This window comes from Saccostrea cucullata, unplaced genomic scaffold, assembly GCF_032062105.1.
Source record: "Saccostrea cucullata isolate Sc308-1 unplaced genomic scaffold, CSIRO_AGI_Scuc_v1 ctg1297, whole genome shotgun sequence".
Lineage (NCBI taxonomy): Eukaryota > Metazoa > Mollusca > Bivalvia > Ostreida > Ostreidae > Saccostrea > Saccostrea cuccullata.
Window position 1 is genome coordinate 1 of NW_026940551.1, and position 72089 is coordinate 72089.

The 72089-nt window shown below is 34.1% G+C and overlaps 5 protein-coding genes and 1 long non-coding RNA gene across 8 annotated transcripts; 2 read left to right on the forward strand and 4 right to left on the reverse strand.

Annotated features, from left to right (window-relative positions):
• Positions 1–4662: 4662 nt before the first annotated feature.
• LOC134255587 (putative ferric-chelate reductase 1 homolog) lies at positions 4663–29259 on the reverse strand. Its single transcript, XM_062738116.1, has 15 exons — positions 29041–29259; positions 28708–28835; positions 22539–22630; positions 22192–22312; positions 20202–20399; positions 19937–20032; positions 19325–19475; positions 18833–18949; positions 18612–18727; positions 18419–18505; positions 18205–18285; positions 17983–18082; positions 17675–17821; positions 5089–5162; positions 4663–4881 (listed from the first exon to the last, which is right to left on the reverse strand). The coding sequence occupies exons 1-15, from the start codon at positions 29249–29251 to the stop codon at positions 4792–4794; spliced, it is 1809 nt and encodes a 602-aa protein (XP_062594100.1). The 5' UTR covers positions 29252–29259; the 3' UTR covers positions 4663–4791.
• Positions 10373–11683, forward strand: LOC134255593 (uncharacterized). The gene has a single exon (XM_062738122.1). It carries the CDS (start codon positions 10373–10375, stop codon positions 11681–11683), a length of 1311 nt encoding a protein of 436 aa, XP_062594106.1.
• LOC134255588 (uncharacterized) lies at positions 24581–27416 on the reverse strand. Its single transcript, XR_009989583.1, has 3 exons — positions 27239–27416; positions 25634–25761; positions 24581–25070 (listed from the first exon to the last, which is right to left on the reverse strand). It is a non-coding gene; the product is annotated as an uncharacterized LOC134255588 (long non-coding RNA).
• Positions 29260–33826: 4567 nt separating the features above from the next.
• On the reverse strand, positions 33827–38256 carry LOC134255592 (uncharacterized). Its single transcript, XM_062738121.1, has 6 exons — positions 38186–38256; positions 37268–37957; positions 36567–36944; positions 35848–36432; positions 34804–34891; positions 33827–34294 (listed from the first exon to the last, which is right to left on the reverse strand). Exons 1-6 carry the CDS (start codon positions 38247–38249, stop codon positions 33901–33903), a joined length of 2199 nt encoding a protein of 732 aa, XP_062594105.1. The 5' UTR covers positions 38250–38256; the 3' UTR covers positions 33827–33900.
• Positions 38257–39588: 1332 nt separating this feature from the next.
• LOC134255591 (uncharacterized) lies at positions 39589–44407 on the reverse strand. The gene is made up of 6 exons (XM_062738120.1): positions 44250–44407; positions 43323–44003; positions 42825–43202; positions 40653–41351; positions 40371–40458; positions 39589–40087 (listed from the first exon to the last, which is right to left on the reverse strand). The coding sequence occupies exons 1-6, from the start codon at positions 44308–44310 to the stop codon at positions 39676–39678; spliced, it is 2319 nt and encodes a 772-aa protein (XP_062594104.1). The 5' UTR covers positions 44311–44407; the 3' UTR covers positions 39589–39675.
• Positions 44408–47450: 3043 nt separating this feature from the next.
• On the forward strand, positions 47451–60310 carry LOC134255589 (uncharacterized). Of its 3 annotated transcripts, none has more exons than XM_062738119.1 (4): positions 47451–47587; positions 55608–55754; positions 56361–56445; positions 58951–60310. In XM_062738119.1, exons 2-4 carry the CDS (start codon positions 55610–55612, stop codon positions 59585–59587), a joined length of 867 nt encoding a protein of 288 aa, XP_062594103.1. In that variant the 5' UTR covers positions 47451–47587; positions 55608–55609; the 3' UTR covers positions 59588–60310. The 3 variants fall into 3 exon arrangements, with proteins under 3 accessions (XP_062594103.1, XP_062594101.1, XP_062594102.1); XM_062738117.1 differs by having other exon boundaries at positions 55608–55760; positions 58951–60308; XM_062738118.1 differs by lacking the exon at positions 47451–47587 and having other exon boundaries at positions 55327–55760; positions 58951–60308.
• Positions 60311–72089: the final 11779 nt, after the last annotated feature.

Here is a 72089-nt window from a genome sequence, read left to right on the forward strand (position 1 = left end):
TCCAAATTTCATAAATGTTGCATTTTTGGATGTACACTTTTTGTTGGGTAATTGTGTTACTTTTCCTTACTTAAAGGCAACATTCGTTGAGGTGAGCTCTGTAATCTCTGATTACCTATGTTTATATCAGCTAAGGGAGATTACTCATTTTTATGCATTCTTTCTAGGACTGACATGCATGTGTATGCATATGTGGTAGTATGTAATACCAAGACCTTTTGACCATATTGAAGGTAATTCATGTGTTTTATGTTTGTGTAGTTCTATTATATACGTATGTGTTGACAGAACTTTATTTTGAGTATTTGTCTTGCATGTTTACATTTTGTGTTGAATTGAATTTCATTTGTATTCAGTCGAATGCATGAAATCATATTTCTGTGTAAATGTTCAGTAAGATTATTTGATTCTGAATTATTTAAAATCAGATAATGATTATGATAAATTATTATGATTTTCTTTTATTTTAAATTACTAAATTGTCAAAGGAATTATTTTTATGATGAATTGATCTGTGATAAAGAAGTGGTAATTATTTTTATATAAATTTAATACAAAGAGAATATGAACTATAAAATACATGTATGAATTTGTAATGATAACAAATACTATATTGCAGTTGTATACATATTTTTCATCTTGTCTAATAATTGTTATTGTTATTACAGGGTCTACTACTACTTATACTTGTACTACTAATAAAATCAACTAAACCAGAAAAATGATGTTGTCATTCCAAGAACCCTATTACAGTAATAAGAACATAAAGTCCGCCGAGAACCTGTTTTATACGCAATAACTCTCTTCATGCTCTGTGCTAAAAATAGCAACATGTAATACTATAAATACTAATAAAACAAACGGGGCGGGGCACTTTGAGAGGGGTGAGAGAGGTCCTAGGGAAATAAAATTACATTGCATAAACTCAAAATCTTCTTGAAATATCGCCCGGAAGTGATAGTATTACACACAGACAGAATGTATAAATTCACGACCTTGAACTTTGACGTTTTGACCTCGAAATCAATAGGGGTCTTCATTAGGCCACAGGGAGTTGTTATGTGAAATTTCATTGCAATAGCTCAAATGGTTCTAGAGATATCGTGTGGAAACGAAAGTGTTATAACAGACAGAATTTGCTTAATTATGACCTTGACCTTTGACCTTTTAACTTCAAAATCAATAGGGTTCTTCCTTACACCATAGGAAGTTGTATAAAATTTCACTGCAAAAGCTCAAAGGCTTCTCGAGATATCTTGCGGAAACGAAAGTGTTACAGACAGACAGAAAGACGGACGGACGGACGGACGAAACCCAAATTAATATCCCCCACTTTTCAAGCGGGGGACAATAAAAGCGTTTGAATGACATAATTATGTACCATATTAGTCACTAAGTACATAAAATCACATGAGAACAGAACTTCCCGTACACACAGCATCGGGCGCTGCTCATGATCAAGAAACTATATATACACATAAAATAAAATTAAACAGAGCAATATGCAAATGAGGTTAAATTATAAGCTAATTTGTATGGACCATTCAGCAATATTTATTTTATCTTGTAATATTTACAACACGTTTCCATTTGCCAAACCGTTATTATATGAAAAAAAGATTTGTACAAATATTATTCTATTTCCATTTTGTTAGGACTTTGGATTGATGCGTGCGATCTAGCAAAAGAGGGTCAATGGATGTTGTTTTCATCCGGGAAGAAAGCCACATACACACCGTAGCACAGTTCTGAACCAAACAATAATAAATCTGTTGAGCATTGCGTTGTCATTCGATTTATTGATGGTGCAGAAGAATGATATGATGGGAATTGTCGCAGCTCGTTTAATTTTCTTTGCGAAAAGACATTGTACTAAATGTCAATCACATTTTTTTTGATTTTTGGTATTTTTCCTTGATGTATTGAAATAAAATGATAATAAGGAATGATTTATGGTTAACTCTGATTTAGCTCATTCCAGATGCGGATGCAAATAGGTTAGCTCACATCAGCTAACAACACCTAATGCTCACAGGACCTAATACCACTGCTTGAAAAGCAGGGAGTGCATATAGTGAAGGGGTGCCCGTCCGTCCGTCTGTCTGTCTGTACGTCCGTCTGTCTTTGGGTATCCATCTCTTATCCGCAAATTCTCTTATACCACTGCATGCATGGAATTTAATGAGAGTTTTTCAGAATCTTTGTTACATAGTACCATTAAATTATACATGCATCTCCTATTTTATTTTTTTTGGACACATATTTTGGGTTTCCCATAGCAAAACATGAACACACTACCATTATTTCTCTGTAATAATATTGATGGGCACCCATCTCTTATCCAAGACTCCTTCTATACCACTGAGTAAAATTTAATGATACTCTCACAGATTCTTTATTACAAATGGCATCGTGCACCAATTTCCTTTCATAAGCTGACACTTATTTCAGGTCTCCCAGAGCAAAACATGGACTTTGTCATTGAATAGGAGGCGGTGGTAATCATTCAGTGAGCTCAATGCTCATTTTTTAACCAAAAAATATTCATTTTTACAACCCCTTGTCCTCAAATAAACCAAAAATGCTGATCAATTAATAATACAACCATTCTGATTAATAAATTAACAATTCTAGTCCCCTGATAAGTGATCTGGTTTCCTTATTATAAAATTTAAAATGCTGCTGATTCTATGAAATATTAATGTATAAAAATAATCTATTATTCATCCAAGTAGTCTCACATACTAAAAGTCAGCTCCTTATCTAAAGACTCTTAAAAAATTGGAAAACTAATTAGGATGGACTTACTAGGAGAGGTATACAGACACACAGACAAAGAGTGAGGGATATATTCCCCTCCAGTTTTACTGTTACGAGCTACATATAATTACAGGCAAATACTAGTATTGGTAGGTAAATGACAATACAACATGCTAAAATATATTTAAGGAATGACTCTAATTCTTGGCCATATTATCGAGTATAATCTGGTTTGGGTCAGTTTACGCTTTATAATCCGCGAAGCGGATTATAACAAAGGAGTGCCACAAGGAGTGCCACAAGGAACTGTCCTGGGACCACTCCTTTTCCTAACCTACATAAACGACCTTCCTGAGTGCACCAAATCAGACGCCAGACTGTTTGCGGATGACTGTCTCGTATATCGACAGATCCGAAACCAGAGAGACGCAGACAAATTACAGAAAGATCTCACAGCCTTAGAAGGATGGGAAAAGAAGTGGCAGATGTGCTTCCATCCGGAAAAGTGCACAGTCATTCGGATCTCCAACAAAAGACTACCACTGCAAACATCATACACCTTGCATGGACATCAGCTGGAAGTGGTGGAGAGTGGGAAGTATCTTGGTGTTACCATCTCCCAAGACCTACAGTGGAACAACCATATACACACCAAGATAGGGAAAGCTACAAGAACTCTGGGCTTCCTGAGACGAAACCTTGGCCAGTGCACACCAACAGTTAAAGCAACAGCATACTGTACCATGATCAGACCATCGATCGAATATGCGTCACCAGTATGGGATCCCTACCAGACCAACTTAACAAAGGATCTAGAGCAGGTACAGCGTAGAGCGGCCAGGTTCGTCTTTAATCAGTACACGGATACCTCCCCCGGGTGCGTAACATCTTTACTTGAACAACTAGAGTGGGACTCACTCCAGCATAGGAGAACAACACATCGATTAGTCCTATGCTATAAAATAAGGAATCGCCTGGTGGACATCAACCCAGACAAGTATTATACACCCGGGGACAGAAGAACTAGAGGTAGCCATAGATACAGACAGCCTCGTGCCACCAAGGAGGTCTACAAGAATTCATTTTTCCCACGGTCGGTGAGAGACTGGAACCGCCTACCAGAGGAAATTACAGCAGCCCCTACTATACAGGAGTTCAGGACTGGACTGAACAGCGTCCCCTGGACCCAGCTGCAACCCTGGTAGACAAAGACAGCCACATTGTATATAGTTTTAACCGTTTTTAAAGAGGAAGCCTTCTGTTTTTAACCGAGCTGGAGTTATTAACACTCTGTATAGAGTTCAACTCCCTACCGGAAGAAGAAGAAGAAGGGGGGGATACATAGATCTAGCAGCCATGATGTTTGTTTACATGAGGTAAGAACGAGTAATTGATTAAAGTTGAAGGTACATTTATTAAATCTGGAATTTTCCATGGATTCCGAGGACTGGAAATGAGGGGATTGCATGGATATGATGATTAAGCTGGTCGTCAAGGAGGTGTGTCCCCATACCAAACCAGATTATACAAAATGTTATGCGTTCCTTTTTGGAAATCAACCAATGAGAGGCGAGAATACAAATAAAATTAAATTATAAGTATTTATAGCCTAATGTATTTGGTCAATGAAATGCCAATTCATGTCATCATGAAACACATAGGTACGAGTGGTACTATATGAAAACAAAACATAAATTACATCAGTCAGTGCTCTTACAGACTTATACATGTACATTTATAAATATTCATACAAAAATACACAGTATATACAATGTACACGTAGCAGCTCTAGGACTACTTTCTTGCATAACACAAAATGCCCGTCAAACAATAACAATATCCATGTACACAGAAAAAAATTATAATGGTCACTATAGAGAAGAAAAGACACAATGTATGCATGGAGATATGAAAAAGAGCTTCCCGTGTTACAGTGTCATAAACATTCTTCCCTCGATCCCTGGTCGTGTCTGCTCCAAAAAGTAAAAGTCACAATGCTTTGTAGAATCAAATTCCACGCTGAAGTCATCCCTAGGATGTTATCAAAATCACCACCATTGAAACACAGAAGGCGACCATCAGCAAGATGTGGAAATATAGGAACACTTCTTTTTTAATAATCTAAGAGGGAAAAATGTTCTCATTTATTGAATTTCAAGGTAATAGAGGACGGTAATAAAATGTGTTAAAAAGAAATGTAAAATTTTATATTGTAATCATCAAATATACTTTCGCATCATTTAAAACATGATAGTCAACTACTCAGTATTTGTATATATAAGAGATAACAATGCATGAATTTAGGGTTTTAATTCTTTATGTACATACCGGACTTTCTTCAAACTGAATGCTTTTTTCGCTCTTGTCACCAGCATTTTTCATTTCCATGGCTACATGGTTATCTAGATAAATGAGCATATCATAGAAATATATTTCAAACACTGGGCCCAGTGGGTTGCCATTTTTATTGTGAACAAAAATTATTGGTGCGCAAACCATGGTATCTTACCAGGCTTGGGGTAATGCTAATTGTAATGGTAATGCATTGCAATGCATTACATGAACTCAAAGTAATGCTAGTAATGTGTAATGCCCAAAAAATTGCATTACATGTAATGGTAATGTAATGCATTACTTCATAAAATTCAGTGTAATGCTGGCATTACATAGCATTACACAGCATTATTTTGTAAGATAAGTACCTATTTTAAGAAATTGAAATTGACATGGATGATGGAAATTACTGTTTAGGTTTGATTTATTTATTTTTATTTCTATTTTTTTTTTTCAAATGATGCTATTGAATAAAAGTGTTAACCTATTTAGATAACATTTCTGTATCTATTTAAATACACCTTTAAATTTATTCTGTTGAAAGTACACATACCTTGCATTTAAGTTTTCAAACTTATTTCAGATAAGAATTGATTTCAAAGAATTATATGAAATAGTTTTAAAAGATCTTTTTTTAAAATTGCATATGAGATACACCGATTAATGTACACAGCTGTAAACTGATAATTGGTACCTTTTGAATGGCTAGAGTGTCATCAAAACAAACTAGGCCTAAAACAATGCATTGTTTGGAGAAGTGCTCCAAATTACTAGTCCTTTTCTCCTGACTGTGTTTATAAAACATTAATTAAGCTGGTCTAAATTCCACTGTACCAAAGGAAATAGAGAAAATAGAAGCCATGCAGGCATTCTATGTTTCACTGTGCTTAGCAGATGATAATGCATATTCTGTCTACTTTTTGAAAAAGTTTGTCAATGCATTTATTTTGTTCGTAAGGTACTAATAAAAATAGCCTATATGCTTTATTATTAGATATTTAAGGCAGGGGTTAAAGTGCCCCAAAAGTTAAAGAAGATGGGTGTATAAGGCGGGCAGAATGCCTATAGCGCGACAGATAAGAAGGGAAAAAAATTAATCACAATTATATCCAAATTTTATGTCATATCTCATCTAATATTGAAGTATACTTAATGTAAAATCTCTATAATTTACAAAGTTCTCACAAAAACTGAAAATATTTGCCCGTGAAAAAGCATACACAGACTTAAAAGAACAAAAACGATCATTTTTTCATACTTGAACAAAATTTTTCAATGTGAGTGGGTCTTCGCTCCATTTTTTTGAAAGATAATCCTAACAGTTTGCGATAAAATATATATTTTTGGGTTTACAAAAAAATGGAGGGAAGACCCACTATACCTTAAAAATACACTTTTATGACAAAACATTCGCATATTTCCGAGAAATACTTTAAGTCCATTAATTAATAAGTCAAGGATCATATCACAAACATGATTTAAATGCCACCACAACACATGAGCCATGTAGCATAGTGGTTAGCGCGTTAGTCTCAAAGCAGTCTGATACTGCGGTATTTTATTGCTGGGGTTCGAATCCCACGAATACCAAAGAATATTTTTATAAATGAAATTTTTTAAAGAGATTTATTTTCTCTCCGAAAATGTTTTTCCCCTCATAATTTCATAAATTTCAATAATGAGATGTAAATTTAGATACTCAATTTACATATCAAATGTAATTTCTTAATATCTGATGCTATAGGCATTCTGCCGGCCTTATACGCCCATCTTCTTACTTCATGACTTCAATAGTTCCACAAAAAGTGGATATTGTACATGTGTTATAAAACTGGCAATTCAGAACTTTGAACTTTCTTTGATTGTAAGTTAATGACATTGTAATATATACAAAAACTTGAAATCAAATTTGATCGAATTATCATTTATCATGTTTAGTTTTGTAGGGGGTTGATACACTTATGAAGAAAATATTGCAAAGTTTTGTATAAAATTCTATTTTTAAAAACCTCAAAAAGTAATGGTAATGCATTACTTTTCTAAAGTAATGGTATTGTAATGCATTACTTTAAGGAAATAGAGTAATGGTAATTTAATGCCCAAATTGTTGAAGTAATGGTAATGGTAATGCATTACTTTCAATGTAATTCGCCCCATGCCTGTCTTTTACCATCTCTTAAAAAATAGATATGTCAAATTGAATTGAGTCAGTGATGATTGCACGTAATTTCATGATTATTGTCATAGTTATTTTAAACAAAATTAATTCTTCAGGAACAAAGAGAAGTTGAAAAAAACTTGAATCAAAATTTCACAAAATGTTACCATTTTTTAATAAAAAGAAGTGGTTATCATATGAATTTGTCTTTATATGTGTAGGACTCCAAAGTGCGATGGGACTCCAAAGTCCGATGGTCACGCCAAAGTCCGATGGTCTGCGCCAAACCCCGATGGTTTGACACGCTAAAGTCCGATGGTGCGGAAAACATTTAACGTTCATGACGTCATAGTACTACTGCACCAAACCTCAATGCCGCACCATGCCAACGTCTTAACGTAGAACCTACGTCGTATGACATCATAACTAGTGAATGTGTTTAGCCTGTGCTAGATGCATTATGACGTCATAATTAATTCAATGTCATTTCCCGTACTTTTCAGCTTCAGTATAGAAATGGTAGAAAAAACTGCATTTTGAAATTCACAGAATTCAATTTAAAATCATGCCAAAATAATCTTAATATTCGATTTATATAAATATTTTTAATATAATGCTTAATGACAATATATCTCTTGAATTAGAGAAACCTGTAGGCACCTTTCATTTGATAGATCTTGACCTTAATTAAGTTGACAAATTCAAGACTATATTGTGCGATGAAATTGCCATGTATACAACAAACTGTAATAATATAAAATGGTATGTAATTATTTTGAAGGAATGCAAAAATCTTTTTAAAAAATCGTCAGCTGCCAACTACCGGTAAAGAGTGTAATATCTTGATGTAATGTGTCTAAGTCAAAGATGTACGTGTTGTAGATTGTGTGTACATTTTGTTATATCTATCATGAAATGATGTGCATTCCATTTCATAATTATTTGTTACTTATTCATATTCATGGGGTTTTATTACAACTTCTCTATTAAATATTAGCTTTTAAATTAAATGTACAATTTTTTATAAACATTTTGAAGCTGAAATAAGCCCCGAACAGTCATTTAATAACAAAATGCGTGTAAGTGCAAAAAGGTCAAGAATATTAGTATCGGTAAATAACCTATCTCTCATTCGTTAGAGGAGAAAGGTATACATTTTAATCACTTTTTATAATCATTTGGGTATGTTCTTTATTATATTAAAGATTGAAAACACTGTGACAAAGTCTTCTGATATATATTTACAAATGTAGGTCGGAAAATTGACTGAAAATAAATAGTGTTCATTTGCCTATAGTGTTGAAAATGTGGACTTTTCTTTTATGTCAATTGAATAAAAAAGAATTTTATTCTCGGGAAATATTGTTTAATACTGTTCAGTTAATAAACAATAAAAACAACGATGTTTAAAGAAGCAATTCTGGGATTTTGTTGTCTTCTTTGCATGACAAGTACCCCTAAAATGACTGAAATTGTGAAGTCGAAGTATGTGTAACCAGGGTTATGTATTATTTAATGCCTTTAATTACTATACTAGCGCTGCGTATATGTGAGAATGTGGTGTGAAAAACTTTGTGTGAATGAGGTTGTTGTTATTTTTTGACACTAGACGGACAGTCACATGACTTTATCCTATTCACCAAATTCCCGCTTTCACGCACTAACATCGGGCACTCTGAGCCTAGCCGTTGAATTGGTTAGATGTGTACTCTACTCTATAGTCAATAACAGATAGTAATATTTGTAATTCCTGTGTGTGTCCCGGTAAGAATCTATTCTAAAGTAAAGTCTATTATGTTTTAATTATCTGTCTAAATGTCTGTCTATGTGTCGTCTATATGTTGTGTGTAATTGTAATATTTCAGGTTTTTGACGTCTTATTTCAACATTAATAAATATAATATTGAACCTGAACCAGATTGTTAGTTCTGATGTTCTACCACTGGCTACAAATGGCGCCCACGCAATTCTAATAAACCGGGACATCACACCAAAGCTTTATTTCCTTGGAATCTCAATCCCCGGGGGACGGACTTATTGAGACGAGGACCGTGGCTGAGACGAGCCGGAGCGGTTACTTCTATTTTCACGCCAGTACCTATACCATGGAAACCCATATGAAGAGGTGATTCTGTGTGTGTTTGTGCCTGTGCGTTTATATTCCGTTATTACCAAGGAACGACAGAGTGAAAAAGTGTGTCAACTTTACGACGAATTCAGTGTTTCACGAATGGCGGGAATACGCACGGATCCAAAGGCGCGGCGAACCACGTGACCCGCACGAACCGCATTGATCCGCGAGGAAACTCGGAACTAAGCAACGAGGCCTCAGGTACTGTGTAATTCAGTGATTACTTATCTGTTCTTATATGATGTGATTATCCTGTGTTGTATTTGTGTCTGTATTTGTGCTGTGAAAGATTGAATTTGTTTTGTCATTTTGTCATCTTCTTGCATAGGGAATTCCCGAGTTTATTTTTAGATCTAAATTTAGAACAAGCTTCCGGAAATTCTTTAAACAGCTGATCGATCAATTTTGTTTTTCGATTTCTTTATTTTCATTTCTGTTTAACATTTGAACTTTATTTTTTTTTCTTGGTGTTTATAAAAGCAATATTTTTTTTAATTCAGGCCTGCTATTTATTTACTTGTAAGGTTATTTGTTTATTTTGTTTTGATTTTTTTTTTTCTGAAAAATTGTAAAGTTTATCATTTCTGTTTTGGAATTGAAATTTATTTGTGTACTTTTGGAAATTGATTATACCGGGAATTAGTTAAAAAAAATCTTGTATTAGAAATTAGGTCATCATTTCTTTGCACGTCCCTTGCATGCTACTAACCTTTGCACTGACATGTCAACTTTGACCTTTAGTGACAGATGATGTGCATGAGTGTTACTTTGTCTGAGTGTGTGTATGTGCTTGCCAATGATATTTTTCATGAGATTTGCATATTGCATATCTGCGCTGCGTTTTTATGAATTGATATAACAGGTGATTACAGGTTACTTGTACTTTATCAAGTTTATTACTAGTAAGTGATACATTTGAGTGACCATTAGTTGAACTTTAGTGTTATTGAAAGTTTGTTTGACTTGTGTAGAAAGTTGAAGAGTCTAAAATGGCAGATAAGGTTGAAGAGTCTAAAAAGGCAGATAAGGTGTCTGAAAAACTCAAGAAGTTACTTGATAAGGCTAAAGAAGAGGGTGGTTCATTGCATGAGGAAAGTAAGTTGGACTTTGCAGGTGTTTCAGAGGCGGATGTTCCAAAAACAAGTACTCCTGTTGTAAGTAAAGATCAAAAGCCATTAATGTTCCCCAATGCTAAAACTTCTGAACCATATCAATTCCCACCCCCTCCCAGTTTACCAGCTGACATTGGTAAAGGTGACCCCTATGGTGAGGTTAAATTTAAGAGTTTCAGTGGTTTACCCCCTCAAAGCAATCCCTTTAAATTAAGTCAACAAGGGAACACATCCCATTTTTATGAGGTAACACATTCTCAAATCCCTAGAATTCCCCAGTTTTCTGGTGATGAACCCCCACAAAAGGGTGATGTTACTTATAGAGAGTGGCGATATGAGGTTCAGTGTCTTATGAATGATCCTGAAATAAAAGAGACAGTTATTATTCAGAGTATCAGAAGATCTCTGAGGGGTACAGCCAAAACCATGCTTATTCCTCTTGGTGAAAAAGCTAGTGTACAAGAAATACTTGACAAACTAAATATTTTATTTGGTGAAGTGTCAAATAATGCTATGATCATGCAAGAGTTCTTTAATGCATATCAATTTCAGGGTGAGTGTGCAACATCTTTTGGGTGTAGATTAGAAAGCATGTTACAGAATGCAATTGACAATGATTATTTGAATAAATCATCAAAGAATGATTTACTCCGTCATAAATTCTGGACTTCGTTGAGTTCTGATCGGTTAAAATCACAAACGCGTCATAAGTACGATACGCTTAAGAACTATGATCAGCTTTTACTTGAGATTAGAAGGGTTGAGAAAGAAATTATGATCAACAAAAAGAGTTCAGAAAAGGTGAGTCAAGGTGTTAATAAAAATCCCAGGTTACATCAACATGGTATATCAGTAGAAAGTGAAGCTGAGGAAAGAATTAACAAGAAAATTCAGAATTTACAGACAGAGTTAGAGGGTAAGATTGAGGATAAGTTTAGTCAGATTTTGATGAAACTTGATGCACCTAAAGTTGACTCTAGACAAGATTATAGTAGAGGGAGAGGTAGCTTCAGAGGAAGACAGAGTACTAACCGAGGAAGAGGTGAGTATTTTAGGGGAAATTCTCACAGTAGTGACTCCTACAGAGGAAGTCGAGGAAACCTGCAAAGAGGTCAGTATAGAGGATATGGTAAGTCCAAGGGACAGTATCATAGTTCAGGGGCAGAGAAGCATGACCCAAACTTTTAGTGGTCTCTACTAGTGGCCGAGGAGAGACCAGTGTACTCAGAGGTAATGGCCAACAAATTAAATGTGACATGATTGGTGAGTCAAATGAAGTAGAAATTGTGTTACAGGGTGTGACTATGAATGCTTTATTAGACAGTGGGTCTATGATTACAACATTGTCTGATAAAGAGTACAACAATCTTATAGACAAACCAGAGTTGAAAGAGTTGTCTACCCTTGGACTGCAAATATCTGTAGCGGATGGTTCAGTTCTGCAGTACAAAGGTTACATTGAGTGTACAATCAAGTTACTCGATATTGAACTATTTGTTCCAATCGTGATAGTACCAGATACAGAGTTCAACAGACACTGTCCTGTTATTGTTGGAACAAATATTTTGAGAATCTGTAGAGATTATTACTCGCATATGTCCTGTCAGTTACCTGATGCGTGGCGATTGGCTATTGACAGTACACAGTGCAAGTCATATTGTGTCAAGACAACTAGTAAGAAAAACATAACTATAGAACCATATCAGTCGCTTGTTGTCAATGGAATAGCAAGAGGTGTAGACAGAAATATTTCTACTTTAGTGACTGAGAATTCTCATAGTAATGACAGTTATGCAGTGTGTCCGAGAGTTGTCACTTTGTCACAGAATATTGTCAAACCCAAAGTCAAAGTCAAGGTGTGCAATATTTCTGCTAAACCTATTACACTGAGACCCAATTCAATACTTTGTTCTCTACAGGAAGCAAAAGTTATTGAAAGTGTATCTACCCTAAAGGGGAATAACTCTCAGTCAGATAAGGTGAATCCTATAGAGTTGGGTGTGAAAGTAGATAGGACTTCATTATCAGAACCACAGTTTAAAACTGTGAACCAATTACTGACAAGGTATAGTCATGTTTTCTCCAGAGGTCCATTGGATCTAGGGAAGACAGACTTGGTCAAGCATAGTATCAAACTTGAAGATAAGACTCCATTTAAGTTACCTTACAGGAGAATACCTCCTGGTATGTATGATGAAGTGAGACAGCATATCAAAGAAATGCTAGAGGCAGGTGTGATAAGAGAATCCCACAGTAACTATAGTTCTAATGTTGTCTTAGTTAGAAAAACAGACGGTTCTCTTCGCTTTTGTATCGATATGCGTGTTTTGAATTCAAAGACTCGTAAAGACTGTTACATGCTACCACGCTTTGACGATGTCATTGATACACTGAGTGGTGCCAAGTACTTCAGTAAATTAGACTTGCGGTCAGGATACTGGCAGGTGGAGATAGAGGAACAGGACAAACACAAAACAGCTTTCTCAGTAGGTAACTTTGGATTTTACGAATGTAATAGAATGTGTTTTGGCTTGACAAATGCTCCAGCAACGTTTCAAAGACTTATGGAGAAATGCATGGGTGAAATTCATCTCAAAGAGTGTTTGATTTTTCTTGACGATATTTTGATTTTTTCCAAAACTTTCGAGGAACATTGTAAACGTTTAGAAAGAGTGTTTCAGAGATTAGAAGAACATGGCTTAAAACTTAAACCTTCAAAATGTGAATTTTTCAAACAGTCTGTTACATATCTAGGTCATATTATTTCAGAGTCAGGAATTTCCACGGACCCAGAAAAAGTTGCTGCTGTTGCGGAATGGCCAACACCTACCAATGTTAAGGAGCTGAGACAGTTTTTAGGGTTCATTGGCTACTACCGGCGATTTGTGAAGAACTTTGCCAGTATCATTGCTCCATTGAACAACTTATTGAAAGGCCATGAGACCAAAACTAGTAAGAAGCAGAAGGCACTCAGTAAACCAAACTCCAAGAAGAAACCAGTACCATGGATTTGGACAGAAACGGAGGAAAAGGCTTTCCGGGACATCAAGGAAAAATTGACAACACCACCTGTCTTAGGGTATGCAGAATACAACAAGCCTTTTATACTACATACGGATGCCAGTTCCAAAGGCCTGGGAGCAATCCTGTATCAAGTGCAAGGAGGTCAAAAGAGGGTGATTGCGTACGCAAGTAGAGGACTGAGACCCAGTGAGAAGAACTACGCTGCACACAAGCTCGAGTTCTTGGCGCTTAAGTGGGCGGTATGTGATAAGCTACATGACTACCTGTATGGGAATCAGTTTGAGGTAATCACAGACAACAATCCGCTAACTTACATATTCACCAAGGCCAAGCTTGATGCAACAAGCCAGAGATGGGTAGCCAGTCTTACTAATTATAACTTCCAGATTTCATACAGAAGTGGAAACTTAAATGCAGATGCTGATGGTCTATCCAGGAAACCAGTTGTTTTTAAGGACACGGTTAAGGCTCTTTGTAATGCTGCTTCAGTACAGATACCATGTTGCCAGAGTGTTTCCAAGGAAGATGCCCCTCAAGCCGCGGATGAGGAGATTTTCCCCAGCGACACACTCAGCAGTCATGACTGGATAGAAGAACAGTCCAGAGATGAAGCCATCAACAGAGTTCTACAGATCCTGAAAAGCGATTTCCGACCTAGGGGAGGAAATATACGGAAAGAATCTCCAGATGTTCAGAGGTACATGAGAATTTTGAAGAAGCTGCAAGTGGTAGATGGAGTTCTTTGTAAAACCGCTTTCCAGGATGGTAAGAGATCTTATCAGTTAGTAGTCCCAGAGAGTTTTCGATCAGTTGCATTACAGGGAATACATGATGATGTCGGACACCCAGGAAAAGATAAAACCCTTTGGTTAGCCAGACAGAGATTTTATTGGCCAGGCATGGAGAACGACATCACTAGGAAGATAGAGACCTGTAATAGATGCATATGTAGTAAAACACCTGTGAGACCTGCAGCAGAACTTATACCGATTGTGACAACAAGACCCATGGAGTTAGTTTGCATAGATTTTCTGAGTTTAGAACAATCCAAAGGAGGCTTCGAGAGTATTTTAGTCATAACGGATCACTTTACCAGATTCGCTCAAGCCATTCCATGTAAAAATCAAACTGCTCATACTACAGCTAAAGCTTTATTTGATAACTTCTTTCTACATTACAGCTTTCCTGAGAAATTACACAGTGACCAAGGACGTAACTTTGAGTCGAAAGTAATCCAAGAACTCTGCAAACTCCTAGGAATAAAGAAAACAAGGACTACGCCGTACCACCCGATGGGAAATGGCTCAGCTGAGCGATTCAACCAAACACTCATCAAGATGCTCTCAACACTCAACGAGAAGCAGAAGTCAGACTGGAAATCCCATGTTGCTCCACTTGTTCAAGCCTACAATGCGACCAGAAATGATGCAACGGGATACACTCCACACTACCTGATGTTCGGTTGGCATCCTAAGCTTCCCATAGATGTATTCTTTGGTATGGACTTGGAACACGAGAAAGGAGATCACCATGGTTATGTTGAGAAACTTAAGGACAGGATGGTGTCAGCATATAGACATGCCTCTCAAGAAGCTAGGAGAATATCTGACAAGAACAAGAATAAGTATGACCAGAGAGTGAGGTTCTGTAAGCTGGAGATTGGAGACAGAGTCCTTGTGCGGAAAGTAGGATTAAAGGGAAAGAATAAACTAGCAGACAGATGGGATTCAGAAGTTTATGTTATCACAGAAATTCCCAATCCCGAGATCCCTGTTTTCAGAGTGAAGAGTACATCAGGACGAGCCACAAAGACACTGCACAGAAATATGCTGCTACCATTTAACCAGATACCAGCATGTGACATTGATGAACCTGTTGTTTATAGGACACCTGTGACAAGGAGGAACAAGAAGCCTAAGAATTCTGATGAACTTCCGGAGTCCGATTCTGAGAGTTCGGATGATGAAGTAACAATTGAAGTGAAATCAAGGATACCCAGAAATAGAGATGAGTTCAGCAAAGAATCATCAGATCAACACAGTGTATCAAGATCTAAAGTTTCTAGTGTATCAGATGGTACTAATCAAAATATTTCTTCATTTCAGAATTCAAGTCCTTCCTTTCAGAGTGTGAGTTCTCCCAGACAGTCAGGTTACACCAGTGAGTCAGACAGCAGTAGTACCAGAGCTTCTGTGAGCGGTCCACACAGTCAGTTTATTTCAGACCAATCACAGTCGCCTTTACCGATTTTGCCGAGACGGTCGACCAGAATGAAAAAATTCCCAGATCGGTATGGGGAATGGATAATGTAAACGGTTTTTTATGATATTGCTTTATGCCGAGAACCGATTTTTATGCTGAAAACTGCTTTTATGCCGAAATGTTTTTATGATGCAGTTTACCCGGGATTTTAATAAATTAAAATAAAAATTAAAAAAAAAAAAATATTATAATAATGACCATATTCATTATTCCCCTAATCCTTAAACTCATTGTATATAATAATTTGTGTCTAGTGTTTATGGGATTAGCTCTTAAAAGTTGTAAAACTTTAATGAGGTGTATTGAGGTATGTGTAAATAGTTTCATGACTTGTGTGTCATATGGAGTATGGAGGAATTCATTGGTCAGGTATTCCTACATTGATTGGTACATTTGTATATTATGTGTCTTGTTGATGTTTGAAGTTTGATGGTCATTGATGAGGTTTTAATTTAATTACTTGATTTCATTGTGGTGAGTTGTATCAGGTAAATTGGTTTTTATTTATATTTCATGGTTACTATAATTGTACATACTTCTTTGGAAATGTCAGGAGCCATTTCAACGAAGAGGGGGAGTATGTAACCAGGGTTATGTATTATTTAATGCCTTTAATTACTATACTAGCGCTGCGTATATGTGAGAATGTGGTGTGAAAAACTTTGTGTGAATGAGGTTGTTGTTATTTTTTGACACTAGACGGACAGTCACATGACTTTATCCTATTCACCAAATTCCCGCTTTCACGCACTAACATCGGGCACTCTGAGCCTAGCCGTTGAATTGGTTAGATGTGTACTCTACTCTATAGTCAATAACAGATAGTAATATTTGTAATTCCTGTGTGTGTCCCGGTAAGAATCTATTCTAAAGTAAAGTCTATTATGTTTTAATTATCTGTCTAAATGTCTGTCTATGTGTCGTCTATATGTTGTGTGTAATTGTAATATTTCAGGTTTTTGACGTCTTATTTCAACATTAATAAATATAATATTGAACCTGAACCAGATTGTTAGTTCTGATGTTCTACCACTGGCTACATATGTATTTATCATTCCATGTTTAACTGGCTGCACCACATTTAATAACAAGGAAACATGTCATGTGCTTTTTACTGATTGATAAGCAAGTGCTAATTTATCATTATGAAAAGTTTGAAAATCTTGTGACAAAGACTTCTCCGACATAGGTTCTACCTTAAAAACAAATATAAATAAAAAATTATTAAATGCGAAAACTAACCCTTATCTCTCAGGTAGGTGCGAGACTAACCCTAAACGCCCGAAAAGTGTGCATCAACTATAAACTAGGTATCTTTGGTGGGTGCGAGACTAATCCTTATCACTCGACTAGTGTGCGAGGACTAACCCTAAATCTATTGGGTTGTACAATGCAAGGACTAACCCTAATCAACCGATTGGTGTGCGAGGGCTAATCCTAATGTATCTGGAAGGTGCAAGCAATAAGCAAAAACCAATAAAATTGTATTCGATAACGAATTATGAAATAATGGCTTTTGAATGCGGGACAACGGCGTCAAGGATTGACGTCGGATTATTGTGACGTCATAAACGTTGTTTGTTCCTCCACACCATCGGACCTTGGCGTGTCAGACCATCGCACTTTAGCGTCGCGCGTGTCATAGGAAACGAGCCATCGGACTTTGGCGTGACCATCGGACTTTGGCGTCCGTAACGATAGCAAACCATCGGGGTTTGGCGCAGACCATCGGGGTTTGGCGAGACCATCGGACTTTGGCGTCACCATCGGACCTTGGAGTCTTACATATGTACGCAAATGTGTGCCTTATAAAACGAAAGCACGTTAATCGCTTGCACTTTCTGCCTGTAGATTTTCACAAAAACGAGCTTTGCACATTAAACGTGTACTTACTAGAATTGAGACCTTTTTGACAGGCTCTGTGGAGTTCAAAGGCTATCTGTATGGCAACAAAAACCGCCATATAAGCATACATGACGTACGAAGCCTCCATCGGAAGATTGGATCTGTCTATGTTCATTCCAAATAAAACTGTGATGGCTGAAATGAAATATCACAATAATAGGTATAATGATAATGTTTTAGCATTTGTACAATTAGGTATAGCTAGTACCTAAAGCGTTTCGGCCTACAACGAAGAAAAAGGATTATCAATCAAAATCAATTCCATGCATGATGCTTTTCTATCAAAATTCAAGTACCTGCTAGAATATGCGCACCAGTTCCGACAAGAAAGTGAGCAACATTGAATAAGGGTCGTTTTTTATCAGTCGGCGCACATCGAAAGAGCGACATGATTGGCTGAAATGAACACCATACTTTAAATATAACATAAATAATGTGCAATACCTATTAGTATATGTTTTCTATCAGGAAACAATTGATCAAAGATCCTAGAAGTGTTGAGTATCTGAGTAACTTACATTGATGACTGTAAGACTGGTTACTATGATGCCCAGTATTGGATGATACTGAAGGTAGTCTCTGTCATCCGCTACTACAACCTGAATACCAATAACAACTTATCAGGCAATGATTTGTAACGACAAACCAACAAAAGCGAGGCCTATTATAATGTATCGGTAATAAGTAAACATGAACGTAAAATCAAGTAAATCTGAATGTTGTGATACGTACCTCTCTATATTCTCCAACATCCACAAATATTACCACGAAAGCTGCCACCGTGAAGAGGAACACCGAAACCATACACGTACGGTGAATCTAGATCAAGACAATATTTTGAGGTACTAGTAAGCATAAAGAAATAGGAAGAAGGAAATCGACATGCCATTGTTGTTTTGTTGACTTGAGATGCATGCTATCTCACCTGGAACCAGACTTTTTGCCCTATAAGAGTTTTTCCTTCCCATCCGTCCTTAAAGAACCTCGCTGTTACAATTCCAATACTGGAGAACATCACCCAGGCAATCATCATGAAAGATCCTGAGGGAGTGTAAATAGAAAGGATTCGGTTATGGTAAGATATACAGACGAATAATAAAAATAAAGAGCAAAGCAGAGAATTATTCAGCAAGAAATCTTGAGTACCATGTATTTTGACCATAATATTATCCGGTTGTTCTTCTGCGACAAGAGAAGCCGAGAGGAAGTCTACCTGGGAACTACTAGCGGTCCTTGTACTGTGGTAACTTGCAGCGCCACCACCTATGATGCAATTATGATAAATTCCATGTTTCAGAAGGATGTGTGATTATCAAATCAACGTCAAACAGATCCATCCAAAAATATAATACACAATATTTTTGTAGTCATTACACAATCTTTAAAACAAGTATTTTCCAAGAAAGAAAAAAGGAAATGTTTGTAGAAGCTATGATGTAAAAGCATATTGCAATTTCTAATTTTTTTTCATATGGAGCTCGTCTTTTCTAGGGGGTTTATTTTTCCATGAGCATAATAACCAAGCCCTCTTAAATTAATTTTTTTTATTGTCTTATGAGGTATCGCAAGGTTGGATCTATGTATTGTTCAATATTTCTTACCTATTCCTCATTTCTTCAGACTGTACAATGTTCTCACCTGCCAGAGGTCCTATGGCTCTCAACAAGTGCCAACTGCGCGTTAGACTAAACACATAGGGGTTAGTACTGTTAATGGTCCGCTCCACGACACACCTCACCCTCCCATCTGTCTGCGAGGATTCCAAGACATCGACACCCGTCCCTGTCAACTGTTATTTACAAAAGTAAGATTTAATTTGTCGATTTTATATTTTCATCAAATTTGCAAAATTGTAATCTATCTTATAGAATCCTTGCAATGCCAGGGGTCCTGAGTCTACACGTTGCCAGGGCATTGCGAGGATGGTCTTAAAATGCCTCGAAAATTTGGATTTCTTGGGAACATTTTAATTCTAACAAAACAACCATTTACATGAGTCTAGATTACAAAAGATGAAGCTTTTACTAGGTAGGAATTTCTCTATCTTTCTCACACTTTCAGTCTTTGCAATTAAAAATTTTACTAGCATTACTTTCTTATAGTTTCATGGTCTAATTAGTCAGTCAAATGCTTAACTCTTCTAAAGTTGTCCTTATCAAAATATATGAAAATACCAAACCTACAAAATCGTGTGAGAATTATTACATTTAAAATATAGCAATAAAATTTATGAGAATGTTCAATACAAACACTTGGTAAGGCGGTGTAACTTGTCCCAACGGTACGCCCTAATTCAAACGTCACTATTCCACCGTTAGATTTACACACCATCACGCTATCACCACCCTAAACAAATGTATTTGAATTATAACACCTTAAACTGAAACTACGGGCTAAATAATTGATAAATTAAGACAAATAGTATGGAATGAAATATTACATATTTCGTTATTTTATTAATAAAATAATAAATTTTATTTTTATTAATATACATTGTAGATTTTGGACTACTAACCATTTTTTCGTCACTCGAAAATCCAATAGCTTGATAACTATTTCCAGAAGACATGATCATTAATTCGAATCTCACTAAATCGCCTCGCTTTTGCCACGTGATAAGGTAAGAGCACGCCCCGCCATTGCAGCTTAACTGGCAACCTTTAGTACTTCCACACTCTGGATCTGGGGAAATGCCAGACTGAGGAGCAGTGGACTGAAATCAAAGAATAAGTAGGGGTATTGTAACGACAGCGGACAGGAATCACAAAATAAGTAGAAACAGAAGGGACAGAAATCATGGAATAGGTAGGGGTATTGTAACAACAGCAGACAGAAATCATGGAATTAAAGGGCTTATTATATGATTGAATAATTTCCCTCTATCTAATTTGCTGAGATTTAACAATATTACAAAAATACTACATTATATTGACCTGCACGTGACCTTCCAGTTCAATATAAGGAATTATTGAAGGTCAATTAAAAGTATCACGTGTCCATCCAGGTCAATATAAGGAATTATTACAGGTCAAAATTATTCAATTATTCCTGTTCCACTTTCCCTGTTACAATGTGCTCTTGTTGAAATTTTTCATTAAAACTTTCAATTAAAGCAAAAACAGCATTGAAGAAATTTACTATCATTTAATCATATAATAAAACAGTTATTGCTGTTTTTTTTATTTTTAGGTCAAAACGATGATTTAGCCACCTTCGAAGTAAAATATTCACTTCGCCCTTCGGGCTCAGTGAATACTAGTGTTAAACTCCTCAGGTGTATAAATCACCGTATTGAGCCGAAAAAAGCAATAATTGTGTAAGACTTACTGCGGACAGAAATCATGGAATTAGTAGGGTATTGTAATGACAGTGGACTGAAGTCAAAGGATAAAAGGGGTATTGTAACGATAGCGGACTGAAAACATGAATTGTAATAACTCATGCGCGGATCTAGAGGGGGGGGGAGGGTCGGGGGGGGGGGGGCCGGCCCCCCCCCCCCCCCCCCCCCCCCTGGAATTTACAAGGTTAAAAAATGTATATACTAAAACAAGAAAAAAGTTACTATGGACCCCCCCTGGAAAAAGCTGACCCCCCCTGGTAAACGCGAATATGTATGAAATGGGTATGAAAAGTGAAAGATTTGAGGCAATAGAAGTCACCCCCCCCCCCCCCCCCCCCGAAATAGGTAAATAGTTTTTTTACGTTTGGTCGAGGAGTTTTGGTTTTTTTTTTATTTTTTTGCTTGTCAAGAAATTTCTGGGATTGGATTTTTTTTCTGACTGGGGTGGACCCCCCCCTGGAAAAAATTTCTGGATCCGCGCCTGATAACTATACAAAGAAATCATGGCATAAATTTGTGCATTGTAATATTTTGCATATTCAAAAGTTGCTAAGTTGAACTGAACTTTAACTATAACAGAGAATTTATAAAAAGAATTTAGATCTATGGATTTTGTACCAAAATTATGAAAATCTATAAATCTTCGCAAATTTTACTCTGGGATAAGAGTAACATGTTAATTTTTTTGTTTTAGAATCCATGCTCTAAACCTTGTGTCTTTGGTCGTATCAATATTTTATAGTCGTAGTGTTCTCTAATTCAATAAACAGATTTTGTTTAAAAATAAAAATCTTTGATTACAATTGAAATTCAATTGTATATTATCAATTATAAAATATCAATATTATATATTTTGTCAAAAATATTGTTTACATTTTCTCATCAATGTCCCGCTGATAAAACAAAATGTACATCAAAATTTCTGCTTTCCTCTGTGAAAAAATAATTTGATAAAACTTGCAAGTAAGAATCGTTTTCAAGAACAATTGTCTAATGAGAAAAAATATAGCCCGCAAGAAAACACTGAAAACATTGATCGTTCTATTGAAATAATAAATAAATGAAAAAGAATATTGAACACTTTTAATAGTTAGAATAAAGGTTTACCAGAATAAATTGCACAATATTTATAAGAGAAAAAAACTAGTAATTCTAATGTAAATACCACTGTTCCAGTTGTCTGTGTTGAGGCTGAAGGTGTGAGTGTGGTTCCCGGGTTTGGTACAAACGGAGACTGAGAAGTTGTTATTTTATAATTTGTAGATTTAGTGTGCACAACAGTAGCTCTGAAATAAAGCATACTCCATTTGTAAACATGACTTTAGAAAAATCGTTGCGAGGGGATAAAAAATAATTTTGCATCATTTATTATCATACTTTTATCAACTCAGATTAAATTATTTACCACTATAGATAATTGCTAAAAAAATGTGCATACTCCATATACTATTGGCTAAAAAAGAACTAACATTATTTTATTATTGATTATAACGTAATACCGGTAATCATTACTTGAAATAAACATCTCCTGTCATGGCGTCACTTTGTCTCCACACAAAAGTCATAGAGGTGTGATTAGTATCAGCATTGGCGTGTGTGGCATCCTAAAGGAGATTGATACATGTACACGTAGTTATTTAATTCAGGAAAAAATATGATGAACAAAAAAAAATAGTTTACACTGAGAGAAATACCTAGTTGATTTAACTAGTATGCCTAGTAAAGCATTCTTCATGATTAGTAATCACTCTGTTTACTAGCTAAGATAGTGAAAAGTGGAGTAGTGGTCGTAAAGATACTTAATATCAATTCTCTGTAATTATCAAACAATATCAATAATGCTTGGCCACGCTACATTTTCAATTTCTATGAAACTTTTTGTGTGTACTCACATTGTCACATCATTAATGGTTTTATATTTTTTTATTTCAAAAAATGTCTCGTTGCCATGGTAACGGCACTTATTGTTTCCCCTGTAAATTCTTCCTAAAATTTGACCAAAAAACGTGATTTTGTAGGTTTTACTGAATAAAAATGAGCTTAAAAGAAACAAGAGAATGGGAAAATCTACTTTTGTTTCAAAACTACCATTATTCCTCTCTAATATAACAACATAATTTTTTAAAAACTGTAAATCTACATAATGGCTTAACAACGCTTAGCTTTGGGGATTTTGGCATTTTGCCAAATTGAGAAAATTACCATTTAGACCCTTTTTCAAAGCGATTTTTTAATACTTTGCACACTGATTTGAAATTCAGGAAACAGTGCATTGTATAGATGGTACATAAGTTAGTTTAAACACATTAAATTTTTATGGGACACTTAAACATTTTTTTTAAAAAAGCTGATGAAAAATTACCCAAAATCTGCAAAATTTCCGTATTTCAAGGAACATATGCACATTTCATTAAGTTCATATAGAAAAGAAATGTTCCTTTCTACCTGTTTTGATGTCATTTACAGTAAAATTAGTCCATATCTAGGAAAAGTGTCATGTAAAAATATTCACATCCCATTTCCAAGAGCATTAATACATGTAAATATGTTTCTAGATAGGAGAACTGTGAACACCTGCACAAAATGCCCCCCCCCCCCTTCCGTAAAATTGACAATTTTGAAGTACATGTAGACTAACCAGGGCATGTTTCAAGTTTCCTGAAACTATCCCCGTAGATTGAAACTAATATGAAATAAAATTTTCCCTATCCATTTTCTATTACTATGGAAACAGGAATGCAAGATTTGTTACCATGGAGACAGAAATAACAGATTTTTAACCAAAATGGCTGTGTTTAACGTAACAATATTCCTATTTACTCTTTTATAAAACCTGTGTAATGAGTTAAATGTGAATGTGAACTAAATTTTTTGGCATCTTAAATTTGCATCTTTATGATGTTGCAAAAATATACAAACTGTAATGCATTTTGTAATGCTATGTCAAATAATTGCAAAACCTTGTGGCTTTTACTTCTTCAATATTTGGTCAAACTTGAAAAATTCTGAAATGAAACTAAAACAAGCAGGACATTCATAATATTTTACTCATTTCAACTTGTTACTTTGTATAATTATTTATTAAATTCATGGGCAACTGCAAACCACAGATACTTTGAATGAAGTCAAAAATTTACCCCCCCCCTTCTGATTTTTTCTTTTAAAACTTATGAAACACGGCTTTAAACTTGAGAAAAAATACATTGGTTTAGAAAAAATCACATCCTCTTGGGTAAGTTATCTTGGATTTAAAATAAATATCCAACAATGGAAAACTTTAAACATAGTGTTTGGCATATAATTAATAATTAGGTTTGCAATGGATCTTTTGTATTCTGTAAAGTCAGTTGAAAGTCTGTTCAATCCATTTCTGTGAATAAAATATATATTAAACTAAAGTCAGTTTAAAGAATGCCCCCCCCCCCCATGAGACACTGTCCCCCACAAGTATCATTTTAAGGAAGTTCTTCCTTTCATTTTACTAGGTTCCTGCCAACATCTCATCACACCAACTATATCAATCTCCTTTTCTTTTTTTCACATGTAAATATAAATTCTGAAAACAACAGAATTTTTCGCTTTTTTTATTTTTTATATATGCAACATTTAGAGTACATGTATTCTCAACTACGGTACATATCATTAGATTTACGTGACAAATTCTACTGTTTCTGCTGCTCTGAAAATCTTGTCTCTGATTTTTCAATTTTAGAGTTTTTGTTGGTCACGCAGGCATGTACCAGTAATGACCTACATTGACATATGCAAGTAACACTGATAATTAGTTAATGAGAATTATGCTGAGTTGACTTTTTTTGGCAAGGTACAGGATAAAGCTTGATAAGTTCTAAAACATATTGTTATACAGCATAAGATTTGAGGATGCCATCACATAATATGATAAACATGTTCCTATTATATTTGAACTTTGACATCTCAAACACTGATATCTTGAAGACAGTGGGTACAAGTATGATGAAGTAGGTTGGAATTCAGCTTTCACTTGCCTGGTTTCAAACCTAAAATATGGCATCCCTTCTCAACCTGCAACGGTAAATAATTCCTGCACTTTCCAATATCCACTGATTTCAAGCTAATTAAATGTGTATGTAATCCTTTAGAAAGTTGTTTTCTTTATTCTAGTATAATAATTCTTCTGTTACTGGACAGGTATTAAATTTTGTTTAAAAAAAAGAAATAAGCAAGGTTTAAATTTAGATATAAAACTTAAATATTTTTTAACAATTTAAGAACAGATGATACAAACAAACTTTTGTCAAAGAATTTGAAAATAACAACTGGGGTCCTGTTTAAATAAGTAAAATTAATAACTTACTTCAAGTACTTTTTAATTTTTAATTCATATTTGCATAAAAATTTAATTTGAAGTGAAAAATATTTGTATAGATTAATAAGGATAGTTTCAAGAGGGCAGACTTTTGAACATCACTGAAGGTTTACAATTTCTTAATATTCTAGAAATTTATTAATAGCATCATTAATTTGCAATTAAATTTATATGCCAAAAAATTTATACCAATCCCGGCATCCATTTTTTGTTTGTATCATCTGTCCTTAATTTACTTTCATATTTTAAGAATGGTTACCTTGAAAAGAACAAAATCTAGGCTGTCCACTTTCTTGCAGAATGCACTTGAACTTCAGTCATGGCCTATTTGGTCCTGTTTTGGTTTACTGGTCTTACTTTTTCTTCATTCATCTTATATGGTAAATCCTTTGATGAAAAAATGATGAAAATAATTATTTTCTTAGGAACATGATCAAAAGGAAAATTCATTTCATTCATACACAGACATGTTCATGTGTGTGATCATCTTACAAGTAGTGAATATTTGCCTGAGTATCAAATAATTTGTTTAGAATATTATAAAAGATGGTCAGTGTGTATAAAACAAATATCATTATAAATCAGAGGTGAATATTCTACATGTACATGTATATAGTTTTATTATACCCTCCGCTTGAAAAGTGGTAGGGTATACTGTAATCGGTATGTCCGTCTAGCTGTACATCCATCTGTCTGTACGTCTGTGTGTCTGTTGAGCTTTAGGGTACCCATCTCTTATTATCCGCAACTCCTCTTATACCACTGCAATGAGTGAAATTTAATGAACCTTTCACAGAATCTTTATTACATATTGCCATTGTGCACCTCCTATTTTACTTTTTGATTCGACACATATTTTGGGTTTCCCGGCCACAGTAAAACATGGATTTGTCATCAGTTATAACCATATGGGAGGCAGGGGGTATCATTTAGTGAGCTCATTGCTCACAGTACCTCTAGTTAAATTTTGTTTTAACACAATACATATGTACAAGTGTACATATATATTTTTTACTGTTTGCTATTTGAAAAGATTATTATTATTCACACAAAATTGAACTATAGATTATACAGTACCGGTACTTCACAGACGAATGAAAGAGTCTATATACACAAAAATATCTCAGTATTTCCAGTGCATTCTTAACCTACATCTATTTTGTCAATACATATAGTACAGTTTTGGATATATATAATAAATTTAAAGTTTAAAAGATAGAAGCTATTAAATAAAACAATGACATCAAAACAAACATGCTGTTTTCCTATTTTCTGCTTATGAACCATGACCATATTTTGCTGATATATAGAATACTGTTTTTAAAAAAAACTTAGCTACTTTATGCTTGTGCTCACACATTATAAACGTTTGATGCACTTTTTTTTATAGAAACAAACTTAAAATATTTTAACAACACAATTCTGTAAAATATGTGCCTAATGCCAATAAAGAATTGAAATAATAGGATAAACAATGAATGAAAACTGACAGAAGTGGAAATTTATATTATAAAGATAAATATTGTTCACTTAAAAGTCTCTCTCACTGTCTCAGCACATCATAAAAAGTAAACCTACTGAATGGCACAGATTTTATACAATCTCTATATAGACATTTATATTTCAGGGGGGGGGGGGTTCAGCTGTATCAGCAAGTGATGTTTATATGCTTCAAATTCATTTTTATTAATAGAAATAATTAATTCATTGGTCAGAAAGTCAAACTGTCAAAAGGTATAGTTCGCTTGATTTGATAAGGACCAGTGACCACTACCGGTAAAACAACTGTGTATTGTAAGGCAAATAAAATATTCATTTGTTAATCTTGATATTTTTGTAATGCTCAGTATATACATAAATTTACCTTCTGTCTTCATTGTTTAAGATGTCTAGCCTTCTTTTCTTCTTTCAGACTGTAAAACTTGGATGAGATCTTTCGCCAGAAAATGTTCATTGCTGTTTACTAAATACACATTGTACCTCCAAACGTTAGAGAGTAGTTCAAGGGAAGTAATTAGGAAGCAAAAAATGCTTCAAAATGTAGAAAAAAGTCATCTTTACCTTTGAATTCCTTTTACATCTTTGAGTCTCCCACCAATATTTTACATATTTTGATATAACCAAATATCAGCCTTTCATAATTAATTATTACTAAATTTGTAATCAGTGTGCCTTATTTGTTTTAAGCCTCCAAAAACTCCACTAAACCAGTCACATATCTGATATGTTATAATATGTAAAATGGCCATTTACTATTGAGAGATTAAATTAAAACTACAGATATAATTACTTTAATCTGTAGGATTAAATTTAAATAATGAAAACATATTAAGTTATCCCTTTTCATTTCTGGACACAGTTTTTCTTGACAAGTACACGTTTTTCAAAATTAACGAAATTGAGAATTTTGCACCCCGTTTCTATGGCAACCAAGGGTCTATTTCATAAACCCACTTAGATTTTACAATTAATGACATAGCTGTTTAAAATTATTATAAAAAAATCAGAATGTTTTTCTATGCGTGGCCAACCAATTTTGATAATTACAGAGAATTGATATTAAATACCTAGTGAAAGTTACTTTTAAGGATAAATAACACAAACAAACTTTTTTTGGAAATCAGCAATATTTCTCATAGATTTACATTTCAATTGGTAACCGAAATAATGTTTACCAAGTATAGTTGGAAAATTTTAAAAGATTTTGTCATAAGGTTAAAAAATTGTGCAAAATTTTCTATATAATTATATAGGAAGCAAAACAAAGTCTCATATCTAAGTACGAAGGAAATCCTACGATTTCTTAATATTTCAGGGATTTGTTATTTAGGTCATTTCAAATCAGAATCAATAAAAAAATATATATCAATCCATGCATCGAATTTTTGTTTGTGTTAAGTACCCTTAAATTCTTAGATTTACTAATATTATCTATTAAATCTACCGAATGCCTAGTAAAACTACTTTTAAGGTAGTGATTGTATGGACAGTAAATTTACTAGTCTTCTTCGTGACTTTCACTAGTTCTTTTTTTTCAGTGTAGATGCTGCTTTTAGGAGGGAATTTCACTCAAAAATTGTCCTTTGAAACTCAATTTCATGTACACTGAAGGACAAATAAGTGTGAAAATCTTTTTTCCCCAATAGTGGTGAATTTAACAAATATCCACAGAGAATTGACCATTTCACGTATTCCTTCGACTGTTTTCGAAGATAAAATATCTGTACAATGCGAAGAAGTACATGTATTTCCCTGAAATTAATGTAAGCTTTAAAAGATAAATTATCTACCAAGAATGAAAATTGAGTTTGAAAGTATTTAAACATCACTTACAGAATCTGAACAGTTTTTGGTACCAGTTGGCATTGTGACGTATCTTCCTGTTACTGTATCAGAGGCGTTCAGTGGCATAACACGTAAGAAAAATCCTCTAAAATAACTATTTTCGGCCCAGATCACCGCTGTGTGATAATAAATAAAATTAAAAGGGCATATTTGATTTAACCATGAAGAATTTGAAAAAAATATATAAAAAAAATCTTTTGGAGTTATTCTATTAAATTCATGAATTTTTAAGTTTATCTATTTATTTTTTTCTCGAAAACTTTAATGATGATAATTTATAAAACATCTAAACAATTAAATAAGCTAATAAAGATGTCGTACCTGTCCAGTCTTTCCCGGAATTTGTTGCATTCACATAATACGGGAGGGTCTGATCGTCCACAGTAGTTCCATGAGACGGCATGAAATCGTACTCCGATTGTGGTATGCCGTTTGCTTTACAGCCGGGTGCCCCAGATGGATATGCCTGGCATTGCCAGGCACTGTAGACAAAGATGACGAACAAAGGGAGGAAAGTATTTCTAAGCGACATACTTGGGACCTTCCTGAAAACAAGATTGGGAGTAAGAAAATTAATGAGACTCCGTACAATTGTGTATCTAGCGGTCTCTTATTAAGAAAAATTCAAAAAATGGAACAATTTTTTTTTTGTTCTAAATTACCATCTGCCTGATTTTTCAGAATGATAAATAGTGAAGAGAAAACAAGCATCGAATCATAAAATAGAACATGAAACAGGACATGAATTAAGTTCATAAAGTACATGATCATTTAACTTTGTGATAAAAACATGCATTTTACCTGTCTAACAATGATGAAGCAAATCTAATGCACCGCGACAAGTTACAAAGAGAATTTTTTTTTGAAGAAAATTAAAATTGAGAAGTCTTTACTACTAAAATCTTAATACAGATCTAGAAAACGTCACACAACATTATTACCACAAACGTATTACAAGCATAAGCTACACGTTGGTTTAGTGAAATTAAATGATGTCAAAATACGATATCTATTGGTACAAGTACATGTATATAGTTCTAGACAGTATATATTTTCTATTTGTACAATTTTACCCTTACGAACAAAGCATGAATTTACAATACATGTATTTGTACTAAAAATGTCTAAAATATATATATGAAAAAATAAACAATGATTTTCTCTTGTTTTGTTTCATATAGATAAGTTACATCAAACAATATTGGAGCAAATAGACACAAAAGCTATCATTAGTATGATTAATATCTTTAATTTTTAAAAAATCTTTTCATTGACATTTTCATTTCTGATAAATCACATAAAGAATGGCATTACATGACCAGATATAAACTATTGAGAAGATAAAGGTGTTTAATTGATACTTAGATGCAAAATCCAAATGATTCTACATGTAGTTAATTGCACAATAATACCCTTACTCTCAATGAAGATGAACGATAACTAATTCAATGATAAAAAGACGAACAACATACCACAATATTTGCTCTCATCGGAAACACAGACCTCCACAGCCTCTGTAATTGCTCTGTGTTTGCAGCCCGGGTATTTGTCCCGTTATGTAGACGGGTTGGGTGCAATATGGTTAAGTTTGCTCTCTTCAGCTTGCCACTAAGGATGAGTTACAATGCCTTGTTAACGATGTCCGATTACAAATTGATTTACAGACGGGCACTATTTCAGAATACCCGTGTTTAGAACGGTTAGTTTTCATCATTCTCTCGTGTCAGTACGTTTGCTGATAATCAGCTTAACAGATACGTCGCTACAATGGAACGCGCCCTGATGAATTTATAGACGTGTACCATTGATAACAGTGATTGTAACCGTATACCACATGTAACGCTTTTATTTACGTCCATTACATGTTGTAAATTTTATATTTCTGTGGTTCCAATTTGTATATAAAACTTCATAATATGTATATACAAAGCTTAAGCAGCCGGCTAATATTAAAGAGTCAATGTAGCTGTAAAGTATATTTTAAAATGTAGCGGTAATGTATACTTTTTTGTAGCGGTAATGACTATTTAGTATGTAGCGGTAATGAAAATTTTGAAAATGTAGCGGTAATGATATACCGTTTTCAAAAACTGAAAATTGTCTGATTCGTAAGAAGCAGTTTCATTTGGGGGAATGGTTGGGGGAATAATGCAATGCCCCATCAAAAATCTTTGGTTATTTTACTGTGTAGACCATTTCTTTATATAAGCATAGAAGTATATTTAGATAATGTTTGTCAATGCTCTTTTTTATATTTGTGAATTAGGAATAGCAACTAGTATAATTTCTTCCCCCCTACTATTTCATTCAGGAAAAACAGATATGTTGAAAATAAATAACAACTACAGGTACTGTGAACAATGAGCTCACTAAATGATACCCCCGCCTCCCATATGAATATAATAGGAGTGTCCATCTTTTGTTGTGGGAAACCCAAAATATGTGTCGGATCGAAAAATAAAATAGGAAGTGCACAATGGCAATATGTAATAAAGATTCTGTGAAAGTTTCATCAAATTTCATTCAGTGGTATGGGAGGAGTTGCGGATATGAGATGGGTACCCCAAAGCGTAACAAACAGACGAGCGGACGGACGGACATAACGATTACTATATACCCTCCCGCTTTTCAAGCGGAAGTATAATTAAAAAAAAATCATGAAGTTTCACTTTCTCTTTTAGTCGTACTATGGTACAACATTTTTGAAGCGTTCTGTAATAGTACCTCGACACATTTATGGGGTCGTAAAGGATGACATGGAAAGAGTGTGACCTTGAGTGATTTGAGGCGCCATAAAGACACTTATGATTTATCAAGTATTATTCCTAAATTCAAATGTGCATGCATGTACAATAAACACATAAGTTACTGAATACAATTTCAAAAGACCTTTTTGATCACTAAGTTGATTGATAATATTTCATTGAGAATGTCTAGCTACATACACTGTATTTTAAAGTAACAAATAAACAACATTGTTCGTAACTTTATTCCAATTATCAAAGACATTTACTATTGAACCACTCTTATTAATAATCATTTTAAGAAAATTAGACTCCATTAATTGTAGTCTTTTTTGAGTGGAGAGGGGTAATTTTCTAATGTTAAACATCATGCTCCGGCTTATAGGTAACATATGGATATAACAAACAGTATTCAAAGTGAATATCATCTTCATTTCAAATTATTAAATTGTTAAAGATATTCACTATTTGAATCACTCACACTCTTTCCATGTCATCCTTTACGACCCCATAGATATAAATAACTGTGTCGAAGTACTATTACGGAACGCTGAAAATGTCGTACCATAGTTCGACCAAAAGGGAAAAATGCAACCTATGATTATTTATTATTCAACATTTCTATTTTTCCTGACTCAAATGATAATTTGATTATGCATGTTAATAGAAATGTCTTTTCGGGAATTAAAATTAGCTAAATGAAGTAATGAGTGTTTCTCTTTGTCCGAGTTCTGCGTTTTGCTTAGTCATTTAGTTATTGACAAGCTGTAAGTATTTGATGATACATGTAAATATTGGCAATCGCCGCGATTGTATCATCACCTGCTATCACTTATCAGAACAAGTCAACATATGATAAGAAAATAAAAGTCATAACATTGAAAAATATGTGGTCAGCTATTTATCTGTTTATGTGCTTGCTTAAAAGAAGCCTTATTTCGTAAGACTGCGATAGAACCTGGCAATCAAATAGAAATACAAATCCTAAACCCCTCCAAGGAATATTGATATAAATAAAGTTTAAATTATTATAAATAATTTTATTGTGTATCTATCAATTAATCAATTTATTAAAACGTGATGTCAAAAGAGAATACATCTTTAACACAATTGTCAGTCTACACCAATCCATGCCGGAATATCGATCCCGTTATATATTCATAGTTGTTAATTTTCAGTTTATGAATTTATGGTTTATATATAAAGAGAGTTAAAAATTAATCGTTTATATATTCAAAAGATAAATTCTAAAAGATACCATCCTAGCTGCAACCAATGTCATTTTTTTCTTAATTAGGCAACAGAAGAGAGAAAAGTATTTCTATAAAAGCAGAAAAGATTATGAAGCAATATGTTTTTCTTGGGCTGACCAAGAACTTTAGGACAACATTTCATCGTTTTATTTATTTATTTTTTTTTTGTATATTGACAAATTTATCTATGGGTGACATGGTAAGAATATGAAAATTGTGATTAGAGACGTCATAAATAAATGTTTTGTATTTAAAACGTCTTTCCCCTAAAACACCACCAAGCGTATATGTAAGTACAATACACTTTATATGCAAAATTAACACAAATATGTACGTGTATCAAGTTTTATTCTGTGTTTAAATTGACTTTTAGGTTACTCGATCATATCTTTCAAATTTTTTTTTTCATTTCGAAATAACATTTTACAAACTAGAGGTACTGTGAGCATTGAGCTCACTAAATGATGCCTCTCGCCTCCCATATGTATATTATGGCAGAGTCCATGTTTTGCTATGGGAAACCCAAAATATGTGTCGGATCAAAAAGTAAAATAGGAGGTGCACAATGGCAATATATAATAAAGATTCTGTGAAAGTTTCATCAAATTTCATTCAGTGGTATGAGAGGAGTTGCGGATAAGAGATGGGTTCCTTTTGAAAAGCGTAACAGACGGACGGACGAACAGACAGACAGACGGACATCCCTATTACTATATACCATCCCGCTTTTCAAGCGCGGGTATAATAAAAAAAAATAATGTATTGATGAAAGTAGAATTACTCAATATGTTTCCCTGCTATAGTCAGTTCTACTTTTGTGATGTGTTTCACATTCTGTTTCAGGTAAGATAATCTTCTTGTCTTCTGTCGTTCTGATAAACAATGAAAGTTGAGCATATAGGCCTAATCTCGAGGATTGTCAATATTTACACGCATCATCAAATACTTGTGAATGATAATATTAACATGCGTTATACGAACCTGCACTACAATAAGTCAAAAAGCATGTCACAAGTCATACCGCTGCATGGAGAAATAATTTTCAGTCCCATGTTAGCATACTGAGCAAAAGGCGTTGCAAACTATTTTAAAAAAGTTTAAACTAAGCCATGAAATGAAAAAAGAAATTTATTGACATTTTAATATTTCCTGCAAGACAGATTGTTAATTCATTGGTGTATCATCTACACATTGTTATCGTATGCATTTTCCTTAGATTGATCAGCTGATTCCTCCTTATCCCGACCTTCAGAGTTCACACGGTCAGCGGGGTCAATCTTCACCTCTAAAGACAGAGGATCATCCTCATCTGCCAGTCTTCCCTCTTCTATCTCTTCTAACGACTGATAATTATCATCATCTTCAAGACACTTTTCTACGATTCCATTCTCTCCACAAGATGTTATCTCGGTTTCAACAAAGGCTTTATTCACAAGACCTGTATTGGTGCACTGTGATGCCTGTGATTCCCCTTCAGAAGCCGTTATGTTGTAAACGTCTGATGCCTCTCCACAGCTTTGTGTACCAATAGCTAAATCTGACCTTTGAGATGCTCGTCTTTCTAAAATCCTCTGTCTTCTATTGAAAAAAAAAACCGAGGAAAATCTTGCATAATATTTTTATAATGAACACATCTGGTTTAGAAGGCGGATAAAATATTCATAAAATTAAAAAAAAATTAATTAATGAAACCCCGAAACAAATTAAAATCTATTCATGACACAATTAAGGTCTATACAAACTTAAACTCATCAACTCTAAAATGAGTAATTTTACAGCACATATGTTTTGTCAACACTAGTGTAAATAAAATTATTATTTCTTTGTTTTATCAAATTCTGTAAAATATAGAACTGGTGAAGATAGATGTACATCAAACAATGATCAGTCTTATAAACCATATAAATCAAATAAAGAGGGCAAAAATCAGTCCTAAAAGATTCTCTGTTCAGGGAACAACGAGTTTATTACACATTAATGTCAAAAGAATTAACTCACTTAATGAAGCGTATCTTTTCAGGAACGTAACAATGTCCACTATTAATTAGATAAGTATTTTTGTAAATAATTGTCTTTCTAAATTTTACCTTCGTGTGCAGTATATGGAGATGAAGAGGGTACATAAAGCAGCCATGATGGCGCCAATACCTCCAATGACGTAGACGACCAGGTTATCTACAGAAACAAAATTTCAAATTCGACTTCCTAAGTTTTAGCTATTAAAAATTTAACTCATTTTGTACTATTCTGCCAGAAAGCGTCAATTCTTATAATCATCTTGTAAGGAGATGGGTGAACTTAGCGTGCAGAAAGCCCAATAGCTTCAGATATATAAAAATATATTCAAATTGTGAATTCAGTATTTAGAGTAAAGTTCTCATCATTGATTTTTATGAAATCATGAGAAACAAAAAGTTTTGAGGAAAATTTTTCGTTAAAATGCATTCTTTATATAAAAAAAATAAATAATGAGGTATCCATTGGGTTCGAACCCTGGCAATAAAAATCCTCAGTTGTATTCTCTTTTGAGACCAGCACGCTAACCAATACGCTACACAAGTCCTGATGAAGTGTGGCATTTAAATCATGTTTGTGATATGACCATTGACTTAAGGGCTTCGAGTATTTCTCGATAATAAACCATATAAATCAAATAAAGAGGGCAAAAATCAGTCCTAAATGCGAAAGTTATGTCATAAAATTATATTTTTAAGGTATAGTGGGTCCTTGCTCCATAATTTTGAAAACCAAAATATGTATGTTTTTATGTAAACTTTGAGGATTACCTTTCAAAAAAATGGAGAGAAGACCCACTCATAACGAAAAATAGTGTTATAGTGTGAAAAAATGTCTCGTTTTGTCCTCTTTCGTGTGTGTATAATATTTCATAGGCAAATAACTTCAATCTTCATAAGATTTGTGCAAGTTGTAGAGATTTTACATAAAGTATACTTTAATGTTAGATGAAATATTAAGGAAAATTTTGATATAAATGAGATTTAGTTTTTCACCTTCATGTTTGTCGCGCTATGGGCTTATCTCTCGTCATGTTCACCCATCTCCAAATTTGCAAATGCATATTTTATTTTTTTTTAAATAAATGACAAAATTATGGGCTATGACGTATGTACCTGCTTCGTCATTTTTTGTAACAGCCTCTTTGCTTCTTAACCTTGACCTCGTTGGTTGACCTCTCCTATTGTTATTCATAACTATTCCGTAAGGGTTTAAATTATTGGGAGGAGCAGCTGTCGTTCCCCTACTACCTCCCATAAAATGAACCTGGTGTCCTTTCCTCCTCCCGTGATGGGAGGGTTGATTCTGGTTTCTGGACCAAGCTGGGGGAGGACTGCTTGTCGTGGGGGAAGACTGCAAGTTTTGCGGGCCAGCAGGAAATTGAGGAAACGACGGAGCGACCCAGTTCGTAGGTCCCATCCAGTTTTTGGGTCCGGGATGCATTCCTGGTAGTGACATACCCCAGTTATTTGGCTGCATTGTCTGTTGCATTCCCTCAAAGACAGGAGGAGCTGGAATTCTTGGTGACTGCTGAAACTGGGGATTCATCGCCCCCATTGGACCATATGGGCCAAATGGACCTGGCATTCTTCTTAAATTCCTATTTATACTATTGGGCGAAGGGGTTGGGTCCCCAGGCATTCGGACTGGGCCACACTCCATTGCGATCTCATTCTGAACCCCAAAACCAGCAGGCGGTACTGTCAAACATAATAATTTTAAAGTTACCAGCGGAAATTTAAAAGTATACGTTAATTCAATCAAACATCTACCAGTTACTAGTATATCATTTCATTGATTAAGAGTCTTTTTTCTTAAATTTAGATGTTCTTACCAAGTAACTTGGCAACAAACCCGCTTCTTTTTCCTGAATCCACGTCCTTAAATGTGATTCTTAGATCTCCTTTGTACATGTAGTTGTTGAGTGATCTTCTCCCACAAACCTCAACTTTCTTCTCCGATTCCGTCTGGTTGGGGCTTAGTTTATTCTCGAAGAGGACATAACTCTCCGGGCACGAGTGGTTGTTTCCTTCGTGTATATCTGTATGAACATACTGCGCCATTATGCGGTTGTCGTAACGACCTTTTAAAATACACTCACACAATTTGGTTGGAGGGGATTCAGACTGGAAAAAGCTAGGTGACATGATGAATACTTCCGGTTGGTTAACAACAGTTTTGATATCATTGCAAATGTCAAAAGAAGACCATGCTGTAGAGAAAACCAAATTATATCATAAAAATATATACGAATGGTTTAATATATTGTTTAATATATTTTTATGCAGGAATATTCAATTTATATATGATAATTTGAATTTATAGTTTTAATGGTTATACATGTATTTTTGAATGTTTGACACATCTGATCAATTAGTAAACATCTCAACTAGTAAATGTCTAAATTTGAAGCTCTTCGTCGGTATATGATGGCGTCTCTATATAAGTGAAAATTTCTCGAACAGGACGTAAAACATCATACAATCAATCAGTCTATCAACAATGTTTATACAATTTAAAATCATACATACTTACCATTGATACATTCGTACTCTATGTGAACAAAATTACTGGTTGTTTTACAAGTGGGTAGTAATTTCCCTGTGGTCCTAACAACACATTTAATCTGCCCGTCACAGAACGGTGTGATTTCAGAGTCCTTGTAGTCCACGACATCACAATCCTGGTCAGGAGAAGAACAGGTGTAAAGCCCTCCATTACCATACACCAGTTTTGTAATCAAAATAGTCGTTCCTGGACGGTCAATACAAGAAAGACTTCCTGTCAAGAAAACGCCTGGGTGTCCAGGTGCCAGTTTTGTAAATGGCATTTGTTCTTGGGTGCCGGCGACATTAGTACCTTGTCCAGTAATATGTGAAGCCCCTCCAAGACTAGCTGCAGTGTTTGGTAGACCGGAAGCTGTTCCTCCCGCGTCCGTGTTTTGTGCTGAGAGCCCTCCTGCTGCAGACGACACTGCAAGCGGAGAGATGCCGGGAGACATACTTTGGAGTGGAACACCCGGAGCGGGAACGCCTGGGGCTATTCCGTGCTGGACCGTCCCGTATCCAGCTGCCAATCCCATACCCAGTTCCTCGGAGGAGGCGGATATCTCGGCGCTGCTTACGCCGCCAAAATCCAGGTCTCCACCGATACCGCCATAACCAGCGTTCACTCCCCCGCCTAATCCAGCACTGTAGCTCACGCAGGCGTATTTCGTTACAGCCTCTGAAATAGTGCATATAAATGAATTGGCATTTGAAACTTATAATTTTGATACACGTACATTGGAAAGATTTACATATTGAGAAAAGTTGGAAAAGATTGTTTTGTCAATGTAAAAAAGACAAAGTTATTGATAAAAGAAATAAGTAATTTCCAATGTATAACACTGAAAAATCCATTAAAATTTCCTTCATAATATGATAATACTCATCAGGCTTCTAGTATTCTCACCTGTTACTTGGCTATGTAAAATAAAACTTCCGAAGAAAATGACCCATCGGACAGCGAACTTCATGTCTCGAAATACTTGTTATAATATAAGGACCTCGCTTAAATTCTGAGTGAATCTACGATGTCCCAAAGTCATGAAACGCTTCATCACAGCTTTGATTAATTCTGATTGAATGTGGTCCGATACAGACCAAGCCTTCAATGTGTTAAAAAGTGTTTATTTCAGCAGACTTCCAATTTCTTTGCATAGAATACTAATTCATATATATGAAATCTAAGCGATATTTTTATAATTTCTATGTACTAGTAATCTACATTACTAACATAGTGGAAAATATTTTCCTGATTTTTAAGAGGTCATAAATGCCAAACGACAGTGAGGGTTGATCTTTCTCCATTACCTATAATGGGAACCGATTGTTTTTTTATCTATCAATAAACATGATCAACTTTAAGACTAGTTTGGTCCGGTTTTAAAATCCATGACAGATTCTAAAACAACTGCATGTTTCATCATAGTTCTTCCATCATGGAGTCAGACGGCAATAAGACATTTAAAAAGACAACATTTATATGATATATATATATATATATATATATATATATATATATATATATATATATATATATATATATATATATATATATATATATATATATATAAATATTTTTTATACTGCGGAAAAATGTATATAACATGAGGAGTGTGTTATGTTGGTATTTTTCTACAACGTTTGCAAGTGTTTATCCCAGCATAAACAGAGAACGTATTTTATCATTTAATAACTAACTGTATCAGTTTCACAATGTGAAATTATTGAACATGTCTAAATTAATATTCCACAGATTCTGTAAATCATAAGAAGCTTTTATCACTTGGGATAGAGGTTGGTTCCAATCCCACTAAGGGACGTATAATCGGGTCTTTCAAAAGAAACCTCAGAAACCAAGATCCCTGTTGCAATGATACATTGTTCACTTGCTCGAAGGCCTTGCCGGTTTTGAGTTCAAGTGCTGGTGACTCATTATGTGACAAAATTATCGAAAGCAACGTTGAACATAAAAACTTGGGATACACTTGTTTTCCTTGTAAAATCTTTATGTTGTGTTTAGGGTATCAAGATCGAGGCTGCATTCTTTGATGGAGACGGTTTGTCAACATTAGTTTACAAATGGCATTTTTATAAAGCATAGATCAATTTTATGCATACTTTTTATACATTCCTGTTAAAATTTTTTAGTTTATCAATCTTGGAAGATTGGAAAATCTATCCAGTGGAAAAGAACTTTATACAATAATCAAGAATGCAATTTGCACGACTTTAAGAACATTCCAAACTGCCTTGCAAATTCAACATTGTTTATATACCCTGTTTTCTATTATCTAATTAAAAAAACAAATCAACTGTAGAACGTGTTTATATATGTATATATATTTATTTACATTTAAAAACAAATGTAAAATCATCAGATTTCGGATTTTCTTAGATCTAAATATTGTTATCATAGACAGACCCCTCAATATGATGAGACCGTCTAATAACCTCCCTACTCTGACAATACTTAGAGTCGATCCTCAACTCCATGGGAGGAGGAGCCTCGCCCTCACGTTCCCTTTTCCTCGCCTCTGCTACCTCATCTAACGACAGATAATTAGCATCGTCATCTTGCAGATGGATATTCTCAAACGACCCAGATCTCACACTGAGTTTGTCACATGACGCTACGTCATTTCCGTCAAAAGCTTGATTCACGTGACCTGTATTGGCACGCGCTGATGGATGCACGTGGTCCTCAGCAGAAGGTACCGTGTAAACTGGCGAGTCCTCAATACTAGATGGTGAGTCAGCAAGATCGGTCTCTGATCTCCGTGACGCTTTCCTTTCTATTACCCTCCTCCTTCTATGAAATGAAAATTTTCAATTACCGGTATACTTATTATTTAGAACTCTTCTTCAAATAAAGAAAACTTCTATAAAAATTGAAGTACTGTATATGAGCCATTACTTCCAACGTGAAAATTACTGAAAAACATTTTTGTGACAAAAAATAAACTGGTACCTTGAAGGGTGCTTTTTAGCGTAGAAATACAATTCTATCATTACTAGTTGTTGAATCAATAAATGCCACGTAGCAGGAATTCAAGCTTTTATGGTGGTAATTTTAGAACATGTATTTTGTTTACCTTCTTGTGCAGTACATGGAGATGAAAAGAGCACAAAAAGCCGTCATGGCTGCACCTACTCCACCGATGACATAGCCAACCATTTGTCCTGCAGTTAACAAACAAAAACCATTAAGTTTGATGAACTGTATACAAAAACTGCTTAATTATAATTTTGTTCTTTGTGAATGATTTTTCCAAAAGCATATTTTTAAAGATTCTTTTCCTATGAAATATTTCTTCAACAAAAAGAGAATAAAAATAAAAGAAAATTTAAGAACCAATACATTGAGTAGTTTTTACCTGTTTTATCAACACTCTTGTCTTTTGTTTCTATCACTGTGTCTTTACTTTCAATTCTTGCCCTCTTTGGCTGTACTGGACCTCTTCTAGGTGGACCTGGACCTCGTCTTGGTGGACTTGGCCCTCTGTTTGGTTGACCCTGACCCCTTCTTGCCTGGTTTGGCTGGGCTCTTTTTGGCTGAACTGGACCTCTGTTAACCTGACCTGGATTTTTTCTCGGTGGCTGAGGTTGCTGCTTTCTCGTTGCTGTCATCAGTGCCGGTTTGTTGTTGCTGGGGATTGGTGGCTTTTCATTTCTAGACCAGGCCGCAGGAGGACTAGTAGTGGTAGAACCTGACGGTGTGTTTTGTGGACCAGCAGAAAATTTTGGAAACTGGAACTGTGGAGGCCCCCAGTTTGTGGCCGGTCGTCCCCAGTTCATAGGACCAGTGTTAATGACTGGGAACGGAGCTCTCCAACCCGATGTCGGCATAGCCTGAGACCCCTCAAAAACAGGAGGAGCTGGAATTCTCGGAGACTGTTGGAATTGGGAGTTTAGAGTTCCTAAAGGGGAATATGGGCCAAATGGCCCCGCAAATGGCATTGGTCCTAAATTACTCCTGTTAATACTGTTTGGGTCAGGAGTTGGTTCCCCTGCCATTCTTACAGGTCCGCACTCTAACGCAATCTCCACCTGAACACCCATACCAACCGGTGGAACTGTGAGAGGTAAACAAAATAACCATTCATTATTGCAATATACCCGGTATCAATATTTCAATATAGCTTTTAGAAGCATGACCCGTCAATTTTTGCAATATAGTGCATTTTTGAGTAAGAATTTTGCAGCATTATACGTATTATATTATTTATTTGCTTTTATTTCTGATTAATTTTTAGGGATATTAACGAATAGTCGACTACTCGACTATCAGTCGAATGGACCGACTATCGAATAATGAAACGATTCGAATATTTAATAAATGCAAAAAAGGAGGTGTTAAAGAATTATCAACTCAAAATTGTAAAGCGTCATTCCTCAAACCATTGTATTATACTTTCATGTAAATTACTTGAATCTGATTCGTCGAGAAACATTTGATAAAAAACACTACTACCCGCTGAATAATGAAGCCACGCCCTCCTGCGTAGCAACAGTCAACATTGCTTGACGACGGGTGGTATTACAAAAAATAGCGACTGCGCGGAATTTATGCGCGCACGGTTCACTGTAACATGTTTTTGTATAAAACATTCAGTATAATATAATAAATATTGCATGTAGTTGAGTGTAACATTGAAAATTTTCACCCCTCGAAAACCATTGTCAACCTCGGCTGCGCCTCGGTTGACAATGGTTTTCTTGGGGTGAAAATTTTCAATGTTACACTCAACTACATGCAATATTTATATAATAGTATCCGACCTCGGACGAATAAAAGCTTAACAGTATATAGATAAGTTTCCACATCGTACACATGGAAAGTACAGTAATTACATACCGCGATAATTATTTTTCAATTACTGGCCTTTTTTGTTATTGTTAGTATGCAGCGCTTTACTGGACTTTGAAAATTATTAATTGGACTTGTACCAATTATAAATTTATTTATTACCTCTAAGAAAGTTTAAATTATGCTATAGGAACACAGCATAGCCGTAAAGTTTTGAAACTTCGATAATTATTAAAATAATAATCCCCCCCCCTTTCCAGTTTATTTTAAATAAGCTTTAAGTTGGTGTAAATCTATTTCATATATACGTCTTATCCGAACTTAAGATTCATTTGAATATTGGTGTGTAACACACGGTATAGGCATGTGATGTTACTTTTTACATAAATTTACGAAAAAGGTTTTTGATTTATAAAAACGCTATCGATGAGATTTTTTTTTCAAAAAATGCTCCGAATAGTCGACTATCGTTCGAATAATGCAATCGAATGTTCGACTAAGGAAAATAAATATTTTGATATCCCTATTAATTTTATTATTTTTTTCAAATGGTTTTTAAGAGAATTTGAAGGTGGATTAAAGAACAGCATGTAACAATAACTTGTGGCATTCACTTAGATCGAGCTAATAAGTACATGTATTTATCTATTTCCATTTATTCTTTACTCATCTCAACCATTTGATGGAAATATATGCTTAAAAAGTAATGAATATCATTTATAATTTAAAAAATACATACCAAGTAATTTAGAAACAAATCCACTCTTCTTGCCAGAATCCGAGTCCTTAAAAGTAATTCTGAGATCGCCTTTATACAAGTAATTGTTGAGGGAGCGTCGTCCACAGACCTCGGTCTTTTTCTCCAAATCCGTCTGATTTGGACTCAATTTACTCTCAAACAGAACAAAACTCTCCGGGCACGAGTGATTCGCTGTTTCTTCTATGTCTGTATGAACATACTGAGCCATGATGCGATTGTCGTAGCGACCTTTCAAGATGCACTCGCATACTTTTGATGGTGGGGATTGAGCCCGGAAGAAGCTGGGTGACATAATGTAAACTTCCGGTTCTCGAACAACAGTTTTGATGTCTTTGCAGATGTCGAAAGAAGACCATGCTAAATTGAATGAAAACTACAAATTTTACAAATATTAGGATTTTGCATTAAATGCTGAAAGTTACTAGGTTGTTCATGTTTCGGTTTCTTTTTTCATCAAAGAATTGCAAATAAACTTACGATAAATGCATTCATACTCCACGTGGACAAAATTACTGGTCGTTTTGCATGGGATCAATTGTTTTCCTGTCGTTCTTACCATGCATCGTACTTGGCCATCACAAAATGGCGTGATTTCCGGATCCTGGTAGTCTACTACATCACATTCTTCATCGGGAGCGGAGCAAGTGTATATTCCACCATTACCGTACACCAGTTTTGTAATCAAAATGGTCGTCTGAGGACGATCTGCGCAGGAAAGACTTCCGGATAAGACCACTCCAGGGTTTCCAGGGGCAAGTGGTTGGAATGGCATTTGTCCAGGAACAGGTGCCCCCACAACGCCGGAGCCCTGTCCAGTGATATGAGAAGCACCCCCGAGGTTTGCGGCGGTGTTTGGTAGGCCAGAAGACAACCCTCCGGCTGCAAGTGGAGAAGTTCCAGGGGACATAACTGGAGACATACCCGGTGCGGCTGCGCCGCCGACTTGCGCAGGTGTTCCGACTCCTGGGGCCATTCCGTGCTGGACTGTTCCGTATCCAGCAAATCGTGCTAACCCCATCCCGAATTCTTCAGACGAAGCCGAGGCCGAATTACTGTTAAAATCGTCAAAATCCCAGCCTCCGCCAACCAAGCCGCCATAACCACCGAACTTACCGCCAATACCGCTAAAACTCACGCAGGCATATTTTGTCAGAGCATCTGAAAAACCAAGAACGCACAGTAAAGAAAACGTAGTCTAAATGCGTTTATAATGAAATTCCAACTAGGTAAAAAAAAAAATTAAAACTCAATGATAATTTGCAGGTGTTGACACAAATTGTGTTTCAAGGCAAAACAATATACATGTACATGTTCTGAATACTTTTTTCAATAAAGAAATTGTGAATGGAGCTTTTTTTCGACGATTGTCTCCGTATTTAGATAAACTAACGAGACAATTCTTACCTGCTATCTGAATATAAAATAAATTTCCAAGGAAAATGACCAGTCGGACATCGAACTGCATGTTCAAAGTAAACTAACAGAGCACATGACAAAAAGTTGTGGTAGATCTACTTAAAACTTAATATAAACAACAGCCAGCTCATCGTTAAACGCTTCATCTCAACTTTGATGCATTTTGATAAAATACTAAAGTCTACACGCGAGGACCTATTTCTCTGTTATTTTCGCCCGTTCTTTCTTGTAACTTTCACTTGCGTCAGTTTAGTGACGTGATCAATGGGGCATGACCGATTTTTACAGATGCTTGATTGTGTGCACAAATTACAAAAGCTGCACTTATTCGTTAATGTTTGTCAATTTTGTAGCCTAAGGTGACGTGACTGAAATCAATTTTTAAAATTTATGTCTTTGCATCGTCGGTGGTCAATGGCGACCTTGGGATGTATAATGGACTACCTTGGCTATATTTTGTGAAATTGATTAGTCTCAAAATGATTGAAACCTTCAATGAGCATGTATTTATAGCACAAATCAACTAGAGTGATATATTTTTTTTTATTTTTGCTTTCTAATTAAATGAGGACAGCTTAGAACATACAGGTACACACTAAAATAAATAAATAAAAATTGTAAATCTACTATATGCCAGGCATTTTTGATATTTAATTTTTTACATGATGTTTTTAAGTTCTGATTTTCAGTGCACCTCCTATCATTCAATCGCACTGAGAACTAAAATACACACTTAAAATAAAATAAGGGAACAATTACAAAAATGATCGATGACTTTGTCGGTTTCAGTCTTGAATATGTAGAGCTTACGCAAAAAAAAAAAAAAAAAAAAAAAAAAGCACTGAGATCTTGAAACTTCCTTGAATTGATCCATTACTTACAAATCCATCTAAATATATTTAAAATTAAAATTCGTATCTCTCTTTCGAAACTTCTTCGAATTCATGAATATAAAATAGACCGTTTCACGGTAACTGCGGTACTGCTCTTTTGCAGGGCAAAATGATACAATTTGGTGAAATATGACGTAAAAGTAATTGTTAAAGATACGTCATTTAAGGAATCACTGTCTAGTTAGGAGAGTATGCCAGGGCATCAACAATAGTGGGAAACATGGGATAATTTGCATGACGGGCAAAGCCCGTTATGCTAAAATTATCCCATATTTCCCACTATTGTTGATGTCCCTGGCATACTCTCCTAACTAGACAGTGATTCCTTATATTTTCATTTCATTGCGAAATGAAATGGTAGATTTAGACTTTTAAAATGTAGACATAGACTTAAATTACATGCCAATTTCAATAGTCCTCGCCCAATGACGTCAAACACCTAGGCAGCCGCACGAGATTTACATGCACATTTTGCCTCCTTAGCGTCAGACATAGAGACAGCTGCGCACGAGATTTGCATGCATTTTAGGCCTCCTTAGCTCCTGACCTATCGACCTGCCTAATTAACATTCCGGCATAATTATAAAAAAATAAACTCCGACAACTTTGAAAGAGTTATCGCAGAGAAAAAAAAATTAGAAATGGAAATATTTAATTATCTCTCAACAAAAACTTCGCCAAATGTTATTATTTATTATTATTATAAAGAGTAGTACCGCAGTTACCGTGAAGGGGCTAATTATAAATAGTAATAAAACTCAAAACTTTATATGTCTAAAATGTACTGGAAGCTTTAATTTTAGGGTTTGTTTATTTCTCTCAAACTATATTGTACATTATAGTAATATTTATATACACATATAAATATTATAATTATTGTATTAATTAAAATCTAAACAAGATGACAACAGACACATGAATGCTCTTACAGGAGAAAACATTTTTTAAGACTCCAGCCAGAACTTGAGATGTGAACAGACGTTTCATAATGACATTGTTTGTTTTATTTCCAGAAGTGTTTTCATCGTCTTCGTTTCTTCCCTTATCGTCTCGAGCCATGGTCCGGAGTCTGCATATATATCATAAATATAGCTTTGGGAGGATCGTAAAGAACTGCGAACGATAGTATTGTTCTCCCGCCTACCTCCGAGTCAATATTCAAAAGTTAACATATCTGATGAATTTTTAATAATTTTTATAGATAATTATATGGATTTTCATAAAACATTACTTATTTGGGAAAACAAAGAGATATAACTCCAAAATTTTTATAAAACTTGTGTTTTTCACTATAGTAATCAACAGAAAACGGAAAATATTTTTAACATGCGCAGAGGGGGGTCGGGGGGGTCAGGACCCCCCCCCCCCCCCCCTGGAATTTACCAGTTTAAAAAATGTATATACTAAAACAAGAAAAAAGTTACCATGGACCCCCCTGGTAAACGCCGACCTCCCCTGGTAAACTCGAATATGTGTGAAATGGGTATGAAAAGTGAAAGATTTGAGGCCACTACACCCCCCCCCCCACCCCACGAAATAGGTTTTTGACGTTTGTACGAGTTTATTTTTCTTTTTCTTTTTTTTTTTTTTTTTGCTTGTCAAGAAATTTCTGGGATTGGATTTTTTTTTTAACTGGGGTGGACCCCCCCTGAAAAAAATTTTCTGGATCCGCGCCTGTTTAAAACATCTCCCCCCCCCGTGTCACAAAAATTCCTTTTTACAGGTAATATGGAATGTTATTTCACAAATTCATGCCAAAGTTTTTTGTGTGACACGGGGGGAACATATGTTTATTGACAAAAAACGATAAAAAAGTTTATTTTCCACCAACTTCAAAGCGATTTACAACTGAAACATTATATTTTATTGATATCTTCATGTTTTATTTATTTGCCTAAGACAAAAGAAAAGATATAAGGAATATTTAATCATATCCAAGACTATTTCAAAATATGGTGATGCCTGAAACTCTTATTTCAATGGAAAATATCGTCTACCCCCCCCCCCTTTTTTTTCCAAGCGCTGGAATTATGGATAATTTACTGTTTAGCGGCTGCGCTGGTGTTAAGACAATTCATCAATTACCATTGAACTGTTCTTTGTATTAAACAAAGATTTTATGGCCAAATTGCTATTCATTTTGAATTAAATGGTTCCAAAATGTAGGGGAGAATGGAAAGTTAGCGTGCGTATTTCTTTTGCCCGTTTTCATCCCCACATCGCTGAATAAAGAAAGACAACTCTATTTGAAATGTGTGATAGTCAAGAACGATAACCTTCGAAGCACTCACCTATTTTACTTCCTTATTATTGAACAACAACTCGGTCGGTTATTCGCTGCTCTCCGACGTCAGGTGTTTCTCGTATTTATGTCTACCTGAATCAGGGAAATAATGTGATGTGTGTGACAATCTCATGATTATTCTCGTCCAGGTGAGTTAATTAGCACACGTGCTGTAGTGTTAATTTATGGCCCCAGTTGCCTTGGTTTGACCAGGCATGTAGGTCAATTTTTCAAGTTGTTTACAATTATTTGCCTTTTGTTTACATTGATGTTAAGTTTTGTTTCAAATATTTTTTTAAGAATTGTTCCTCGTAGAGGTTTGTTTGAGTCTTTAAAAGTGAACTTATTATTTAAAAAAAAAAGTAAATACCTATATAAAACGTGAAACTTGCAGGATGGGCCTTTAGATCCTGGTTTTGTTTCTTAGAAAGTATTTCTATATTTAAACCCTTATCAAGGGTACAATGTAAACTTTTAAATATTTTCTATTCTCCTGCATTTGTTTTTTTAAATTCATTAATATTTAGTCACATTACTGATTTTTTAATAGAGTTTATTTTTAAATTTAATAGTGTGTTTGGTTTCCTGTTGATAAATAATAAATAGAAAGCAGAATTCTTCCTTTTCTACCCGTACGTTTTCCTTGTTTTATTTTTAACAGTCAACTGGTTCAGTATGTGTGTAATTAATTTTTCATGTTAACTGCTAACGAAAACATTAGTGATTACAAAGTGGAAGATGTATAGGTAGGAAAAATACAACAAACTGATATATTACAGAATTTTCTTTTCTTTCTGTAATTTGATTTATCTGGTAATTCTTTGCAGCTGTCATGAGCTTCTTTTTCATTCCTAATTAATGGGTTACATTGATTCATCAAAGAATATCATAAGATTCCTTCAACGTTTATCAATTTAAGTTTATTTAATAAATAAGCTTGGAAAAATTTGACAAGATTAATAGAGACTTTGAAGCAAAGCTCTTTTTTAAATAAAAAATTTCATTTCCTTTTATTCTGTAAGGTTCAATAACTTCATATATAATTTTTCTCCCTTATGATGCAAATAGTTTGATATTGAGAATCCTTAATTAAGTTATATTAATTATATGTAAGTGGCTTGATCCCCTCTTCCCACCCTTGATATTTGAAAATTTGATAAACTTTAAAGTAAAAGTTGGGTGTGTCTTAACTCATATGTACATATATATATCTGAATGTTGTAGGTGTTGAATAAATCGACTGATTTTTTTTTTTCCATTAAGGATAAATTTGACTTTGCCCTATGGCAAATAGAAATGTCCTGGTTATACGTACATTATAACACTACAAAAACCCTTTTAAGATCATTCAGTACTCACAGTAAATGGTTTATTGTTCAACAAAGGAGCATTTTTTTCTCTTAAAGCCATAAAGTTAGAAAAAAAACCAATCTGTTCATCTGTAATTTTCAGTAAAGTTACTCATCAAAAATTGTATTTTAGTTTTCTTACACTAGAAGAATTTGATAAATTGATGTCCTAACTGGCTTGTTTGCCATTAAGATTAGCAATGATAATCTCCACCTTGAATAAACCCCCTTAAAATGTTAGATCCCCATCAAAAACCAGACTAATAATCCCCCTATAAACTTGAGGCCCTGTTTCCTGGTTTTGGGGGTTAATAATAGACAGGGTGAGACAGTTAACCACACACATACTGTTCCAGTCATTAAGTCCACCGTCCTAACTGATAATAACTGGAGATGTCTACAATTAATGGAGGATAAACTCACAAACAAATATTTTACCTGCCCAGGTAACTTTTTTATCAACTCTCTTTCAGGTAAATTATGTCATCACAAATATTTCAGCTAGACCGCAATCCCGGTGGTATGCATTACAGGCACTTGTTTCTGTAAAAAAAAGATTACCCAATAGTAAATGATATTTATCATCATTATGGGGTAAACTTTTTTTTTTTTACTGAGACTAAGTGTCTGTGGTATGCACACTTTTAATCCCTGGATCCTCTTTGCACATGGACATAATAAAAATTTATCGAGCTGCTTACATGATTACTTGTATATATTACACTCTCTTTTAATTGCACGCTTTAATAATGCAAGAAAAAAAAGACAGTTCTTTATTGAAATATTTTATTTCTGATGTTAGAACCTCAGTCAGATTAATTCAGTGTTACATTCAATGTGAAAAAGTAGAATTAGAACATTGACCAGGCTTGGGGTGAATTACATTGAAAGTAATGCATTACCATTACCATTACTTCAACAATTTGGGCATTATTAGATTAAATTACCATTACCATTACTCTATTTTCTTAAAGTAATGCATTACATTACCATTACTTTAGTAAAGTAATGCATTACCATTACTTTTTGAGGTTTTTTAAAAATAGAATTTTATACAAAACTTTGCAATATTTTTTTCAGAAGCATGTATCTAACCCCTTCAAAACTAAACTTGATAAATGATATCTGGATCAAATTTGATTTCAAGTTTTTGTATATATTACAATGTCATTAACTTACAATCAAAGAAAGTTCAAAGTTCTGAATTGTCAGTTTTATAACACATGTACAATATCCACTGCAAAGTTCAAAATTATAAACAATCAAAGCCCACTGTTCCTGCAAGATTTAGTTCAACAGCGAAATTCCACATACAATTTTAGGTATCAAAAGACTCTCGAATTACCTAGGCCAAGAACCACTAGGTATGGAAAACAGTCATTCAGCTATGCGGCTGCTACGTTGTGGAATTCTCTACCAAATCATGCTAGGGAACTTTCCACCCTCAGCCAATTTAAAACTTTCATTGAGACATGGACGGGGGAAAAATGCAAATGCAGTTCCTGCAGAAACAACAGCGTGGGGCTGCATAGCTGATGAGACAATATTTATCTGTTATTTATTCACTTAGTTTAGAAACAGCTGAATTTTCATTTATTTTTGAAATCTTTCATTTGCTTTGATGATACCAACTCATTTTATTTCATAGTTTTCTAGTGTTTCTTTTACTATTTCTTTTTTCTTTACCCTCACAACAATGCATATCTTGCCTATGTAGGTAGGGATTGACCCAATCACTAGGCAGGATGTGTATTGATGACGAACATAAATTATTTTTAAATTACTGTTATTATTATTATTTTTTTTTTTTTTTTTTTAGTTATTTTTTTCCCCTTCTTCTTTATCAAATTTGGTTTAGCTATCATGTCTGTGTGAATTTTTAATTTTCTAAACTTTCAAATTTATTTATTTATTTATTATAATTATTATTAATAATACATTTAGTTATTTTTTTATCTGAATTTATGGATTAAACTTAGTGCTTAATTTTTATTATTATCATATAACTTTTATTTATTTATTTATAATACTCACGTTATATTTATTTTTGTTCCTCTTAATGCAATCGTATTGCTTTTCAATTTGTCTATTTTTTCTTTAACTTATTCTAATGAAATAATAAATTCTTATAATTTGTTAAATTCGTTTTATTTGTCATTTGTATGTGTATATATGTACATGTGTTTTTGCATGTTAATTTATGCTGTAAATGTTTTCCTGTGATATTTTAACTGTGATAGTCGGTTTAAGAGCTCTACAGAGCTCATGTTTCTTAATTGTTATGTATTGTATACAATGCCGACTTTAAATAAAATTTACTTACTTACTTACTTACTTATCCACTTTTTGTGGAACTATTGAAGTCATGAAGTAATTTAACTTTTGGGGCACTTTAACCCCTGCCTTAAATATCTAATAATAAAGCATATAGGCTATTTTGATTAGTACATTATGAAAAAAATAAATGCATTGACAAACATTTTGAAGAAGTAGACAGGATGTACATTATGATCTGCTAAGCACAGTGAAACATAGAATGCCTGCATGGCTTCTATTTTCTTTGGTACAGTGGAATTTTCATGGTCAGCACAAGCTAGACCAGCTTAATTAATGTGTTATTCCCCATTTTCAAAAGTGAGTTATCTCCCCTCAAAATCGGAACTCTTCTACACTAGCCTAACTTCCGCGGACTACGCAATACGATAATTCAACAAAATAGTGATCAACTTACACGCTGTATTTAAAAATTTTAAAAGAAGGAAATGGTTTGCATTTTTTTTAGATAATAAATTATTTTATAAAGGGTCTGTTAGCCCCCCCCCCCTTTCTAGAAAGCTATACGAATTAGCCAGGCATGTAGCATCGTCTTTAAAAGGGGGGGGGGGGGGTAGCCAAAGAAATATTTTTTTCTTACCTGGAAAAGTTGACAAGCGAAGAAAAAACTTGCCCAAAGTTGAAAAAGCTACTTATTTCAGTACCAGTTCCTTGGCATACAATACTACATTCCCCTTATATAACTTTACCGTAGTATAAACTGTGTGTGTGTGTGTGTGTGTGGGGGGGGGGGGTGGCAACCTGTCTATCAATGAAAATTTTCAATAGAAAAAGTAATATTGGGAAAAAGTGGGGCTGGGGCTAAGCCCCTTGACACCCCCCCCCCGTGCGTAAAGGTACAGAGAACGAATATGCAAATGGGTTGAACAGTTGAATATGAACCATAGTTGTGAAAATTAAAAATTATTAGAATTATTAATTGTGAATTCAATAAAATTACTGTATATATATTTCTTCACAGATGTACATGTATGTCAGTTACACGGGGTCTCTCTCTCTCTCTCTCTCTCTCTCTCTCTCTCTTACACACTTTAAAAAAATAAATAACACTTGAGAAAAGGATGTTTTCCGTTAATTAACGAGAAATACGCTAGGAAATTATTGTATCAATTTCGTGTTTCTGCTCTCAATTCTCTGATCTAAAACAAATGTGTATTTTACTCGGGAATATACATGTACATATGCTTAGATCCTACACTAAAACTTTGATTAAATGCAGCTTAGACTTTATACGACATATGTAACACCAATTCAGGTCGATGCTATTTTAATTAGTCTTTCTTCGTTCCATGAGCACATGAGATTAAATTATTCATTTAGAATTCCATTCAAATTTTTAATACTATACAATGAATCAATTATTTTACTAATAAAAAATTCTAGAAACACGGTTAATTCAAATGAAATAGGCCTTTAATTGTCACCAAATGTGTTCTTGTAAGTACATGTAAAAGTTCTATATTATGACATAAAATCGAGCAAAAACGCAGTTTCTTGGTATCGGTCGCGGAAGACGAACTACTGCTGTATATGCAGCAATGTCAGAGGTAATACTGTAGATGGACATGTCATCAGTCTCCAAAAAATTCCTAGAGATACAAAGAAAATATGGCTGCAGCAGGCTAGATTAATTCTTAAAAACTTTATAACTAAAAATTTGTTCCGCACATTTTGTAAATAATGATGATCCGTCTGCAGAACATCCACTACCGAAAATTAGCTTTTGTTTTTTTTTTAAATAGGCCTATTCGAATATGTATCAGCATTTTATCAGTAATTTGTTTCGATTTTTTTTTGTAAAGGGGGGGGGGTCACACAGCACCTTATTATAGTACTATACAGATTAATACAAATCCAGAAAGAGACTATGAGTGGGCAATTAAAAAAAAATACGAATCAGTTAAGATTTCTTTTTATTCACAAACACAATAACATTTTTCCATATGACAAAGGCATTACACCATGAACATGTTTACATCAAGAACGTCCGCGGAAGTGACTTTATTTATAGCGCATGCGTATTAAACACAGTAAAAGAGTTCCCTTCAGGGGAAATAACTCACCTTTTGAAAATGGGGAACACAGTCAGGAGAAAAGGACTGGTAATTTGGAGCACTTCTCCAAACAATGCATTGTTTTAATTGTTATATAACCCAGAGGCTTAGTGTGTTTTGATGACAATCAAGCTATTTAAAAGGTGGCAGTTATCAGTTTACACTGTACATTAATTAGTGTATCTCATATGTGATCTAAAAAAAAAAGATCTTTTAAAACTATTAAAACAATTTCATTTAATTCTTTGAAATCAATTTTTAGCTGAAATAAGTTTGAAAACTTAAATGTAAGATATGTGTACTTTCAACAGAATAAATTTAAAGGTGTATTTAAATAGATACAGAAATGTTATATCTAAATAGGTTAACACTTTTATTCAGTAGCATCATTTGCCAAAAAAAAAAAAAGAAAGAAATAATAATAAATAAATCAAACCTAAACAGTAATTTCCATCATCCATGTCAATTTCTTAAAATAGGTACATCTTGCAAAATAATGCTATGTAATGCCAGCATTACACTGGATTTTATGAAGTAATGCATTACATTACCATTACATGTAATGCAATTTTTTGGGCATTACACATTACTAGCATTACTTTGAGTTCATGTAATGCATTGCAATGCATTACCATTACAATTAGCATTACCCCAAGCCTGGAACATTCACATAATTTTTTTTATGCAATAGTGTACAATGTCTTTTTGAAATTTATGAAAGTTAGATTAAACTTGGAAATAAAAATAACTCATTTGATTTAATAAGGAAATAAATGTGTAAGTAGACTATATATCAACCCTTTTTTTAAAATTCACATCCATGTATTTTTGTAGAAAGTAAGTCCTCCTTTCAGGGTTCCACACTCGTCAAAATTTGATCTCGCCATTTGGGCAACCTTGGTATGATTACAGGTTGCCCGAATGAATTTTTCGTCCAAATAAAATATCAAAGGAAACAAAAGTTAACTTAAAGTGCAATTGTTTAAAATTTGTTAAGATAATTAACAGAAGTTGTGTTTTTTGTATTAAAAAATGTAAACAAGACATTTTTGGAATGTAAAGATGTTTTCTAGTACTTTATCAAGCAAAAATATAAGCAGAATCAGACATGCAGAATGCTAAAGTTTGTAGCTTAAAACATTCATTTTCACTTGTCATGAAGGCCTAAATAAATAGGGTCGAATAACCCTGGAATGAATTAATCAGGTGTTATATTACAGTGGACACCCAACATGGCTTTCTAGCAGCAGAAAACGATCATCAGATGATCAAAAAGTTGTAGGGGAATGCAAGATGTTACAATGATGATTATTATTACTATTTATATTTCAGGTGATTGTTGACTAAGTTGGCATATTTTATATCTCAAATAAAACTTTATGAAAGACTTTTAGTAAAAATTGCATCAGCTGATTGATCGAACGCGAACGCAGATTTCGCAGGAAGTAAAATCTATGCAGCTGCAATTTGAACATGTTGAATGGGTAAATTGGTTTTGTTACTGGAAAATATGTTTTCAGTGTCTTTTGAAGTTTATTTTAAAAAATTAAACATCATTATTAAATATTCCCAACTTGTCCCAGGTCGTCATTTGGGCGAGCCAGACTGAAAATCAGGTCGTCCGAAATCATTTCTGGGTGGAAATGACGAGGTGACGAGCGCGAATGTCGAACCCTGTCCTTTAATTATATTTTCATTAATTAACAAGGTGTCTGTACATACGTGTGGTAATGTTAATGTCAGAGCTGTAAATTTGATGACACAATTTATGGCATACAACATAAATTTCACCACGAAGGACTTATGGACATGCATGCATGTGCATCCTAGGTCATATTACATCCATTACACACATGACTTTGTGTTTACAAGGGTTATTAGCAACAATAATGAGACAATCAAATAATACTTAATTGTGCATTGTAGACCAGCAATACTTCCTTTTTTGACCCTGATGCATGTGAACTTCACTGTAAATACACATTTCCTCTAAAAGGAAATGTTAAATATAGAATTTAATTTTTTTTTTTAAAAGATTGATTCATGGATTTTGCCATCCTTAACACAAACCCAAAAATATTTTCTTTTTCCTTTGGAGAATTACTCTGAACAGGAAACTGTGTTGAATATATCATGAATCTAGAGCTAGGGTTGCAGAAAATAGAAGGATGTACACTTTGTGATCTAGGAACACGCAGTGTACTAATTGAGGGGGTTTGACAATCCTGACTAAGTTGGCTAGGATTACTGTAGTATTGTGACCATACAGAGGGCTTGTACTGTAAAGAGCCTTCTTCCTGGTGATCTAAATGATTCATCGGAAAGTATCTGTGATGATTTTAACCCTAGTGTCTAATAGCTAAGGATGTTATCTCAGTGTGTTTTCTTGCTGATTAATTGTTAATTTTCATCCCCCTTTTCTTCTTATCTAGCCATGACAGATACAACAACATTTATTGCCAGGAACATTTCAGTAGCCATAGAAAATGTCACCACCGTTGTCCCGGTTACAACCACCACAGAAGCAACGACTCAGGTACAAACCACCACGAAGGCAGTGGCTGTCAACTCATCTGTCAGTAAAGGTATCCAAGATAAAATATTCAGTGTTTTTAATTTGAATGAGTGATTTTTTTTTTCATGACTTTTTATATATTAAAACTTAAAGACACAGTCAAACCTTAATGTGTTAAATATGATGAAACTGTAGGGAAAAACTGACATATTCCTTACTTTAAGGATTTTAGTGTTGAATTTCAAAGGCCATGAAACAAGGTTTAATAGGAAAGCAGCAATTCACTCCATGTAGTATATCCCTGGAATTTATTTATAGATACTGTAGACGTACTTTTTTCCACGGGGTCTTAATTCCGCGGAATCTCAATTTCTGTTTAATCCGTGAGTAAATAATTACACGGATTTCTTAGATCATCACTATATGCCTTACATTTATATTAAGTACGCTTGGACAAATTTCCATGGAAAATTTGTGTCCGCGTACATAGTGTAAATTAATACCACGCGGAAAAAAGTACTTCTACAGTATTTATTTCAATTTTAGCAAAAATGTCCCCTAGAAGTAATATGGCCCATAGAACAGTCAACTATTTACTATAACTTGATATTTTCATCTGTGTATCAATATACAGTCAGTTTTGTCACTGTTTGTTTGGTGTCTTTACTAGGATCAGACATTGGGATGGTGGTTGGAGTAGTCATAGGCAGCTTGCTGTTTGTCATCTTAGCTTCACTCACAGCTCTGTTTCTGAGGTACAGACAAATTACAAAAACATGTCACAATGACAATTTTATTTCAATTAGAAAAATGTTTTTTATCAAGCCTATTTTCTGAAAAAAAATTGTGCAAACTAGGCCACATCTTTAAAATAACGTTTGTTTGCCTTCTCCCGACTCAAGGTAAAATTACTGGGTCGCCTAAGGTAGGTGGGCAAATATTTTTTCCAGAAAATTTGTACATTTTGTTGATGGGATAAGAGGAGTAAAAAGGGAAAAAGAATTGCATCCTGGAATGTTAAAAAAAAGTTTTGAGTTGGGCCATTTTTAGTCAGTCTGTTCAGACAGGGCAACCAAACAATTTTTAGCTCACCTGAGCTGAAAGCTCAAGTGAGCTTTTCTGATCACATTTTGTCCGGCGTCCGTCTAGCTGTCTAGCTGTTCGTCTGTCTGTAAACTTTTCACATTTTCGACTTCTTCTCAAGAACCGCTGGGCCAATTTCAACCAAACTTGCCACAAAGTATCCTTGGATAAAGGGGATTCAAGTTTGTTCAAATGAAGGGCCACGCCCTCATTCAAGGGGAGATAATTGGGAATTAATGAAAATTTGGTGGCATATTTTAAAAATCTTCTTCTGAAGAACCACTGGGCCAGGAAAGATGAAACTTATAGGGAAACATCCTCAGGTAGTGTAGATTCAAATTTGTTCAAATCATGACCCCCCGGGGTAGGGCGGGGCCAAAATGGCCGACCAAAGTTTTACATAGAAATATATAGGAAAATTCTTTAAATATCTTCTTCTCAAGAATGACAAAGCCATAATTCATCATATTTATATGGAAGCATGCTCAGGTAGTGTAGATTCAAATTTGTTCAAATCATGACCCCCGGGGGTAGGGCGGGGCCAAAATGGCCGACCAAAGTTTTACATAGAAATATATAGGAAAATTCTTTAATTCATCATATTTATATGGAAGCATGCTCAGGTAGTGTAGATTCAAGTTTGTTCAAATCATGACCCCCGGGGGTAGGGCGGGGCCAAAATGGCCGACCAAAGTTTTACATAGAAATATATAGGAAAATTCTTTAAAAAATCTTCTCAAGAATGACGAAGCCATAATTCATCATATTTATATGGAAGCATGCTCAGGTAGTGTAGATTCAAGTTTGTTCAAATCATGACCCCCGGGGGTAGGGCGGGGCCAAAATGGCCGACCAAAATTTTACATAGAAATATATAGGAAAATTCTTTAAAAATCTTCTTCTCAAGAATGACAAAGCCATAATTCATCATATTTATATGGAAGCATGTTCAGGTAGTGTAGATTCAAGTTTGTTCAAATCATGACCCCCCGGGGTAGGGCGGGACTAAAATGACCGACCAAAGTTTTACATAGAAATATATAGGAAAATTCTTTAAAAATCTTGTTCTCAAGAATGACGAAGCCATAATTCATCATATTTATATGGAAGCATGTTCAGGTAATGTAGATTCAAGTATGTTCAAATCATGACCCCTCGGGGTAGGGCGGGGCCAAAATGGCCGACCAAAGTTTTACATAGAAATATATAGGAAAATTCTTTAAAAAACTACAAAGCCATAATTCATCATATTCATATGGAAGCATGCTCAGGTAGTGTAGATTCAAGTTTATTCAAATCATGACCCCCGGGGGTAGGGCGGGGCCAAAATGGCCGACCAAAGTATATATAGAAATATATAGGAAAATTCTTTAAATTAACATCTTCTTCTCAAGAATGACAAAGCTATAATTCATCATATTTATATGGAAGCATGCTCAAGTAGTGTAGATTCAAATTTGTTCAAATCATGACCCCCAGGGGTAGAGCGGGGCCAAAATGGCTGACCAAAGTTTTTTAAGAAATATATAGGAAGATTCTTTAAAAATCATTTTATAAAAAATAGCAAATCCATGATTGGTCATGGGACTACTTTTGGATTTAAACTTTACAATAAAAAGCCATTTTCTACTTTTTTTCTACCCTTAGTGCTCAGGTGAGCGATGTGGCCCATGGGCCTCTTGTTTAAAGATGGCCCTACCTTGAGAATTTCGTGTTGCCATGCATTGTATACATATAGGGATCACTTTGTAAATTAATATGGGAGGTGAAGCACTTTTATGTAACTAAGAAAGGTTTCTTACATATATACATTTCCTGTACAATCTAGTTTGTTCTAGTTCTACATAAAATATATACATTCTTGTATATCAGCATTTAAACACTTCACTTTTAATTTGTTAGGGTGGGGAGAGAATAATAAACTTTCACTTGAAAAAAGTGTTTGTTCCTTTGCAAAAATTGACTATTGTTTATTTAGAAATATTTTCATCAAATAAAATTAATTAATAGCAATATATGTAATATGGACAGCAAACTTTGAACATAGCATCAATCTGTTGACAGGTTATTAAAAAGCTTGCATGATTCGATATATCGAGATCAAATAGCTTTGTCCAATTTCTTATCACCTACCAGCATCATTGTCATGATTTCTCTATTATTATGATACTTTACAGAGGTCGATATTTGAAGAAGAAGAATAAACCACCCCCTAACCCTCTCCCTAACCCTGAGGATATTGACAAGATAGCATTAGAAGCCAGTAAAAAGAGCAAGAAAAAGAAGAAAAAGGAAAGACGCAATTACGAGAAAGACCCGACCTCAACAGTTTCCATAGAACCTGAGGCACCATCTTGTCCTGCCTTCATGGCCCCTGATCCACCTTCAACCTCCTCAGTGGATTATGAAAATGCTCCTTCTAAAAGAAAACAGTTAAAGAGTGAAACGGAGCTAGCGCCTCCCCCTAGTCATAATATGAAGGAGCCTGGTTATGTAAATACACCCCGAAAAGGGAATGCATCTCAAAAAGTGGAGTTTACGGATGACTTTTATGTGGCCCCTAAACCCAACACAGCTAAACTGTATTCCACTGGAGAAGGTTCTGAGTATTATATTTGTGATGAAAGGAAGAGTACGCCAAATTCTAAAGTCTGGAAAGCCCCTCCCAGAAATCCATTAGAAGATAGTGTAACATCAACTTGTTCGGCCATCGATTATGTGAACATGTATGGAAAGAATAAATATCTTGAACTTGTACCAGAATCTACACCAGTTGAGGAACCCCAAGATTTTTATGAACCAGTGGACTCTTAGGAAGATTTTACTAATTAATTAAATGGGACCTTAATGGATTAACCGGTGAAAGCAAAAGGATTAAGAAGTGATATGAAATAATCAGAATACATAAGTGAGGATGATGAACTTATATCATATAATGAAGCAGATGATCTGATGAATACCGGTACTTGGATACTGTGGATGAACAAATAAATTCAAATGGTATCAGCTACAAAACTCAGAAATTCACACCATGTAACGGTCGAAGCAGTGAATTCATATTGCATGTTAATTGGTTTCAATGAAATGATGAATTTATAGGATGTGTGCAGTAAATGAAGTGATGTTTTTTTTTTACTTTGTGGATGAGCCACTAAGTCAGTTTTTGGATGTTTTTTTGATTGATATACATTAATATAATTACATGTATGTGTTATTTAAACCTTGTTTATGGGATGTGAATTTTAGATAAATAACTGAATCCACAGGTGGAAATGTCACTGTGAATATGCAAGGCATTTGTTTAATCACTGACAGATTTCAAATGGCAAATTTTGCAATTAAAAAATTGTTGCATGGTATTACACTGTGAAAATGAACATTTTTTCACCTTTCTATGTCTTTTCAAATCCAGAAAACCATAACACAAAAAATCGAATCTTTAATAACCTTGAATTATGAATTGTAATACCCAACTATAGTAAAGAATTCTAGAGTTTATTTTTCTTCAGATGTTAATTTTTAAAAAAATGATTTTTATAAAAAAGTTGACTGTATTTGCAATTTCACAAAATTCAAAAGAAAATACGACAAGTTGCGATGTTATTGACAATGAATTATTTGTAAAAAATATTCCTAAGCTACTAATGCAGTAAATATTATATTGTTTATAATTTGTTTTGCAGTTGTTTATTAATTAACAGTTATTATGTGTTTTTGAAGGATGCTTAGAGGAAAAGTGAAAGTTCAACAACATTTCTGGAAAAATTTACAAGTGGATATTTGTTAAATCCAGAATTAGCATTAAATCAATACTTCGTATGGTTGCTTTCATCCTAATTTTTCCTTTATCAACAATTAACATACTTAGCCCATTAAGCCCCATTAAATTAGTACTTCCTTAAGTTTTTTTTCAGTTGTAAAATATTAAATCCCTGCTTTTTTTCAGTTTAGGGAATCCGCATATAGTCTGTATTAAATTTACCTGTATGATAAAGTATACTATATACCTTTCATACTTTATTTTCTTCTTATATAGGATATATTTCTGCCGTGAGGAGAATTTATTTTATTGACCAATACTTTATTCTTAGCATAATAAACATAATTCAATATTTCATATTCCTTGTGTTAGACTTAAAAAAAAATTCCCTCTATTTTTCTCCAGTGACTTAATCTTATTTTTAAGAATATATGTTATTGAAGATTTAAATTTTGAATTGAATTTGGAAGATAACAAGTAATAATGCAGCATTCACTCATCCCAGATAGTGCTATCCCACTCCTACAGCTTAAGGTTTATTGACATCTGATAAGACAGATAACTCTAACTGGGATAAAATAATTATTACTCCTTTATAAAGAAGTCCAGTAAAATTGAAATGAAAGGGCAATATTTCTGTCAATGTTTGCCTCTCATTAAATATGCTTAAATTGTGTGTATTCTAATCATACATTTAAGATTTTTTTTTGGAAATCATTAGCATATTAAAAAGTAAAACTTACAATAAATGAGGGTTAATGCACCTTAAACATAATTTTAAAAAATCCTTAACTTAGGCAGAAGGAGGCTATGTCCATAGACATTTATTATTTGTTTTTTTTAAGGTTAGAGACAAAGTTTAGTGATTTATTGAATTTCTGAGGTATCCTCTAATAGTTATTAATCAAATTTTGGAGTCATCTCCTCTGTGATTTACTAAATTCTAGAGTTATCTGCTACTAAATACCAATGTAAAATTATATTACCATGACATGCAGCATAAATCCATTTCATTTCACGGATGCTCGTATACCCTAGCATATCTTTCAAAATAGGTTGTTTAAGGTGTTCTTTTCATAAGTTGAGATGTAATTAAAAAAAAAGTTTTATATGAAAATGAATTTTACGTTCATGGATTATTGAAATAATTGTTTGTAGTGTAACATTTATTTATTTCAGTTAAATTCCTAGTACTGTTTAATTTGAATTTCTATATTAATTTTTGTAATTAAGAATTTTAAATAAGTGAAATCTGTGCTTTATATACAATTATATGAAATTGTGAAAAGAGTATATATGAGAAGTCATGACATCTTTTATCACTATGGTTCAGTCAAATGTTTCCTATATTAAAAAGATTAAGTATTGCTAATTTATTTTGTATTATGTCAAGATTATGACTTTACTAAAATCCGTTGCTATGTAACAAATCAAAACTTGCAAATCAAGATATTATAGAAAGATCATTTTTGTAAAATATGACAAATCATAGAAAAATTAATAAATTGAAAAATATGTGACTGTATATTTCATTTGAGGCTTTCAGATGTAGGAATTAGTAATATGGTGTCCCGATAGGGTAATTTGCAATAATATAATAGGTGGTAGGAAAGATTGGTTACGCTTTTGCAAATGCATGGTCGTGGGAACCAGGGGGCACCGGGGAGAGGGGGGGGGGTATGCCTCCCCAAAATAATTTTGCCGATTTATAACACTCTATAAACATAGCTACTATATATGTATGTGGTCCTCAGTGAAACGCCTGATGACAATTTTTTAAAATTGTTTGTCAACGAATTTTTGGTAGTTGATATAATACCCCCAATTGAAAATATATGACCATGCCCCCCCCCCCCCCCAATGAAATTACTTCTATACGGGATTGAAATCGTTCTATCGGAACACCATATGAAAAACAAAAGTGCACACATGTAAAAAATTTATACATGAATTATTTTTGTAAATTTTCCTTGTTATAATTCTGCACTAAAACTAAAACTGTAGATTGACTTATTAGTGGTGACAAAGAAATATAAAATTTAGAAGTATGGATTTTCCATTTTCACCGAGCCTTTTTTTAGAATGGGCGGACGCATTTTATTAATATCAAAATATGACGTCATTGAATAACAGTAAGAGATGCTAGTTACCGGTGTATTTAAAGTCGATTTATAAAGAGTAATTTTTCATTCAGATATGCGCTAGACAAAAAAAAAAAAAAAAAAAAAAAAAAAATACATGAACATAAATTTTGTATTATTTACTTTTGAAATAAATGTTATAAGGATTTTAAAATATGAAAAGTGGATTTTGCATGCAGTCAGATCGATAGATCCTTCATCCCGTGTTCCGTCTTATTTTCCTGCTGAATTATTATGATTTGGCAGTGCTATAAAAATGTTTAGTTTTCTTACTTTCACAGTTGAATGTTTATTTTGCTCTTTAAAAAGTTGACTGTCTTAATTTGCTTAAATGACGAGTACTCTTCACTCACGGAAATCATAACCATCCCTTTCCTCAGTAGAAAATCTTCCTGTTGAAACTTTTTTGCATAAGTTGTATGTACTTTCATTTTGTTTTGCTTTTTACCTAAGCCATGAAAGCTTTAGGTTGTGTATTTTTTTTAAAATTTAAAACAAGCAACTTCAAAGAATTGTGGTTCCCCGGTTTCGGTGTCTTTTTGAGTGAGATGTCATTTTTTAATGACATTTTGTGTCTAATATGAACGCCCTATCATGTCATCGATTTAAAAATTATCACTGAACTCCAAGGTCAAGGTCAAAGGGTTAACGTTCTTGGTATCCAATGAAAAGACTTCTCAAAAGGATTACATATGTGAAGTATGAAAGCCCTAACATTACCATTCAAAAGTTATGGTCAAGGTTAAAGTTTTCTCATAAGTGCAAAAATCTCCAATGTCAAGGTTGTTGGTATCCAATGAAAGGTCTTGCCACAAAGAATACATATGTGAAATATGAAAGTCCTGGTATCTACTGTTCAAAAGTTGTGGTCAAGGTCAAACTTTTTGAAAAGTAGGTCAAACTCCAAGGTCAGGGTCAAAGGGGCAAAGTTCTTTGTATTCAATGAAAGGTCTTCTCACAAGAATTATATATATAAAGTATGAAAGCCCTAGCCCTTACCATTCAAAAGTTATGGTCAAGGTTAAAGTTTTTTCATAAGTACGGAAATCTCCAAGGTCAAGGTCAAAAGGTCAAAGTTGTTGGTGTCCAATAAAAGGTCTTGCTACAAAGAATAGATATGTGAAATATGAAAGTCCTACTACCTACCATTAAAAAGTTATGGTAAAAGTAAAAGTTTGGAATTTTTGTGTAAAAGTGGGTCAAACTCCAAGGTCAAGGTCAAAAGGTCAAATTTGGTGGTACCGAAAGAAAGGTCTTGTAACAAGGAATACACAAATGAAATATGAAAGTCATAGCTAAATCAAAAGTTATGGGCAAGGTTAAGGTTTTTGTGACGGACGGACAGCTAGACAGACAGACAGACGGACAGACGCACAGACGAATGAGATTTAATGTTCCCTTGCTTTCGCGAAAGCGGGGGACAATAAATATTTGCTATGAATTATTCATATTTGATATATTCTTAAATTGTCAAGATGATAGAGGGTGGAAATAATGAACAGCGATCGATCAAGAGTTATGTTTCTTGGTATGTCAATGGCTGTCCAAAAAAAAGTTGATATTCTACACCCGCGCTTAGATGTCGGAGAAATTTAATTTAGCACTTTGAAAAGCAAACAAGTCAACATTTTTAAAGTTTCTGTACCGCTTTGCTATTATTTTTAGCAAAAAAATCGAAACATTCCATAGAAATAGACAAAATTTTAACACTCTGTGAGTCTATCATTTAAAGTGACAGTTTTACTGAAAATGATTGAATTGAATTGAACATATTTTATTGACAAAGCCAAAAGGATCGGACACAAGTTCAGTAACTTAGATAGTCCTCTCCTAATACAACATTTTGTAAAATTGCCAAAATAGAAAACATATATACATATGGTCTACTACATACATTGTATACATCGTAGTAATAGAAAGAAAAAAAATTTAAATGTTCAAATATAATTTGAGATAATAAGAGAGAGAGAGAGAGAGATAAACTTATTTTGAAAAAACGACCACATTCATATCATAAAGCTTGAATAGTCTTCAAAATTCAGCATTTTGTTCAATAGTAAGAGAATCATAGCCCCATAGCATTAAATTTACATCTATAACATGTAAATAATTAAATGACAATTGCTTATTCATTAAGGAATTTCTTGCTTTTACATTGTATTTACAATCAAAAAACAAATGATATTCATCTTTTAGTAGTCCACAAGAATAATTAGGACTGGTTATTAGGTTACAACGATATAAGTCAGAATTTAAAATACAATTATGTCTTAATCTTGTATGAATTACGTTCAAAAACCTTTTTTCCATAAGAAAAATATTTCTGAGGTTTTACATTACTATTTTGCAGATGGTTTTAAAAAATTTTGATAGAAGTTGCCTCCCTTGTTTTAAGACTAAGGGAATTCCACTTTCTAACAGTATCGGGAATAAAAGATTTATTATATAGATCTAATCTGTATTTTGGCAAAGAATAATTTAAAGAATTTCGGGTAGTGTATCCTGAAATCGCCTCTTGTATCAGGTACTAAGTTTTGTATAAAATTAAGTATACTAAGTTATTGTGCATTTTACACATTGTTATTAGTTTTGCCCTATTTCTTCTGTATTCCAATAGATCCCAACCTGTTTCCAAATATAATGAATTTCTTGAAGCAGTAATTGTAAGCCCAGTAACTATTCTAATTGCACTTTTTCAAGGTTCTCAATGTCTGTTTTTGTGCATCCAGACCAAACTTCAACTGCATATTCAAGTTGTGGTCTAATAAAAGATATATACATCTGTGATAGAATATCTCTTGACACAGTAAAATTTTAGTTTTTTGAGAAGCCCCAGTTTTTTGCATGCTTTCTTTATAATGATATCAATATGATCAGACCATCCTAAGTTGGACGACAGAAGTATCCCAAGATGTTTGTGTTCTGTAACATATTCCAATTGGCAATTGTCAAAAGATAATTTAAGAAAATGCTGTACATTTTTTAAATTAAAAAATATTGCTTTGGTTTTCTGTGGGTTAAACTTTAATAACCATTTCTTTGACCATTCATCTAGTATTCTAAGATCTTGGTTAAGATTTTGTTCAATATGATTAATATTATCTGAACATTGTTGTAAAGAATGATCATCAGCAAATAATCTATAAACAGATATCATATTTTCAGCCACATCATTTACATACAATAAAAATAACAAGGGACCAAGTAGTGAGCCATGAAAATGATTATTGTACAATAAGCCATATATTGACAGTATTTCAATTTATGTAGATGAATAAATACTTATTTGTTGGAAGGAATTGTTTGTTTTATTTTTTCCATTTCTTCCACATAGATTTTGAAGTTAATAGCAGACGGCAAACGTATGGAATTAATTTCAGCCAGCCTAACAAATAGATAAAGTCTTTCGATTCTGCTGGTCATGATCATCTACAATGAAGCGCATTGAAGTGGTAAAATTTTCCGTTTGGATGGAACGTTTTGAGCTATCTTAAGACACGCTCATTTCTTTAGAAAGGAAAAATCGGTCAAATGATTCAATCGAATACCTGTGGAACAGGTATTCCATAAATATAGTAGCCACTCAAATTGACGGTCTGCATAAACCCGAGTAAGCACGTGTTCGACCGATACATGTGTTATGCTAACTCCAATAAACATGATAAAATCATAATTATGTACAAAATCGTTGCAATGCGTGTTTTACAAAAGCGGGGACTCTCTCTATATTTTTTTCTTATTTAAAAATCTTCAATTTAGTGTAACTCATGTTGTTTGTCGCGGAAAATGGGGTGCCCTAAAACATTACGACGAATATTTTTCTCTCGTTTCTAAAGAAATGGGCGTGTCGTTATGTTATAATTGAGGGTCAAAGCATGACTCAGAACGTTTCATCCAAATGGAAAATTTTACCACTTCAATGCGCTTCATTGTAGCTCACTGTGCCCTATATTCCTTATATAAGAATAGTTCTTAGATGTTCCATTGCCATTATTTGTCCGTCTGGAAATTTGTCTTCATTTGAAACAGCAAGGATAACATTTTCCAGAAAGATTCTCCTATATCTATAATTCTGATTGTACAATGCAAAGAAATCAGAAATTCGAGGCCATACTTGTAAAATATAAACTTACATTGAATTGGTTTCGGGTCTAATAATCGAAAGAATGATATAGTTAACGTAAGCTATAAAAATCATGAATTGGCCTGTACAGACCAATGGAACATGGGGACGACGAACAGTATTTAAGCTTAAAAGTCCATTCAAATAACAAATAGTATGAAAAACTTCCATCACCATTTAACTTAATGATAGTAAACTTATATTTACTGACAAGGTCATTGTATCGACCATAGTCCTTGCGAGATGATGACTTTAAACTAGTCTCTTAATATTCTTGTTTCATTAACTTGTTTGTAAATGAAGGTAAAAAGACGAAAAAGAGAGAAGACCTCCGGAATGGTTAACCAGGCAGGCGATTGGAAGCTGGCTGTAGATCTAGGTCAGAAAGTGACATTTCCAGAGATGATTTCCAACTAATCTCAAGCCTGATATGCTGTGGTCATCAAGTACAACGAAGATCATTGTCACAGAGCTGACAGTTTCCTGGGGAGAAAGATGCAACAAAACCCATGAGAAGAAGACGGCAAAATATGACTCATTGCTGGCAGAATGTAAGGAGAAAGGACGGCAGATCCGGAACTATCCAGTAGAGGATGGACGTAGAAGCTTCCCGGATCAGTCAATATGGAGGGTGTTCTTTGGGCTAGGGGTGACAAGGAGAAGCAGGAGAACAGAAGTTCAAAAAAAATGACCCAAGCAGCAGAAGAATCATCATGTTTGGCTTGGAAAAAGAGAAAGACTAGTAGCTGGATACCCACCACCAACGCGCAGTGACTGATCATCACTGTGGACCCCCCATCCTGAGAGTGTACCGAGCTAGGGTTCGAAACACACAATGAGGGATGGCTTCGGCTGAGGACGTTGATGGTGTAGCAGCAGAGCTGTATGTAAGTAGCTTGTCATTTACTAAACTCGTTTTACAAACTGTTCCTACGTATAGTATGCTCTTGCGTATCGAAGAGAGATATAAACTTCTTATGTAGATGGTAAGGTTATATCATAACATATGTAAGGGGAGTTAAAGAGTGAAGAGTTGAAGTTACGTTTATCATAAAGATTGCTTGTTAGGTTACCATTAACGTCCCTTTTTAGTAAAATATCCAAAAATAAAATAGATGTATCAGACTCTGTGGTATCTTTTATTTCAAGCTCACTGGGATATATCGTGTCGACATATGACTGGAAGTAACTATTGTTAATTTATAATAAGTCGTCGATATATCCGAATGTTGAATTGAAGGCCAAGGCAAACATTTTGTTCTTCTAATACCGGTATATAGGATTTTAGATAAGTTTCAAAATCTTGGTGATTTTAAAGTTTCCGAAAGTTCCTTGAAATTTATAAGTATATACATCTCATTTACACCACTTCTCGAATAATTGTACTCCTGAAGTTTCTCCTTTACATTTCGTAGTATTCCATTGAGGAACTAGTTCTAATTGTAACGGGGACCGTTACAGATGTTCCCCAAACGCTCCCCAACTCCCTTTTTGTGCAGATTTCCTTTAAAACTTTTTTCAATATGCTTAGTATCCACGATTTCATAAAAATATTTTAAAAGCTACAATGATATCAACTTTTTGTCATTAAACGCATTGTTCGCAAACACGTTTGCATGCACATGCAAGGTGATCATGACATGTTGTCTAAACCATTAACATATCTTTATATTCCAGAAATCAATAAAAACTCATAAAAATATAAATTTTACCGTTTTTCAAACATATTGTTCATTTCACGCATTGCGTGTGCACATGTGCATGCAAGCACATCCTTGCATTCAATTTTGATAGCAATATCATGTAGGAATCCATAATACCTATTCATATTCTAATCTTCATCCTGTTTTGTTGGGAAACAAGAAAGATATAGGCATGTAAAGTTTCAGCCAATCAGATTGCAGCACACGTGGATTTATGTGCTTTCATGATAATTCTTTTATATCATGCGGTAGATCTTCATAATATGTGACTAAGTTCAAAATTTCAAAGGATTATGACGTAAAACAAGAAAGATATTGAGACTTTAGTTTCAGCCAATCAGAGCAAAGCGCATGTGCATGCGCGTAAGATCTTGCAATTTTGACAATGTCATCTTGTCCATACTACTACTATATTCATGATTGTGGGTTTCAAAAAATTCCATCAAGATATAGAAAAGTTACGGCTTTATCCATTATCTTGGTAATTTCACATGTTGCACGTGAGTGCTCTTACCAGCATGCGGGCATGTACGTGCTTTCATGAAAATTATTATATATCAAGCTATAGATCTTTGTATCGTGTGACTAAGTTCAAAATTTCAAAGGATTATGACGAAAAACAAGAAAGATATTGAGACTTTAGTTTCAGCCAATCAGAGCGAAGCGCACGTGCATGCGCGTGAGATCTTGCTATTTTGACCATGTCAACACGTCTATACTAGTAATATATACTTATATTATGAGTATCAAAGCATTTAATCAAAAAATAGAAAAGTTACGGCTGTATTTATTATTTTGGTCATTTCACGCGTTGCACGTGCGCGCTCTTGCAAGCACGTGCGCGCAAAATGACCTTCGTTCCGCAAATCTACATTACATGCCTACTGACCCTAAAAAGGTTTCACCTAAGTCGGACGTGTAGTTTACAAGATCATTCGCGGAAAAGATTTTCCCAGGAAGAAGAAAAATAATAATAATAATAATAATAATAAGAAACAGAGTAAAACAATATGTTCCCCAACTTCGTTTGGGGAACATAATAAGAAGAAGGATATGGAGATAAAGAACAGTATTCAATCTCAAAGTCCATAAAACAATTCAAAATAAGAACACAGCAAACACGGACCCCCGAAACATCAGAGGTGATTGGTGAAGCATTTATTGGAAACCGCTATGTATCTTCGTTTGTAAGAATTTTTATGAAGTTTAGGATTCTAGTACCTGTATATAGTTTTAATTATCATCTTAATCAATCAGATTTCAGTATTTATCACAATTATAACAACGCAAGTTTTAAGTTAGAATTGTTCCTTGAATTCTTTAATTCCTACTGAAAATTGCATGTTAAGATGTTGATAATTAACTTCTTTAATCAAAACCTTACCCTAGTAGCACTTCAATCAGCTGACATGTTAATTCTTATGAAGCAGAATTTATCTGAAAAAAGAAAAAAAACTTGAAAAATACACGTGAAGAAGAAAACATTTGCTCTGGCCTTCAATTGGACATTCAAATATATCGACAACACTTTATCAATTTACTATACTGTTATTTATTTTCATATATGTCGACTCGATATATCCTAGTGAACTTGAAATAAGACACTAGATTCTGACACATCTGTTTCTTATTTGTATGTTTTACTGAGTAAAAGAGTAAAAGACGATAAAGGTCGACTTACCACTAAATTGAGTGACAAACGAGATTGCTTGTTTTTCAATCGTTAACTTTTTTAAATCTATATAGTAAATTAGTAATATTTCACTATCGCCTGCATATATGGTCTCCCAACTTATTCGCTTTCAAGAGCGTGCTCCTAGTACTACGATCTATTTTAAGAGCAAGGTATGCTACTAAATACTAAGTTGATGTTACAAGGATTTCAGCAAGCTCTATCAAAGTCGAAATTTCGACTTCTACGTCGCTACAATGACGTCATTTGTATTGTTTAGAGATTCATTTTTCGATATCTTCACCTTTTATCTATTTGAAACAAAGATTGCACATGTATTTAATTTATTTTAAAATTTTCTGACCTAAAACACGAGAAGTTTTGCGGTTGGCCCCTGATCGAGCCCACCCTACCGGGGTATCGCCCTAGAGTCAATGGAGTCTCAGTCTGTATTGATTAAGATAGGATCCAAAATATAACCATATGGAGCCTCTTAAAGATTTTTCCATTAATCAAAATCTGAAACCCCTGGTTGTAGATAAACCACAAATCAGTTGGTTTGTACGGAAGCCCATTAGTGCCAACCTCTATATATAAAGGAAATGCAATACACTGTATATAAAAGCAAACCTCGATATATAAAGGAAATACAATATATATAAACAAAACCTGGATATATATAAAGGAAATGCGATATATATAAACGAAACCTGGATATATATAAAGGAAATGTGATATATATAAACAAAACCTCGATATGTATAAAGAGAAAAGCGATATATATAAACAAAATCTCGATATATATAAAGAGAAATGCGATATATATAAAGAGAAAATTTTCCACTGCGTGACCTCAGCTGTCCATCAAGATTATATACAGATTAACTCCTGGCAGGGGGAAATCAGTTATACAGTACTCAAAACTGTCACAGAATCTGCAAAATGTTGCTATTTAATAGTGTTTATTTGTTTGTACATGCATATATCAATGAACTGTAATTGTAACACTACTTAAAATAATGCACTTATTTGAGAAGAAGAGCATTTAATCAAATTAAAATGCATTCATAATGAATTATATGTGATACATTAAAAGTTTAAATCTAAAGTTTAAACTTATCTAGATAGTTACAGATAAGTTTAAATTTCAGATTTAAACTTTTAATGTAACATATCTATTGTATTTTCTGTGTTTTATTGGCTTTACATGTATTTTGATCAACTTCGTTTTTTTACAACCTACCTTGTTTTTTCTTTCTTTTTTTTTCTTTCGTTTTACCAAACTTACTACTTTGGTTTCACAACTGAGAATTTATGAAAATATAATGTTAAACGTGGAGTCTTAACAAGTACTTTTTTAATGCCCTAATTCAAATTTTTTTAAATTCATTATAAAAATATATTTACTAGTATGTCCATTGATTGTAAAAAAGAAAAAAAAGAATCGGAATGGGAGAGAGGGGAGAGATGAAGGTATCCTCTTCATCTGAATATGAAGGAAGAAAGCGACATGTACTATTACCGTATATATGATAATTTAAGGGTTTTTTGGTGGAAAAACGTAAAGTATTTGTAAATAAATAAAAAGAAACGATGTAGTGCATGCACACTTACATAATTAAACTGCAGATTTTTGTCCCACATATCGTACATTAAATCGATTTGAAAATCTACATCATGTAAAAACATAGTAAAACGTTTAAGAACTTATAAAACATGATAAAACACACTTGTATTTTTGCACTAAATTATATTTCAATTGAAAAAGACCCCCGAACATTTAGTGCTATGTAATATACATTTTAAGCCGAAAAGTCACTCATTGGTGTAATTCTGCCCAACACGTCTGAAATGTAAGAAGAACAGAGTGTTTTAGCTTTAGTTTTAATCCTCATAATTATCAAGATACACAAAGGA

Coding starts and splice junctions, on each gene's coding strand:
- LOC134255587 (XM_062738116.1), bottom strand. CDS start 29,251: ATGTCGCTTAGAAATACTTTCCTCCCTTTGTTCGTCATCTTTGTCTAC. Junction 22,631..28,707: donor CCAAAAACTGTTCAGATTCT/GTAAGTGATGTT, acceptor AATCTCCTTTAG/GATGCCACACACGCCAATGC. Junction 18,506..18,611: donor GGCAAAAAGTCTGGTTCCAG/GTGAGATAGCAT, acceptor GTCTTGATCTAG/ATTCACCGTACGTGTATGGT.
- LOC134255592 (XM_062738121.1), bottom strand. CDS start 38,249: ATGAAGTTCGCTGTCCGATGGGTCATTTTCTTCGGAAGTTTTATTTTA. Junction 36,945..37,267: donor AGAGTACGAATGTATCAATG/GTAAGTATGTAT, acceptor TTTTCTCTACAG/CATGGTCTTCTTTTGACATT. Junction 34,295..34,803: donor TCCATATACTGCACACGAAG/GTAAAATTTAGA, acceptor TTTTTTCAATAG/AAGACAGAGGATTTTAGAAA.
- LOC134255591 (XM_062738120.1), bottom strand. CDS start 44,310: ATGCAGTTCGATGTCCGACTGGTCATTTTCCTTGGAAATTTATTTTAT. Junction 41,352..42,824: donor ATTTGTTTCTAAATTACTTG/GTATGTATTTTT, acceptor TACCTCTCACAG/TTCCACCGGTTGGTATGGGT. Junction 40,088..40,370: donor TCCATGTACTGCACAAGAAG/GTAAACAAAATA, acceptor TTCATTTCATAG/AAGGAGGAGGGTAATAGAAA.
- LOC134255593 (XM_062738122.1), top strand. CDS start 10,373: ATGGCAGATAAGGTTGAAGAGTCTAAAAAGGCAGATAAGGTGTCTGAA.
- LOC134255589 (XM_062738117.1), top strand. CDS start 55,610: ATGACAGATACAACAACATTTATTGCCAGGAACATTTCAGTAGCCATA. Junction 55,761..56,360: donor CAACTCATCTGTCAGTAAAG/GTATCCAAGATA, acceptor TGTCTTTACTAG/GATCAGACATTGGGATGGTG. Junction 56,446..58,950: donor CTCACAGCTCTGTTTCTGAG/GTACAGACAAAT, acceptor GATACTTTACAG/AGGTCGATATTTGAAGAAGA.